Below are 66054 nucleotides of genomic sequence, written 5' to 3'. Positions count from 1 at the left end.
GGGTTCGAGCCCCGCGTCGGGCTCTGTGCTGACTGCCAGCTCAGAGCCTGGAGCCTGTTTCAGTCTGTGACTCCCTCTCTCTCTGACCCTCCCCTGCTCATGCTGTCTCTCTCTCTCTCTCCTAGAAATAAATAAAAAATATTAAAAAAAAATAAAATCTCAACTTCTAGAAACAGGAGAGGAAATACAGAGACAAAAATAAAGACATTAGCCCCCAAGAACAGAGCGATACATTGTTTGGGCTGGATGTTTTTTATATACTTTATTTCACGTCGCAAGGTCAAGTCTGTGCTTGTTACGTGCCTAAGCAGACCAACAGATCAATAACCTAAAACAGAAAGTTACTAGCTCTAGTATAAGGCAGAACCCGCTTGCGGCCGGACATAGATACAAAGTATTTGAGGTGGCTCACAGCAAAAGGCACCAGGGTAACAGAATCGGCGGCAGTTCACTCGCCAGCACAGGGCTCGTTGCCGTCCCTGGGACACAGGACTGGCCGAGAACCAGCGCTAACCAGAGCTGACACCCAGGATACGACAGCAACGAATCCAGGGACTTTACTACGTAGGTGATGTCCTCACACACGCCTAAGAGGTGGGTCCCACGATCAGCATCCCTAGCTTACGATGAAGGCACCAGGGCGTGGGAACTAGACCACGTTCCCACAGCGAGCGAGGGGCAGCTCAGGGGTTCAAGCCCTGGTGTCCTGGCCCCGGGACCCATGCCTCACCCCAAGCCACTCCCCCCCAAATCTCCTTCACAAACAAGGGACGCTAAAAGAGAAAATGGATTCTAAAGAGCCTCGTTCCCACCACGTGAACAACAGAAAGCCAGGACTTTGAGAGACACAAGTGTGTAACCGATAGTGGGGTGCTCACCCACCCTCAGGCTCGCCCGGAGCACAGCAGCGCCCTCCCTGCGTTCAGGGGGGTCCCCTCCTAGGAAGGAGCGGCTCTCATCCTCGGGGGCCCCCGTGGGCGTCCTGCTGATGCTCAGACGGCAAGAAAGGCCGGGTCCAGTGTGCGGGGTGACCGGCCCTTCCTGTCGTTCCCTGACCTGGCTCTGGATGTGCCTGAGCCTCCGGGCACACAGGGCTGGGTGGGGGGGGGGAGCGCCCCAGTCAGGCCCCGGACCCAGCACCGGAGCCAGAGCAGCGCCCCGCGTCTGCAAGTGCGTGATGCTGCCGCAGGGACAGGAGCAGACGGAACATGTAGCCGCAGACATCGGAGGGGACAAGGGCTGTGCTGCGTGGCTTCCTGCTCTAGGGTCCAAGTTCAACTCCCGCCGCTCGGAATAAAATCTAACCAGCCGAAGCAAGAGGACAACCCCCCCACAGGTGTTTTCCACACGGACAGTCTCCTTTCCCTCAGCGGCTACACCCTCGCTCCACACATTCTGCTTCGTTTCCACGTCTGTTCCACGCACACTTCATTCCAAGTGCTCTTCCTTCCAGATCACCTCTCGCTTCGTCCTTGTCTCCACTGCAGGGATGAGAACTCCTCTCCCGTGGTGGCGCCTGGTGTTTCCCATTCCAGCCTGCGACAAAACACTGCGACAGGCGTCCTCAGGGAGAACAGACGTCTGCATTTCCCTCCACGCCCTTCCAGGGGCCTTACACAGGAGGGTAAAGACCCAGGGGTCATGAGCAAACAGAACTGGGGAACTGTCCATACATTACAAAGAGGGGCGCCTTGGTGGCTCAGTCGGTTAAGCATCCGACTTTGGCTCAGGTCATGATCTCACGGTCCCTGAGTTCAAGTCCTGCACAGGGCTCTGTGCTGACAGCTCAGAGCCTGGAGCTACTTTGGATTCTGTGTCTCCCTCTGTCTGCTCCTCCTCCACTCATGCTCTCTCAAAAGTAAACATTAAAAGAAGTTAAAAAATTAAATTATAAAGAAATTAACCTGTGACCCAAATAGTGACTCAAGTGTGCATGGACAGAACACTGAATGACTGAAAACATTTCAAAATAAATACTGGTAATGATCATGTGTTTGAGTTCCAAAGTGCATCAGAGAAGAATGGATGATGACTTATTCACACACTGTACTGTAAGCAAAGCTGAAATGATTTAGGAAGAATTAAAATAACCTCTCACATTTATGTTGAACTTTATAAATGTACTTTTAGGACTATTATCTCCTTTGACTCGCAGTAAACTCTAGGAGGTAAATAAGCAATCCCCTTATTTTATTGATAAAGGAGGGTTCAGGATCGCCTGGGCAGCTTAGTCGGTTGAGGGTCCGACTTCAGCTCAGATCATTGGGCTCACGGTTTGTGGGTTCGAGCCCCGCGTTGGGTGGGCTCTGTGCTGACAGCTCAGAGCCTGGAGCCTGCTTCAGATTTCGTCTCCCTCTCTCTGCCCCTCCGCTGTTTGCACTATCTCTCTCTCTCAGAAATAAACAACCATTAAAAAAAAAAAAAAAAGGAGGGCTCAAACAGGGAAGGTAGTTTGCTTAAGGCTATATACCTGTAGTATACAGCACAGACCATTTGTAGTTTGGGATTTCCCAAAGTAAGTGATCTTCAGGGGAATAATTTCAAATATTACTGTACTCTGTGCTACTGTAAGGGAAGATCTTTGAATCTATCTGCTGTCCCACATCATCTTTTGCCGTTGTGAGGGCTGTGCTACCAACACGGGAGACAGGCCCCGCCCAACCCTGCAGCCAACATGGAGTCGGTTTGGAGACCATGTCATTTCCTCAGGAAAGACAGAGAATCTTTCCTTTATGTAATCTCTGTATTGTTTTAGACTTTAAACAAAATATCTTTAAGTGACTATGATTACAGTTATGACCATTTCCTTTTTAAATTTTATTTTTAGAGAGAGGGAGAGTGCAAGCAGGGGAGGGAGGCAGAGAGAGAGAGAGAAAATCTTAAGCAGGCAGCACGCTCAGAGCCTGATGTGGGGTTTGATCCCAGCCCCCTGGAATCATAAACTGAGTCAAAGTCAAGAGCTGGACACTCAACCAACTGAGCCACCCAGGTGCCCCGTGACCATCTGCTTTCAAAGGCACTTAGGCGGTATGAAACACATTACATCTTTGTTAAGCAGGAAAGAATGGGCAGACATTTTTCTACTAGAAATATTTGTGTGACTTTGGGTATTGTTTTCCAACCTTGAGTCTCTGTTTCCTCCTCTGTACAACTGGGAGCAAGTGAGGTTGAAGAACAAGGTTTACTAGCACCTGCCACATTTCAGGCTCTACACCCAGAGCTCTGGTAACTTCCCGAGTTGTCAGCAACACTTTGAGGTAAATAATGAATTATTATTCCTATTTTACAGAGGAGAAAGCTGGAAAACTTTCAACAGAAACAGGAAGTGGAAACACAAAGGTTACGTAACTTGTCTGAGGTTGAATGCCCAGTGGTCGAAGCAAGACCCAAAACCTGGCCTTCTGCCTGCACCTGTCACCCTCAAGGCTGAGCCAGCCTGCGGCCTGGGGGCCACGCGGCCACGTGTGTGGACAGGAGAGAGCCTCATAGGGGTTAGCGCCCTGCCCCGAGATGGCGAGCACTCAACACACCTTGGCAAGTATCAAAACAAAGTAAAATTTTAAAATAATGTATTCTGTAGCTACCATTTGGCAGTAAAACATATACATACTTAAAATATACTCATTAGCACATATACATGAAATAACTATCACCGAATAGATGTGTATTATCATGTATCACTGAGTAACTTCTGAGATTTAGACTTTTCTTTTCTGGATTAATGAGGCACCAATACACTCAAGAACATAAATCAGTTTATTTTGAACACACCATAAAAAGACAAGACTGTTGGTCAAATATTCCCTCTGGCTGAACACACAGAGACTATCAGTAGCATCTTCTTCTTTTTTTTAAGACACAACAATCTATAAAAATAAAATTGCAGAACAGGTCTTTCTTACACACATACAAAATCATGAGCCATTACTAATTTGGATGGAATAACTGACCATCAAAAAACATTCACTGAGAGTTTATACCATCTACAGGATCATATTTTCCTTTAATGACAGAAATAACTCCGCTTTCTATCTGGAGTGGCTTTTGGAAAAAAAAACTTTTGGGGTTTTTTTTCCTGCTCAGGGTAAGGTATTTGTCTCTTTGACCCCACGCACTACACAAGAATGATGCCCCAGTTGGTAAAGGTAATGGATTTATTTTATTGTCCACAAATTGGAAAAGGCATCGAGTAATATCTTGGGGATAATGTGGAGTCATAACTACTCCAAAGTGAAATAAATCAGTAACTGTAGATCTAGGACTTCAAAATATCTGAATGAAGCTTTAAATTTGATTATGTGGTTATTTAACTATCAAATACCTGAATCAAAATATTAATATCAAATACCTAATATCAAATATCTGAATGTTTCCAAATTATCAGTTTGACCAAGTGCTGTGTATGATGCCAAATACTCTAAATGGTAACACGACGCCCCAAGTTAGCCCATCTTTAATCTGAAGGTATGTGTAACTCATAATAAAAACCGGTCTAACCTCCTCCTCCCTCCCAGATCCTACTTACAAAGATGTGTTACTACGAGGTAGTATCTGGAGTATCTGCCAAGGCCATGTTTTCTTCCATCTAACACTTCAAGAACAAATACTAGTACAGTTAACACCCATTTGTACTCTACACCTGCAATTGTACACACGAAATACACTGTGACGGACACTTCTCAGTCTTCTTAAATGTGAGTCAGATATTATCTGGCACCTCCTGCGCATCCATTTCTGATGGACACATGGGGGGGGGGCAATTTTGTATATACTGTATTTTTACAATGGTCCGTCTACTTAAAAAGATCACTTTATTGACAAAGATCTATTCCGTGAACATAAAAGTAAACCACAAACATTACAAAGGTAAAATAGAGCTTATGTAATCTGGATATAAAGGACAGTTGGTACAACTGTAAATGAAAAAAAAAATCACATGGAAATGAAATACATGGAAGAAGTCATTAGTATGTATGATGTAAGGATTAGCCAAATTGGCACTGTCCCTACTGACCTGGCTAAATTTGGTCATTGGACAAGTCTCAGTGATTTACCCTAATGATTATAGAATTCTCAAGCAATTAATACTTGCTATATTCATTGTATAAAATATGTAGATGAGTTTATATGACAAAACTAATATATTGCCTCCCAATTTTGAGTACTGTATTTTTTTAAACTTGTTCAATACTTAAGAGAAAATACCGTGATTTTATGAATTCAGAATGCAGGACCAGCCATGGCGCCTATTCAATGTAACAGGAGGCCAACGGGGAATTTCTGGGTCGCAAAATGTTAAATAGCACAGACATCTGAGACAGTGAAAGATTTTATTTTTTCTTTTACTTTCATCCAAACACACCCTTTTCTGGAAAACATAAAAGCATGCACATTGATGGCATTCTTATAAAGAAAAACTAAGTAATAACTAAGCTGCCCATCAACAATAATAACAAAAAGGAAGGCTTAAGATATGTGAAAAGATTTACAGAGAGATACAGGGCTCTTCATTTCAGAAAATAAGAATTCAAGTCATATCAGCACATGTTAAAAAGAAGCTTCTAGTTTTCCAAATATTTTAATACAAAATTTTGAAACTCACATATTTTATAGAATTTTTGTGAAAATATAAGAATGGTTGTAAGAGACATGGTGTTCAACGTGACCTTATGCAATTAATTGTAACTTCCCCAAATCAGTTACATTCAATATTATTCCATGATACTTCTTCTTAGAGTTTAAATTTAGAGCATATCCATGATATTCAAAGTCAGTCACACAACTCACATTTACTTCAGTCAAATTAGAAATTAATTCTAACTTTAGGACTTTTTAAAAAAAGGATTAACCAAGACATGAGACTGATTTAAATTTCATGTTACAGGTAAGAGAAAAAGACAATTTGGCATGAGAACACTTTTCAGAAGTTTTCCCTACACCCCCATGCATAAGGTGACCAACCATATCCTGTGTGCATGTGCGTACACACACACACACGCACGCGCGCGCACACACACACCCGTGGATGTATACAAACCAGTTCGTACTACCCAGGTCTTCAAAGGTGCTGTCTGCCATGGCCTGCTCTCTGGGTCTGGGGAGTCAGTTAGACCAAATTCCCCTTCCTCATTATTTTCATTCTGCTCATCATGGTTCAGTTGGGGTGTTTCATCTGGGGACACTGGCCCAATTTTACAACAAAACCCCACCAGGCAGAAACGTTACCCTGAAGGACTAGGAGGCAACAGTCCAGTTTAAGTTAGAACTTACAAACCGAGCAGACCCACAAAGGTCCTCGTCCCCAGCCTACTGTGATTACTTCGCGACTGAAAGCGGAATGAATGGTGGCACTGGGTCCCTGAAAGCAGCTCCTGTTCGGAGGTGACACGGGTGAACTGTGTGCCCCGCTGAAACTAGCGGGGACCCCACGAATTCACTCGGGCCTGATGGACTGAGCCTGGGCTTCACTGGCCTGAGGAAGGAGCCCGCCGAGCGCCTCTGCCGCAGCCGGTGGGACGGGCTCACGACAGCTTAGCCAAGTCCCACGTGCAGCGGGACAGGCCGCTGGCTCCGTGCTCCCCCCGCGCCCGTCCTGTGCCAGGCCCCGAGCAGCACGCCACCGGGGCCCCAACGGAAAAGAATTCACACGCAGTGGAAACCGCCCATGATGACAAAACAAAAATGACTTCTGCTAAACCCAAAAGCAATAATGGGCCAAAGGCACATGCTTGTAAACCTAGTCGGGCGTCTGAAGGCTCCCATCACCTCAGGAATCTGCGGACTCAGGTCCAACCAAGGTTCACGCTGATTATTTTGATGTAAAAATAACAGGAAGCCTGAAGATCTGAAAAGCCGGTCACGGACACTGGCAGGTGCTGCGGCCTCGGCTTTGCTCCTCACAACGCCGGGCAACGCAGCTCTGCCACAGCGGGCCAGGGTCACGGCGCCGACCGAGACGTAACTCTTGTATTTCACACATTATTCCTTTGTGTACAACACAGGGTGTGCAAATTAAGCCGTTTTAATAAATATTAGAAAAGTTAATTACTTTGCAAATAGAAGGTAAAGTCAGCTAAGAACACACTACAATAAAAGCATGCGCAAACCACACCTTCTTCCCCATGGACATTTCTTGCCCTTTTCCTTGTATCCTTCTTGATACACAAATAGTTTCTTTCATCCACTTGGAGAAATTAAGCAAAAGGCAAAATGTTACACGACTGCGAGACACTACATACTTCAGCGATGACAGGTTGGACTAGTCAAGTTGTAAAAAATTAAAAATAACAAATACAGTGAAGTAGCCTGCAAATTAATGTTCATGAGTGCCGCGCTCTGAGTTACAGGACAATGCCAAAGCACACAATGCCAACAGTCTTCTGAAGAGTACACTGGCTCACTGACACGCGAGGACAGCACATACCGCTTAGTGTCCCTTTCCAGCAGCTCGATCTAAAGTTGGAAAATCACGTATGTCTGCCCAAGATCACCTGCATGTCGGCTTTAGTCAGAAATTCTATTTTATCCAATGGTCAATCAACAAGGCTTTATTTACACTTCTTATTAATTCAGGAAACAATGTGATGTCCCGTGTGACTGTCAGTGATAAATCACGTAGCACAACCCGCTGCCTGCAGACGGCTACTTGTTTATGCTTTAATACTAACCCACAAGCACCCTATTAAGGTTCCATAAATCCACGTTTTTACATAGAGTTTCCTTCCAGCCTCGGTCATTAGCATACCAGCAGTCAAACCACTTAGGATCAAAAACGATGGTAAAGTCTTCTTGAGACTTAATTTAGAATTAACACTTTCCCCCGGAAATTTGTTTCTTCTTTCTGGATCCAGTGAATCATAAAATTCTATGAGCAACCTACGGTCAGAATGGAAAAAAAAAAAGAAATGTAAAGTTTCAGGTTTAGTCATTTACGGTTTTAATGTAACAAAGAGCTACTAGACCCCTATTACACGCTGGAGAAATGACAGGTCCTTGGGAAATAAAGATGAATAAGGAAAATACCCAGAGACTTGATTTAACTGAAGTTTCCAGACCTGAAAAATGTATTTAATATGCTCATGATGAGTGCAGATGAACTGTATTATATTTTTAAAAAGATGGCTCAACTAGTTTTATGGGGATGATTTTGGTTTTTTAATTATTTTAAATTTTTAATAATTTTGCAATGCCCAGACTCACACCTGGGGAATAACCCATCGCACGTCCCGAATCCCTCCTCCTCCTTCCTACACCTCCCTCCCATTCCACCAGAAGTCAAGGAAAAGGTCAGCAGTCCTGATAACATATATGGAGTTTCCCCCAAAAAACACATTATTTGCAATGGAATTAGAAAAACAGATACAAGAAGGAAAAAACAGCATAGTTAATTCATGTGCCTATCTTACTTAAAAAAGATAAACTTCTAGTAGAACAGACTTAGCATAAAACTCTCGAACACAAATAAAAAAACCCCAGGAAGTCCTTCTACTACTAGAACACATTCCCTTAAGATAATCACCGTTTCAAAATGTCCAGACTCCGTCTAAGTATATATGAGGGCCGTTATCACAAAATACATTGGATATTCAACATCTTGTTCAGGCTTTTTAACAACCAAAGTGGGTGGCTTTGATGGCTGGTTGAATCAATTCTGTCACGTACAAGTGACAGTCAATGGAACACAGGACTTCAGCTACTTGTCTATAAACGTCATAGCTTCACTGTCCATGCAAGCACACTTCCAATCACCTGCACTTCTCAGAGTTCACTCAGGGAGGCTGAGGAGGAAACGATTTTACTGTGGTACAACAAGGGATGGGCACAGAGCAATCTGCAAAGCGTATCAGGAGAAGGAAACACAGGTAAAACTTCTCCACACAATTTCGAAGTCTTACTTCTGAGTCTAAAATCTCCACACTTGTCAACGTGGTTTTTTAGTAAATGATGCATCCTATGACTACTGGATCCACGTTTTTCAAAAGGAGGATAAAAAAAGAGAGATGTTTAAAACGTACCTTTCAAAAAACAGGGTATGTATCAGAAAGGATAAAGCTTCCATTGATAGCAAACAAACAGTAAATAATGTATCCTAAAATTTTCATCCAAGAAAATTCCATCTCTAAGTATTAAATCAAAACCGAGATGCACTTTTTATCTTCTTAAAAACAGAAGAATTTTCTAAATTTTTTTCCTTTAGAAATTTGTATTAGAGGCGCCTGGTGGCTCAGATGGTTAAGCATCTGACTTCGACTCAGGTCATGATCTCACAGTTCATGGGTTCGAGCCCCGTGTTGAGCTCTGTGCTGACAGCTCAGAGCCTGTAGCCTGCTTCAGATTCTGTCTCCCTCTCTCTCTGCATCTCCCCTGTTTGCTTTTTGTTTCTTTCTCCCAAAAATAAACAAACATTTAAAACTAGATTTATATTAAAATATCAAAGGGGCCCTAGTGTACTTTATTCCCGGGGTACCTGTGTCTTCCGGCACACCCCACTCCCTCCCTCAGCCTGACTCTAAGCTGTGCTCACCCAGGAGGCATCTAAACACACCCGCAGTTTGCTTACAGGGAACGCTCAGCAAGGGTCAGCACTGTTTGCTCCAAGTGATGTTACGAGCATGGACCAACACAAGGTCAACCCTGGAAGCTGCACAGCCCCCAAAATACTAACAGCAAAAAGACATTCTGGTCAGAAAAACGGCACCCGGCCCTCCCTCTCCGAAGCAGTACACCCGTGTCATTTCCACACGTAGAGCAGACTAAACCTTCTATCCCGCGGCCTCGCTTCCCGGGCACCGCGGGCACGCCAGCTGGCCCCCAGCCACACGACGACTGTCTGACGTGGGAATGCAGGGGTGTGTGTGTGTGTGTGTGTGTGTGTGTGTGTGTGTGTGTGAGATCTAATTTATACCCCCCCGCCCCGCCCCCAACACTGTCTAGGAAATACCAGGAATGCAAACAGAGGTCTCCTATAATATGTTCTCTTGTAGGACTTTGTACCGGTGAGGCTTCAAACATGAACAGACTGGACTTGAGTTTATAAAAAAGTATTCTTAACATAAAAAGACTGTTAGTTTCAAACCGTTTATTTACTATAGTGAAATTGAGGCAAACCCCACAAGGTTTTCAAGTGCAAGAACTGGTGTTACTCACTTGTCTTTTATTTCAAAGCGCTCGTGAAGCCACCTTCTCATACATGCTTGTTCTTCCGGAACGTCTTTTCTGTCTATACGGTCAATGTGAATGTGAATTTTTGGACATTCTTTGCAGAGAAATTCTAACAAGAAACAAAAATATTTCATTTTTTATTGTTTTAGAACTCTTGCTTCTAAGAAAACTGAAAACGAGGTAAAAAAAAAGTTTTAATGATGAAAAAGCAGAGTCTTGTTTAGCAAACAAAAGTTACAAGAAAGAATTAGAGACTGATGGTTTTAGGTTTCAGGCTGAGGGGGAAGAACCTGTTATACCGCAATTACCTGAAGTCGCTGACTTACGTCAACAGTACCAATGTTACTGTTTGTACAGTGACCTTTAGTGGTACAGGTGGCTCAGGACTAGGAAGCGGGACTCAGAAGTTCGTACCCACCCTCTGAAGGGACCCCTAAATGCCAGCGACCCCAGACTCACTCATCACCTGCCGGAAACCACCAGCTGGCTATTCCCAAGCTTCTCAGGCACCACACATGGTCACTGCCGCTCCCACTAGATCGAGTCCCAGAGGGCGGAGATAGATCTGTCTGTTCCCTCGGCCAAAGCATTGGGGGCACGGAGGCACTGAATCCCCTGAATCCCCAGGGCCCTCCCTGGGCACAGTAAGCCCGTCCTGATGGCCACACACCTGAACGGACGTGGTAGAGAGATCTCCATCCCTCTGTGACTTGCTATTGGTTTCTGTTCACTGATGCTCCCTGCTCTCCTTGCCTTTACCGTATTCTCACGTGGTACACTCGGCCTAAGGTCCAACATCCCTTTTGTGGAAGAGCTATGAGCTCCTAACTAGAATTCCTAAACCATGCTAATGTGAACAAAGCAGACAATCTTTATTCAGGCCTGGCTGCACAAGGGATGAGGCCAGAATTTATTTAAAGACAAAAAAGAACTCTGAGCTGGGAAATGCCTTTTCGTAGGTGGCTTTTGGCAAAGAGGTGAGATTATTAACATATTTAAATTCCTTGGAGAACAAGGAAATATTCCTAAGAGATCTGAGAGAAGGCCATGTTCCCTGGGTGGGTGTGCAAGAACGGGGCCGGGACCTATTACCTCAGGTTGCAATGTGTTCAAAGAGAAGGTTCTTAGAAATGGTGACTCGTATATTCTACGGTTTAAGGAAGACTTTAAGCTTAGAAGTCTCTATTCTTTTGATTCTACACACATCTCTTTTTTGCTAAGCATTCTCTACAATTGTTCTTTTTCTTAACCACTGCTATCCTTAGTAACATGCAGCATTTCCAGCATCAAAGTTATTTCACAGTTATCTACTTTCAGGAGTGAACTGGCTTTGATGAGAAATGCACACAAAGCACTGCTATCAGGAAGATTTTACTGTTCAGTATTTTTGTCTTAATTTTCCTCAAGTTCCATTTTCACGTATGTCATCAAAGAACTGCTTACGAGGAATTCTGGAGCAGAAGCGTGCAGCGGTTACGAGCACGGCCACTGAGGCAGCCAGCCCGGTTTTCCACCCCTGGCCAGCCCTGGGCAGCTGTGTGAGCTCTCCAGGCCTGTTCCCCAGTCTGCAAAACAGAGACCCTGGGACAACACCTGCTTGACAGGGTAACCGTGAGGAGTGCTCGAGCCGTGGAGCAGCGTCCAGCACACAGTATGCCCCACATGTTTGCAACGGTCACTTTTCTTTCACCCATCACTTCTCAGGTGGCCCTCTTACCTATATTTCTGGTACATGAGAATGCAGACCCTGACACCCATTTTCCTGCCTCTATCTAACAATCCACGCCACCACCATCTCCATAATCAAAGAGTAATCCCGTGGACTTGGTACAGAGCTACAGACCGTAAGGAAAAAGTGAGCGTACTCCACAAGTCAGAAATGGAATGCTTGTAACCACAGTGCCCAGGGAGTGACAGCAGTGACTTTCCTGAGACCTCAGCTGAGGAGGGAAGAGGCACTGATACGGTGAGACAGACTCCCAAATTCAGGCGGTGCTTTTAGGGTCCTGCCATAAAATGTACATGGTACTTGGATGTGTCTGGTTTCACCTGACATTCACGAGTCTACGCAGGCAGGTACTACTGCCCACTGTAGGCTCCCACACTGCTGGCTGACTGGCTTATTACCTGCCCCCCTTTCCTTCTGGGGGAAAACAATAACCTAAATTCAAGAGCAGAAATCTGGGAGATTGACTGTGGCATAGTCACATCAATGGACATCATATAGCGTTTTTAAAAAACTACAGAAGTGCATATACTGACATGTAAAGATGTTTGTGACACCCTGTTAAGCAAATAAAAGCAGGATATAAAGAAAACAATATACACAAATGATCTCATTTTAAAAAAATACCCAAAGGCACAAACATACTCCAGCATATAGACTTCAGAAGAAGGAAGGTTTTGAGGCAAACATTCGAACCGGTAAGTGGGGTCCTGTCTGCAGCGAGCCTGCGCGTGCAGTGCTTCCCTCCTCCTTTCGGGTTGCCTGTAATCTTCCCCTCCAAGTAAGTCTTATTTTCACACAGGAAAATATTAATAGAAAAAAGCTACTTAGAATCATATTAAATGGTTAAACAGAGCATTAAATGTCATCCTTAACCTCGGGATTTATTACAGAATATGACCCACTGTAGAAACAGGATTTTAAAGGAGTCCATGACAGTCAGACCGGCCCAGCTCACCCCTGCCTGGCGGCACCGTCCGGGGAGCCTGGCCGTGGTGACAAGAGGTGAATAAGCGCAAGCCCGGGTGGGCTCCGATGGGCACCCCCTGTGAGGAGACACGGCACACAGCGAGCTGTGAGCCCGGGACCCCCGCAGTCTGTCCACACCCGGTGTGCCCTCGCCTGCGGCCAGCCTCCGGGGCGAGGGTGGCGCCGAGGTCCCGCGCGGCCAGCCCCCATCCCAGGCGGCCCTGGGGGAGCTAGAAAACTCCTACGCTGCTTGAGAATGGCGGCCTACGGCTTATACACGACCCATCTAGCAACTACAGGATTTAGCGACTATGGAAACGCTTTTTAAGTGGGCCAGAAAATACGACTATTAAGTGACAGCCCACTATGTATGCGGGTTATATTTAGTATTACTTAAACTCAACCACCCAGAATGTGCAGTATTCTGGGAATAGGAATTTTATACCTAATCCAATTTACTTCATAAATTTAAGGTGCATCTTAATCTACACTAGATTATAAGCAGAGCAGGATATCAATAAATTTACATAATAACGAGAGCAGGGTTTTTCAAGCTACAGGTCCCAAGTCACGACTAAAACCCCACGTGACGTGTATACCGGTGGGGTGACTTCCCAGCAGCGCGTTTATCCACCCGATCCCCCCAGGCACCCTCGGCGGGGGGGGGGGGGGGGGAGGCTGCGCTGCGCCGCTAACGGCAGAGCAGAAGATGTATTTCACCCACAGGGCCTGTTAGTGAGCCTGACGCCGAGAGCTCTGCTCACCTGACAGCAAACCACGGGACCACACTGTACACTTTAACGTGCGCTTCTATTATGAAGGAGACTGAACGTTGCTTTCCCTGTGAACTACTGCTGAGTTACTGACCACCTGCTCACCAATTTGTAGAAGCCCTTGATGCATTCAGGAAATCAGGCCTTTTTTCTGTGATATAAGTTGCAAATATTTTTCCCAGTTTGTCTTTAGTCTTTTGATTTTGCTTTGGTGTATTCCTTGCAGAAACTGCAGAAATATTCACTCTTAATTGAATGAAACAACAGATTTATTTGCCACATGGCTTCTGGGTGTGATAGAAAAGCCAACTTTCTGGAGAAGAGACAATTTGTAAGGAAAACACAAAGTTGCTGTCGGCTAACGTGTATGCAGTAGAGGAAGCGGGGCGGGGGGGGAAGGGGGGGCTGCGGGAATGTAGACGACGCCCCTGTGAGCGGTCTCAGCGCCTCTCCTCCAGTTGGGAAGGGGTACAGAACCACCACACGTCATGTACAGGCCCCGCCTGTCCGTCTCCTCTCCAGGCCTCCTGCTCCGGGAGCTGCTGTCTCCTGGACACACTAGGACATTGACCTTCACGAGGTCCCACTGACACACTCTGCCAGGCCCGCGATTTCGACCTTCACCAGCCACCAACGTGAAATAAAATGCCCGGTGTCCTATCTCGGGTTCAGAGCTCGGACGGCAGGTCCACGCACTTCCTTGGGTGCCGACTTCTTCCCATATTTCAATTTCTCTAATAGGCAAGAGTGTCTCTGTTTATGTTTAACCAAAATTCTATTTTTCTTTTTATATCTGACGGACACATAGACAATAGCTAAAAATCTTTGAAACCTAGCACAGGTTTGAAAAAAGAAGTCCCATTTAACTGTTCTTCTTCTTGCCAATGATACTAAATTTCCCAAGTATTCTATAAAAGTGCATATAAAGATGAAGCGGACCATCGGTGCACGCCTCCGGACCGCTAGGTCACACTCTCCCCATCACTCCCTCCTGTGATTTACGTACCCTTCCATTTTTACGTGTGAACTTTGCGTAGAAAGAGGCTGAGTTAACGATAATGGGCAAGTCCAAAGGACTCCTGTGGCAACCAGGAAATACCAAATGTAGCAGGACTCGTGAAATTCAAACCGTTACGGATTAATAAAATGTACTTGAAAGATACATCATGTATATACTCAGAAAATACATCAAGTAAATGCTATGAAGCACACTTACCGGTCAAAGAGAATAATTACATATTCACAAATGTAGGCTTCCCCTGAAAAGAGAAACTCACCAGCCATGGATGGGGCTTCTTTCCGCTGCCCTTTATCGTCAACAGTCCCTTCAAAAGCCACTGTCACATCATATATTGCATCCAAATAATTCTTCAAAGAATCAAAAGCAACATGAGTTGCCTTTATTCTTGGTGTCAGCACATGTTTTAATACTGCAAGGCCTAAAAAAGAAGTTGAGTCAGTGTGGCCATCAATTAGTTACAGAACATCTTAGCAGCAGAATATCCAAATCGTTTTTAAATTTCCAAGACTAAACAGACCATACTATATTAAAGCCATAATCTCATACCTACAGGGTTGGAGGTTTTAGAAAGTACTCTCATGACTTGATCTCTTCAAATCAAACATTCATTTAATATGTATTTATGCAACACCTACATGTACGAGATACTTTGGAAAGCTGTCAGAAAACCAGAAACCCTTCAATCTGGTAAACCCTGACAAGGGTGGGTATTCTCACCCTCATTTCTGGCAACACAATTAAAGGTGAGAGAATCCTGCCCGTGGTCACTTAGGATTCAGGAACCCAGTTCATGATTTCTAACTCCTAGTCCATGATTCAATTTCATTTCTTTTCAAATCGGGATGTGGGAGTGCAGGATCACCCATACAAGCCCCGCTGTGTACGACACCCAAAGTGATCTGTATAATGTGGAAAACGAGGCTGGACACTTGGAACGCTTTTTTTTTTTAATTATTCTTAAATTGAGGTACAATTTACATACCAAAAAATCCATCATTTTAAATTGTACCATTCAGTGGTGCTAAGAATATTCGCAAAACTGTGCAGCCATCACCACTATCAAATTCCAGACCACCTTCTTCTCTCCAAAAACACTCCCCGTGCCTTTTACAGACACTGTCCGTTCTGGATTTGCCCACGACTGACATACCACGTAATGGAATCACACAATACTGTGGACTTCTGTGTCTGGCTGCTTTCACCTAGCATTCTGTTTTCGAGGCTCCTCCACACTGAGGTACACATCAGAGCTTCGTTACTTTTTATGGTTGAATAATACTCCACTGTATGGATATATCACATTTTATCTATCCATCAGCTCACAGACACTTGGGTTGTTTTCAGCCTCTGTCTATTATAAATAATGCTGCCATGAGCATTCATATAAACTGTATGTGAATGCTATGTAAGTTTCTGTATAAACACAGGATTTCAATTCTCTCGGGTATATTTGCATTATATACATACACACATATATATTGTATACATGTTTCAAAGTTTCTGTAATGGAGAAAACACTGCGATTCATACGGAGGAATTAATCGGCCCATGAGTGTGCGACCAGTATTGAGAATTCGTTCCCCCCCTCCTACTTCCCACTGCCCCTCTTTCTCTTGATTAGAGCACGTACTGACATTTAACAGGAGAGAGTAGCTCTCTGAAGCGACACGAACACAGACAGACAAGATTTGACTTGGGTTTTCTCCTGACTCTCTCCAGGGAAAATAAGCTGCATAAAGAAGACCAGCTATAGTATGTTGGGATCTTCCCGCAGAAGAATTTTTAAAATGTGAAGCGGTGTGGGAAAGAAAAAGATTCCCACAACCACATTTCTGACTTAAGTCCCTGGGGCAGTAGCAGCTTAATTTATTCACGAACTTATACCAAAAATCTGAATAGTATACCAGGCTGGGAAATATCTATTTGTCAATTAAATTAGTTAATACTTCCTTCTTCACTATTGGAGCTCATCCAATATTAAGTTCAGAGTTCCAGAAAATCGCCCTGTTGTATTTACTCAGTGAGAACTACAAGACTCCAGTCAGTAAGAAGACAGGAAGACAGAAAAATAATATTTCAAAAAAAATAAGTCATAGGAAGGCGTGAGAATATCAGCTTTGTGACAGATGAGTAAGAAATGCCCACTACTACTATGTGAAAAGAACGAAAAGCCTTCTCACCGAGGAACGCACGGGGCACGTTTGCTAGTCCAGGGCACACCCCGAGTATCCCCACTTTTCTTGTCCAGCTCTTAAGGCAGAAGAGCCAGTGAGGGAGGGGAACAAGGAGAGACGGGGCTGGCACAGAGGCCCTGAGAAGAAAACCTCCCAGAGGCCACCGAGAGATGCGGAGAGGACAGGGGCTATGTGGCCAGACTAGACTACGTGTTATTGGACGAGCACTTTCCATGGAGCGGCAGGAGAGGAAGCTCCGAGAGTGGGTGAGGCGAGGACACAGCGGCTGCCACTTCTCTCCTGCACACACTTCCTAACACACGGTCGACGCGTCCCTCCCGCACACGCTTCCTAACACACGGTCGACGCGTCCCTCCCGCACATGCTTCCTAACACATGGTCAACGCTTCTCTCCCGCACACACTTACTAACACACCGTCGATGGTTCTCTCCCGCACCACAGTTCCTAACACACAGTCAACGCTTCTCTCCCTCACACACTAACACTCGGTCAATGCTTCTCTCCCGCACACACTTCCTAACACACGATCAATAATTCTCTCCGGCACACACTTCCTAACACACCGTTGATGGTTTTCTCCCGCACACACTAACCTGCAGTGGGGGACTTTCTAAGGCTTAGAATAACACGGACGCCCTCACCATGACAACAAATACACATTGGCCCTTCTCTGAAGATCAGAAGTCACTTCACAATCCTAAGTCTGAGCCCATGAACTCCTACAGTCCATGTAAGGAATGGTTGACAACCTCTGACCAAGTGGCCTTCAACTCTAGCTCTAAACAGGGAGGAGGGCACTCACTACCCCAAAAGCCTGGGCCATTATTATAAAACCAACTTAATCATAACAATGCAGAGTCCAATCAGAATTTCAAGAGAGACGGAGAGAGCCATCCCAAAACAGGCACACACAGTTACCTGCCGAGGCCTGAGCCCCTGTCCTGAGCTCTGCCTCTGCCTCCAGAGAACTGCACAAAAACCCTGAGCCCTAAACACAGGAAAATGGTAATTAATTAAGCTAATTCTTCTTGGTCAATACCTAGTCTCTCTTTTTGTCTCTGCTTTGCCCGGTTTCCATATGCAGAACTCCTGAACTTCCACTCGGTATACCAGTAGGCCACTTCACCCCGTGAACCAGCTTCTCCCTGTGGGCCACGATGGTGGTGGCTGACATAACTCATACTGTGCTGTATTATGTTTTAGAAATGTTATAAGTGAATGATAAACACGCTGGACAGAACACCTTTATTGATCCTACATGGCATTTTACATGATAAATATATATCATCATCTCACTTGACTCCCAGAAATTAATTTAACTACAGCTCAGAGAGGTAAAATGACTTGCTCAAAGTCACATAGCTAGCTAGCAAGACCTTCTAATGTCTTGTTCAGTACTTTTCCTATTTAGTATCTATTACCAAGATACTAATCTAACACTATAAGCATGTAGGTTAAAGATTAATGAGGCAATAAAATAAACGTAAGGAGGGAGCCTATAGTACATGGTAGAATGTCCTGTTCTAGAAGAGATACAAAGTACTCCCAGAATACAAAAATATTACTCATACTTAGAGTTTTTCAATCAGTCATATCTGATGGGTGAAAGCTCCAGGTAAAAGAGGAGCCTGGAGAGAAGCCAAGAGGGAAGCACAGAGCATACGGAGCAGGGAGAGGCAGACCTACGACAAGAAGTTGGGGTCCAGAAGGCCTGTGGAACACAGGTACCAAGCACGTGAGGATCAGGACCCGGAGGGACAATGGCATCACGTGAGAAGAGCCTCACAGTGACAGACGGACGTACCTCACCAGCCTGTGGGACTCCACGGACTTCAGGCCAAAGGGGAGATGTAATCTAGGTGCTAAGGAAAACATTAGGTTTCTGAAATACTTTGGGGCATAAGTCATAGGCAACGAGGCACTCAATTAGGACTGAAGCAGTGTGAACTGGAGAAAATGCAGTCAAGTGATGTTACAAGAACCAAACGTACATTGATTCAGCAGCATATGGAATGTGGTAAAAAAGGAAAAGGAGTAACCAGACTTCTGCCCCCGAAGACACGGATGAGGCTGTAGCACAGACAGAAGGAGCACGGCCAAGCGGGAGAGCTGGGGGTGTGCGTGCACACGCACGCACACACTGCGGACACCTTTCAGCCCAGAGCACCAGTGCGGGCGGGACGTAGCTCAAGAAAGAAGAGGTAAACACAATCTCTCCAAGTGACTGAACGACTGCGATGTGCCAAGCCACACCCAGGAGCATTATCCGGGGGGCTTGGTCCCCCTCAGAACACGTGGGGCTACCCGCACGGCTCTCTGCTGCTGTCACCCCAAGGCTGTGACCTGACCCAGGTACCAGTTGGAACCACGTTCTAGAAACAGGGGAGGGTGGGCCACAGGCTGAGAATGAAATACAGTTTCACTTCAGGGCTGATGGGGAAGTAGATACGCAGAGTGAACCTGCAGACGGGGAAGTTGATATGCAGAGTGAACCTGCTGTTTCACTCTGAGGACTGCTGTAAATGTGAAAGCTTTCTCACTCCTCTTACCCATCCCTATTCTTTTTCAAAAATGCCTCGCATCTAAGAAGAAGAAATTCTAGAGTGGGGATGCACTGCCCAGAGAGGTCTTGAGCCTGGTCTTCAATGAGCTTCTCTTTGGTTTTTATATCCTGAGCCATCTGTGACCCTTCATTCAACAGTAATCAAGGCCCCTGAGATTTGTTCCGTCGCCTTACTGGGAAGAGGCAGCTGTCTACACCCACAAATCACTGCAAAGATGAATGCCGAGCTGACAACACGAGACAGCAGTACGGGATCAGACTGACGCGGAAATGAACTGGCGGGGAGGTTGGAGGAGGAAGAGGTCACTCCGTGACCAGTTTGTTGGATTTAAATTCATCTAATTGATCACGCAGCAAAACAAACATCTTAGAAACATAATTAGAGAATGCTCACTTCTACCTATGATATCATTTCACTTATATTTAGAATACAATTACATAATACTGTCAACTTTATGTATTATGTTGAAGCTTTTCTTACTAAATGTTTCACCACGGATTTTTAAATGACAAGTTCCAAGTTAGCCATTCTGAAAATAAAATTATCTTTTCCCTAATTAACTATTAGAAAATTGAGCAGCCCCCAACATATACCTTTCTTAATTGACATTTAATAGCTTCTTGGGGACTCTACCTGTATTTTAGACCTCTTCAAATCTTAATTTCTGTCTCGGAGGGATTGTAACTAAAAACAAAATCTTGACTAAATCATTTAGAAATATGAATAAGTCTGCTTTAAAGAAATAACTAACATTTGGTTTGAAGTGAGAAAGCAATTTAGAAAGCATTATCATGACAACTTTTGAAGTAAATATTATTAAGAATTCATGACACTGTAGCACAGACATCATCTTCAATAACACAACTAATATCCGAAGGACATAGTTAGTGGTGAACACATTTTCGAAGGAAAACACTTCTAGGAAACCAGAACCTTAAAATATTTAGAGTTAAGACAGACACACCACACCCACCACCCATACTTCGTAAGCCAGCCAGTGTAACTGCTGACAGAAAACAGAAGAGGAACCGAAGGAGTAACTATTTAAACACGTGAGCACATACCACATTTTTAAAAAGTCTAAACTAAAGAGGTTGGTTTTGGTTTGTTTTTCTACTTATTTTTTAAGTCAGGTTCAAAGAAAGTTACTTTTGGAACAATATTAATAATGTTTTAAATATTATAGACTGACAAGTACTATTTTCATCTTTAAGAAAAATTAGCTTCACAGATAAACAAGTTCTTTCAATTTTTTAAAGTTTTTAAATTTATTTATTAAGAGACAACATGAACAAGGAAGGGTAGAGAGAGGGAGAGACAGAATCCCAAGCAGGCTCTGTGCTATCAGCACACAGATTGGCACGGGGCTCGAACTCACAAAATGTGAGATCAAGGTCTAAGACAAAATCAAGAGTCAGATGCTCGATCTACTGAACCACCCAGGTGCCCTTCATTTTTATTTTTAAGTAATCTCAATTAGTTATGACTTAAGAGGGAAGAAAACAGGAAATGCTTTCTTTTAGATGCACAGTTCACAAATCAGTTTCTTTTGTATATGGTGGGAAATGATGATCTTTACAGTCACAAGAAAACATAGTTCTAATTGATAGCAACTTTCTCCAGTTGTAGATTTTAAAGGAAGAACAGTCAGCAATTAAAAACTGTATCTATAGGACAAATAATTCATTCCCCCCCTCCCCTTTTGGTAACTTTGAGAAAGATCTACAACTCCCAGAAAAATGACAGACCAATAATTGATCTATTATAGGTGAGTGGGGTGTTATCAGATTTTAAAAGGTATATGTCATTATTACACTATTTTAAGAATTACCTAAAAATGCTTGATCTAGCATTACAAAATTAGTGTAGATTTTTAAGAAAGAAGTAACTTCTAGGAGCTATATTAAACAGTCATCTCAGTAAGATTGTAAGATACAAGTTAACTATTCATCTTAAATTGTTTTAAAAATACGGAGGTAAGAAACATCAGTATTAAATATAATTCCATACAGAAAGGGGAGTGGAGACCCTGTATGGATTGAAATTATCTCGGCCACTCCCCGCCCCCGTCACTTGGAACTCCTAGCCCCAGTGTGACTGTATTTCAAGACAGACCTGTGGGAGGTAATTAAGGTGAAATGAGGTCGCACGTGTGGGGCCCTGATCCCATAGGACCAGTCCCCTCCTAGAAAGAAACCTCCCTGCGAGCATAGAGGCGGCCACCTGAAGACACGGCAAGAAGGTGGCTATCTGTAAGTTAGGAAGAGAAGTCTCACCGAAGCCAACCCTGCGGGCACCTTGATCTTAAACATCCAGGCTTCAGAAGTGTGAGAAAATCAGGGTCTAAGCCCCCAGCGTGCTGTCTTGTCACGGCGGCCAAGGGGATTAGCAAAGGCCCAAAAACTCAGACTGAGATTACAACTCTGAATAATTATTACACAGTAAATAAATCTATTTCCACATCAACATTAGTTTTACCCAACAGTATGGCACAATTCAAAGAGGAACACACACACACACCCAGGTAAATTTTACAAAGGAAGTCAGAAGTCCTTGAACACTACACCACACAAGAATTCTACGTTACTCTTCACCCACACACAGTCATCCGGGGTTATACTCATTCTATCATGCAAACTTACTCTACCTCAACACATGGAGATTTGCCCAGGGACAAGATATAATAAAATGTCTGGGGCTATGTCTGTCATAACATATTTAAAACGAAGGACGTCACCCATCACACATTCCAAGGGGCAAGCCTGTTGGAAAAGAGCAGGCTGCAGGGTTTGGAGGGGATCCCTGCTCCTCAGCTGGGCTCCTCTTGCGGAGTCCGGGGCAGGACCTCCCCGTGTGACCAACAGTACAGTTTCTCCCCGTACTCGCTGCTCTTTCGGGAGGAGAGCCCCCTTCTCCGCCTCGTGCACCCATTCCTTGCCACCCAAGGCCAGCCCTTCCTCCACTCTACCTACTGAAATTCTTCACAGCCCAACCCAAGTGTTTCCTCCTCCATGCAGCCTTGCTGAATCCACATCTGGAAGTAATTTAACCTACAGTGTACACTGCTCATCCTTACCTTACTCTGGTATGATGTAACTGTGTAAAAATCTTATTTCAACATCACTGAGGGAGGCAGCCTCTAAAATGGTCCCCCGCTGTCCCCACCTCCTAGCAGTCACACTCCCACGTACTTCCCTTGAAGTGTGGGCTGGACCCAGTGATGTGCTTCTAACAAAATATGGCAAAATGATGAGACGTTACTCCCAAAATTCGGCTACAGGAAGACTGTGGCTTCTGACTTGCTAACCCTACTCCACGCTCTTACCATCCTACCTCCTCCACGTTCTCCCCAACCCCTCTCTGCTCCGGTGATCGAGGTGAGTGAGCGGCCACGTCCTGAGGAGCTCAGTGGAGAGACCCAAGTGACAAGAAACAGACTCTCCAGCCAATGGCCAGTGAGGACCTGAGGCCTGTCAACAGGCACATGAGTGGGCTTTTACCAGATCCTGGGCGGGGGGGGGTGTGTGTGTGTGCTGAAATGACTGAAGCCTGTAACAGTCTCCGGGCTAGACTATGGCAGGACTCCCGCCCCCATCAACTGTGAGATAATAAGTGTTTATTGTTTGAAGAAGCGAGGGCTTGGGGTAATTTGTTACATGTCAATCGACCATGAATACAATCCTGTTTCATTTCTTCTATTAAATTATAAACTCCTAGAAAACATCAGACTTAGTTCCACCACCTTAGTGGAATGTGTTATATATTAGAAATTCAATAAAATTTGTTAATATTTAAGGGTAGAATATTGTGCTGTTTTAAAACCAAAACCAGCAGAGCCTAGCATCTAAAGCACTCTAACTCCCAAGGCCAGCTCTGTTCCACTCATCAAAAACACAAGTGTTTCAAGATGAAGTCGATTATTTAGTAACAATGAAATATGTCAAATTTTACATTATACATGAAAAGTAGCAAGAGAAAAAGTCCCCCCCGCCCCCATTTATTATTTTCCTTTCACCTTATCTAATCCAAAACTAGTTCCAGAACAGAATTAAAATGGCTATCCTAAACGGAAGAGTAGTTGAACATTTGTATAGTTTAAGGTCTATACTCAAGTTAATCAAGAATTCCCCCCTCAATACACACACAAAAAGAATCCCACCACTGACTCATCTATAAGCTATTTTAAGTTTCAGAGTAAAATATACATTTTGTTGAAGTCAGAATTCAGTCATCGAGAATCTTTAGAGAAGGAATAATTTTAGAGAGACAGAATTTTCTGCAACTCTAAGAATCTACCCCATGAAAATCCCAAATTTTGTTCAGTAATTTTAGAGCACTGTTTTCTAAAATATGAAAATTAGAAAACAGTTCAGTAGGGGCATCTGGGTGGCTCAGTCTGTTGAGCGTCCGACTTCGGCTCAGCTTATCTCATGGTTCATGAGTTCGAGCCCCGTGCAGGGGTTCTATGCTGATAGCCTGCTTCGGATTCTGTGTCTTCCTCTCTCTCTGCCTCTCCTCTGCTCATGCTCTGTCTCTATCTCAAAAATAAGTAAACATTAGGGCGCCTGGGTGGCTTAGTAGGTTAAACGTCCGACTTTCGCTTAGGTCATGATCTCGCGGTTCGTGGGTTCGAGCCCCGCGTCGGGCTCTGTGCTGACTGCCAGCTCAGAGCCTGGAGCCTGTTTCAGTCTGTAGCTCCCTCTCTCTCTGACCCTCCCCTGCTCACACTGTCTCTTTCTCCTAGAAATAAATAAAAAAAACATTAAAAAAAAAAAAGTAAACATTAAAAAAACCCCAGCACTATAAACAAAATCAGACATCTTTACAATAGCACTTTTATGAGACTAATACACAAATGTGAACTGTACCTCCCCAAGGGAAGGAAAGAAAATGCAACATTCTCTAAACACTTCTGAACATAAAACTCTCTTTTAAAAAAAAAAGCCATCTATCTGTGAGTTCTGTTACAGAATATGCTTTCATTAGCATGTTTTAATGTTTTGTTTTCCCTTGAGATAGCTTGTTATTTTTAGGTTTTTATTTTAATTTCAGTTGGTTAACACACTGTGTTATATTAGTTTCAGGTGTATATTACAGTGCCTCAACACTTTCACACATCACCTGGTGCTCATTATGACAAGTGTAGTTGTTACTCTCCATCACCTTCTTTAACCCACTCCCCCACCCACCTCCCCTCTGGTAACAATCAGTTTATTCTCTATAGCTAAGAGTCTGTTTCTTGGTTTGTCTCTCTTTTCCCCTACTTTGTTCATTTGTTTCTTAAATTCTACATATTAGTGGAATAAGACATTCCATATGAAATTAAATTCCACATATGAGTGGAATTAGACATCCCAAGACATATTTGTCTTTCTCTGACTTAGTTTGCTTAGCATTATACTCTCTGGCTGTATCTGTGTCACTCAAAAAGGCAAGATTTCATTCTTTTTGATGGCTGAATAATATTCCATTGCATTATCTATGTATATAATATGTATATATTGTGTGTGTATAGATATATATATATATATTATATACACACACCACATCTTCTGTATCCATTCATCAGTCAGTGGACATGTGGGCTCTCTCCAGAGTCTGGCTGTTGTGGAAAGCGCTGCTAGAAACACGGGTGCATGTGTCCCTCTGAGTCATTATTTTCGTATCTTCTGGGTAAACACCTAGTAATGTAATTGCTGGATCAGAGGGTAATTCTAGTTCTATCTTTAACTATTTTAACCACACTGTTCTCCCAAGCGGCTGCAGCAGTTTGCACTCCCACCAGTAGCACATGAGGGTTCCTTTTCTCCACATCCTCACCAACACCTGTTGTTTCCTGGGCTGCTGATTTTAGCTGTCCTGACAGGTGTGAGGTGACGTCTCCTTGTGGTTTTGATTGGTATGCCCCTCATGATGAGTGATGGTGAGCATGTCTGGCCTTTTGACTGGTCGAGGGAGGTTGTCTACTGGGCAACTATACCTATATGTCTAAAGTCAGACAGAGACGTGGTGGGAGAAAGCTTTCTGTGAGTCACCAGCAACCAGATAAATGGAGGCGAAAGCTACAGATGTGGAGGAAGCCCACAAGCAAACATGAAAACGAAATGAATGGAAGACCAACCAGACAACAGCCACAACATATGAAACAGGAGAGAATGAAGCTGAAGAGGCGGCTGGAAAGGAGACTGACCCGGAATCACCAGAGAGGGAGAAGGAAACGGAGACAAACCCTACAGAAGTCTAGGGAAAGAATGTCAATAGGAAAGTATCGAGAATTCTGTTCCTGATCACAAACAAAATGAAACCGCACGCGGGCGGGAGCCAGCATGCTGGTGAGAGCAGACGGAGGGAGCACCCCGCCGCCGCTGCGGCAAGTCCTCCCAGACGGCACTGCACAGACCCTGGCGTAACGTCACCTACAAGGCGTTTGCTCACTGAGTGTCCGGTGATCAATGTACAGAGATCGTACACTAAGTCAATCTTCAAGGGCGACTCTGAGAGCACAGCATGGCCACTGTTTTCTGTTTATGTCCCACCAATTTGGTTCGAGTGAGTAGCTTGTAGATGTATTAGTTATCCGACGTTATAAAATAAGGACACTGGAAAGAGTCCTGTTATCGGGGATATTAATGACTTCCAAGTACTTTGTGTGATAGGCTCCAACAGGAACCTCACATATCTGCTAACTGCATTCCTACGCTGAGTTAGGTATACCCATGAGGTATGTGTTTCTTAAGAGAGGGGAGACCAAGCCTTCTGACATGAGGCAACGTGCAACCACGCAGCGAGCAGAAGTCAGAGTTTGGATTCCAACCCAGGTCTGTGAGCCCACAGAACAGAAATCCTTTTCACTACACAGAACCCACAACAAAGGAAAAGGTACCGTCTACACAGTCAGGCACCTAGGCAGATTTGAAATAAATCCATGGCACTGAAATACCTATTTTAGCAAGCACTCGAATTTAATCTTTCAGATATATGTAATAACATGCATACGAATTAATGAAGAAACTTCATTTCCTAAGAGATCGTAAATACATGCATTCACCAAAGAAATGAATATATTTATTCTTTTCCATTGTTGTAAAACATAACTATCTTCTCCAGGAACAAAAACTACAAAGGTATCTTTAAAAATTATTTTTTCAAATACTGTCAAATTTTCACTTACCTTCTTTAGCAGCAAATGTTTGACTAGCTGAAATGACTTTTGTTAGTTCTGGATTATACCTTGTTCCTTCTGGAAAAATCACAAGATACATCTGTGAAGCATAAAGAAATAAGGTTTGTTTTGTGTGAGCTTTTTAGCTGTTAAGTTCCCAGTGCCAACCATATTAATGCTAAGGGAGTAGTTTCTATGGTGGGAAAATATATATATTCATTTTACATATGATTCATTTCAAGCAGAGCAACCAATATGCAAAAAAAAAGTGTAATTGTTTTAACACGGATTATATTTAAAATGGAGTCCTACATACACTGGCAGGTCAATCATTAAGAATCTAACCATGTTTCTAATTACACACTAACATTCCCTAGTTAAAAATTTGCCCATGAAATGCTAACTCCTAAAGAGCTTTTTTTCCCTAAGATTCTGAAGAATGACATTTTTAAAAGGTGCAAGTGTTAGACATCAGTGTCCCTAAGTATCAATAATAAAAGCACATCTCATTTGAGGCATTATCTACATTTCCACAATATAAAATATATTAAGTATTCACATTGTAAAGGATTCCCATAGTATTCTAATTTTGCAGAGCTCCCTTAATGCATCTTAGATAATTTATAAGCAGTTTCATAAACTGAAATAATGTACTTATAAATAAAACAAGAAGCTGGATGTCTACTACGTAATCAATTAGTCTGAGCTTTTACTTTTTCCTGCTTTGGGAAAATAAAGACAGAAACTATAAAACTATACAATGAGAAACTCCTAACTTTTTTTACTTTCCAATTTTTTAAAAAAATTCTAGTTAGTTAATATACAGTGCAATATTGGGAGAAACTCCTAACTTTAGAACTGAGTTACAAAATTACACCAACATGGTTAATTGATAGCCAAAAGACAAAAACAAGGCATTCATTTCAAATCTTTTCAAGTACAAACAGAATACAGGAAACAAAGGGATAGAAGGAGAGTAAGTAGGAAAGAAACTTATGCTCATTATCCATCCTCACCAGATCCTGGGTAATGCTGTCTGTCCGTCTCCATACCTGGAACAGACACATTCCCTTCTCTGACTGATTCTGATCGTACAACTCCTCCTACTTCACGAACCTTTGTGACAGTTCAAATTTTTTCATTAGACAAACTTATGATTAATCTCTTTCAAACTTTTGTGTGAAAAACTTGAATTAATGGTGGCTCTACAATTCTGCATTTTCAGCGTCCCTGAAAACATATAAACTTTTTATTAATCCATATAAACTGTCTTTGGAGCCCACTATCTTTGCCAAACTTAGAAATTAATAGGTTTCTATGTATGCTAATATTTGATAATAAAGACTAACCAGAGCTACCAAGAAAATGTAGAAAATTGGGTAAAATCAAGAAAAAAAATTAAGAACTTATTATAGTCCAGTAAGAAGAAAAAACAGAGCAAAAAAATTAGAATTAGTTCCAAGAACCACAAATTCACTATCAAGAGAATATATTTTAAATCAGTAAAGTTTGTATTCAATGCCATGAAAGCAATTATTGATGGTTTTTAGCTTTTCATTCAAGCATTTAAAAATAAAATGATTCATGATTTGAATGGTTATTAATAATTCAAGTGGTTATTATTTTCTGTCTCTTTACATGTTTAATTAAAAACAATACTGATGATCAGCAAGAAGGCAAGAATGAACAATTCATTCAGGATTCATTCAAGAAAAAACTCTTATGCACCTATTATTATGTGCCAGGTACCATAGAGGATAATGAAATAGATATGGCTTTGAAGACAAGGGAGGAAAAAGCACACTAAGCAAATAAAAATTTAAAATATATAGTTATGCAGGGGCACCTGGGTGGCTCAGTTGGTTAAGTGTCTGACTCTTGGTTTCGGCTCAGGTCACGATCTCACAGTTTGTGAGTTTGAGCCCCGCATCGGGCTCCATGCTGGCAGCAGAGCCTGCCTGGCATTCTCTTTCTCCCTCTCTCTCTGTCCCTCCCCTGCTCACACTGTCCCGGTTTCACTCGAAATAAATCAACTTAAAATACAAATAAAAATATAATTACACTTATACGACAGTGGATAAAAAGAGCAAGACGTTCTGAAAGAGAAGAACAAGGGAAACTGGAGTGGGTGGTGGGCCCGAGACCCGAGGAACGGGGGGAAAGAACGGGTGCTCTCACCACAGACGGAGAACAAAGCCGGGGGGCCCGTTCCCACCGGTTCTGGTCAAGGCTGCACTAGAGGTTCTGGCTGGTTCCGGTCAAGGCTACACTAGAGGTTCTGGCCGGTTCTGATCAAGGCTACACTAGACATTCTGGCCGGGGCGCTCCAGGCAAGACAAAGGGACAAAAGGCATCCAGACTAAAAGACTGAAACCAAACTGTATTTAAACACAAATGCCATGATTGTCTACGTAGGAAATCCTAAGAAATATTACTATTTTTTAATGTTACTAGATAATAATAAATAAGTGTAGCAAGGTTATAGAACAAAAAGTCAATATACAAAAATCAACCATATGTTTACATGCTATCAGCATGTAATAAAATTTTAAAAATGCCATTTACAATAGCATCAAAAAATAGGAAGTTAAGACTTTATGTTGGTAAATGTGAGTAACTTTTGCAGAACATGTGTAAACTTGTATGTTCCTAAACTATGAAACACTGCTGAGAGACGTTAAGGAAGACCTAAATAAAGACCGCATGTGCTTTTGGATCCAAAGATTCCATACTGTTGTGAGATCATTTCTTTCCAGATGGATCTGTAGATTCCATGTAATCCAAGTAAAAAACCCAGCAAGCTTTTACGCAGAAATTGACAAGCTGATTTGAGAATTTATACGGAAATGGAAAGGGCCTATAACAGCCAAGCACCTTTGAAAAAGAAACTTAGGAGACTTAACTACACCAAATTTCGAAACTTATAATGCAAGGGTAATCAAGATGGTGTGGTACAGGCATGGGGATACATACTTACATCAGTGCAACAGGATAAAGCATTCACAGACAGACCCATATGCATGAAATCAATTTATTTCAAACAATGCGGGAAAGAATAACTTTCTCAATACGTGGTGATGGATAACCATATTTAGACACGAGAACCTTGACCTTAGACCAGATACAAAAGTTAACTTGAAATGAGCCACAGACCTAAATGCACACTGAAACTATAAACCTTGTAAAAGAAAACAAAGCATAAAAACTTAGTATCATTGAGTTTGGCAAAGCCTTCTAAAATAGGACAGAAAAAGCAAAAATTTTAGGAGAGAAAAATCAATAAACTGCACTTAGGCAAAAATCTTAAAACTTTTTTTAAGACTGTTATGATAAGAAAAGGCAAGCCACAGATGGAAATTCTTAGCAGTTACATTTTAATGGCCCTAAACCGGCCATTACTCCAGGAAGAGGGTGATCTTCTGTAGGAAAGCCTATCTGTAGAGACCGTAACCGACAAAGCGTATAGAGCACCACAGTCTAGATGCTCGGATTCACATCCCCGACTCCACTCCAGGCCTGAGCCCCGGGATGAGCTCCTCATCCCCTCTGGGCCTTAAGCTTCCTTGTCTACAAGATGAAATGACAGTGGTAGTTACACTCATACAGGTACTGTCATGACAAAAGGTGAGATTTGTGTAATCCACGTAACACTGTGCTTGGTGCAAAATAACAGTGCAACTTGCTGTGGTTAAAATTAAAGCAGATCTGCTTTAGAAATGTGAGATGACAGTGAGAGGACACAAGTGGTTTGAAGAAGGGCTCGTGACAGGAGCAGCTGGGAGGGTGTCCCAGGATCCAGATCCACGCGCCTTGTTCTCGAGAACACCCGCCCCCGGAGGCTGCGGGACCAAGGCCGAGCCGGCTCTCTCCAACAGAGCAGGGCGTGGTGCACAGCAGAGACGGGGGATCAAGAAGTAAAGCCGGGGCGCCTGGGGGGCTCAGTCAGCTAAGTGTCCGACTTCGGCTCAGGTCATGATCTCGCGGTTCATGGGTTCGAGCCCCGCGTCAGGCTCTGTGCTGACGGCTCAGAGCCTGGAGCCTGTTTCAGATTCTGTGTCTCCCTCTCTCTCTGCCCCTCCACTGCTCACTCTGTCTCTCTCTCTCTCAGAAAATAAATTAAACATTAAAAAAAAAAAGAAGTAAAGTCAAACTTCCTTCCTCCTTCCACGGTCCGCACGTCATGCCCTCCACCACTGCGTTCACAGCGCTAACAAAAAAGGCACCACTGTCTTCTTTAGTTCCCGTGAAAATGCAGAAGGTGACCAGAAGGACAGGAAGGAAGGACTGAACGTGGAGTGTCAGGGTGAGAAGAATGACTACAGGGCAGTGTGACATTTCCGGACCCACTTCTCAGTTAAGGAAAATCCCTGCTCAAGGACAGGGAAGCCCCAGGGGTGACAGAACTGACAGTTCCAAACAAAGCAAGTTACGTAGATTATTGCTACTGTGCATAGAAATCTTCTATTCTGCTAAATTTTCACTTGGAAGGAAATAGACTCTGTTTTCTTTAATGGGAACTGACTTTGCATAAAGTATCTATACTCAAGATGTGATGTACCATTCTAAGCATAGATGCGTCAGCGTCTAACGGAAATCAGCAAGCAGTTTCATATTAAAATTCCATGCAAAAAGAAAAGAGCTATTTAAGAGTTAAAATACACTCATATTCAACCAGTTACGGAACTGATGACTTTCTATTAAAAATACCCTTTCCCCCATGCATTAGATAAGTTAATTTACTTTCAATTGAGTTTCAGTTTCATTCCCAAATGAAGACTCAGGATAACCGTGAGCATAAAAGGAAACAGGTGAAAATATCAAGTACTGTGTGGCAGGCTCTTTATATTGTTTCCTTCCCCTCTGGTTTTTTAAAATTCTATCTAGTTCACTAAAGAGTTGCAAAGCAGGCACATTTACATGGAAATCATATCTCACAACTTAATAAACTTTGATTAGCTAGACATCTTTTAATTACTTCTTTCTCTTTAAATAAAAAGCTGTTTCATATTGAGATGCACAGAATATAAACAAGATCGTTCATCTCTGCTTTGCTCCCCCAAAATTAACGCAGTCTAGCAAACCACAACTTTTAAAAAAGGTTTTTCTACAAGAAAAACCAGACACATTCAACTCATTACATTTACATAGGGGAAAAAATGGATACAAAATAACAATCTCTCCAAGAGCTTATTATTAAGCCTGTAAGTGATACTACATGTATGATTAAAAAAAAAGCCCACAGTCACGTCAAGCATGCATGAACGTGGCAGGCAGAATTATGTCCCCTCCCCCAAAATGTCCACACCCTTGCCTCAGAAAATGTGGACCTTATGGGACATGGCTGACCCTGGACTCCACGATAATGAGGTTAGCCCAAAACGTCTGGTGTGCCCTGTGTAATTGGGAGCGCTCTTCAAAAGGAAAGAGGGAGGCAGAAGAGTCAGAACCAGAATGAAGGCAAAACAAAAACCGGCCCAGCCTTCTGGCTCTGAAGACAAAAAGAAGCCATGAGGTAAGGAATGAGGGCAAACTCTAGAATCCAAAAAAGGCAAGAATATGGATTCTCCTGGGGTGCCTGGGTGGCTTAGTTGGTTAAGCGTCCGACTTTCGCTTAGGTCATGATCTCGCAGTTCGTGGGTTCGAGCCCCGCGTCGTGCTCTGTGCTGACTGCCAGCTCAGAGCCTGGAGCCTATTTCAGAGTCTGTGTCTCCCTCTCTCTCTGACCCTCCCCTGCTCACACTGTCTCTCTCTCTCTCTCTCTCTCTCCTAGAAATAAATAAAACATTAAAAAAAAAAAAAAAAAGAATATGGATTCTCCCTTAGAGTCTCCAGAAAGGATTTTGGCACCAAAGACCCTGTGATTTTAGTCCAGTGAGACCCAGTTTACACTGCTCATCTTCAGAATGGTTATAATGTCACTTCTAGCTTTTTGGGAGTATGACTGACAATAAAAATTGTATATATTTAGGGTACACAATGTGATGTTTTAATACACATAGACACTGTGGAATGATTACCACAAAGTAATTAAGATATCTATCACCTGGCTAGTTACCATATTTTCTCTGTGTGGTAAGAACAGTTAAAATCTGCTCTTTTAACAAATTTCAAGTACACAATACAGCATTACTATGGTCACTATGCTGTACATTATGTGTCCACAACTTACTCCTCTTGGAACTAAAGTCTGTATCCTCTGACCAACATATGCCCCTTCCCAACCCCCAAAGCCCCTGGGAACCACTGTTTAAAATCCCACACATGAGACCATGAGCATTCGTCGTTCTGTGTCCATTTTATTTCACGTAGCATCATGCCCTCAAGGTTCATCTGTAATGTCAAAGTGACAGGACTTCCTTCTTTTTGTAACACTGAAGAATGTTCCATTGTGTATACATACTATGTATTTTTTATTCACTCATTTGTTGATGGGCATTTAGGTTGTTTCCATACCTGGGCGACTGTGAATAAGGCTGTGAACATGAGAGCAGGAAATAATGTTTCCTCTGGATACATACTCAGAAGTGGAATTGCTACATACGTTTCTATGTTTAAACTTTTGAGGCAGCTCCATCCCAGTTTTCATAATGGCTGTTCCAATTTGTAGCCCCACCAGCAATGTCTAAGGGTTCTCTTTTCTCTAAATCCTCTCCAATCCTGAGCTGACTTTAGGGAGCAGTCATGCTAACAGCTGTTAGGTGTTAACGTCCGTGTGCTGTGACTGGCATTTCCCTGACGACCAGTGAGGTTAAACACCTTTTCATACGCCTGACGGCCATTTGTAGGCCTTCTTTGGATGAATGTCTATTCAAGTCCTTCGCCCATTTTTTTCACTGGGTTACTGGCTTTATTGCTGGTGAATTACAGGTTAACTTTGGAAATTAACATCAGATATGCGGTTTCCAAGTATTTTCCCCCATTCTGTAGGTTTGTTCATTGTGTGAATGACTCCCTTACTGCACAGACACTTCTTAGTCTGGTGTGGTCCTACTTGTGTACTTTTGCTACCACTGCCACAGCCAAAATTTGTGTGATTTAAGCCAGCGAATTTGTGGTCATTGTTACAGCAGTAATAGGAAACTAACACAACAGGCATTGTTTTCAAACGTGTTACTTAATCCCAGGTACCCAACTGAGTGATTGTGAACAGACTGAACATAAAAGGAAAACAAGTTTAGAAAAGTTAGGTGACTCGTACAAAGTAACAAAGTTTAAATGGCAGATCTGAGATTCAACAAATGGGATTTCAAAGCCAACACTCTTTTTGTTTGTTTGTTTGTTTGATTCATTTCTAGGAGACAGAGAGAGACAGCGTGAGCAGGGGAGGCTCAGAGAGAGAGGGAGTCACAGACTGAAATAGGCTCCAGGCTCTGAGCTGGCAGTCAGCACAGAGCCCGACTCGGGGCTCGAACCCACTAACCGCGAGATCATGACCTAAGCGAAAGTCGGACGCTTAACCGACTAAGCCACCCAGGTGCCCCAACATCATTTTAAAACTATCAAAGAGCTGACAAGATAATAAGACTAAAATGAACACAAACACAGTAAAGCAGAAGTGTATCATGTACTTTTGCTTTAACAGACTGAAAAGTGAGGGGAATAAAAATCAAAGCTCATGGATCTTTTATTAAGAGTGAAAAAGAGTTGGGGGGGGCCTGGGTGGCTCAGTCAGTTAAGCGTCCGACTTCAGCGCAGGTCGTGATCTCACGGTTCGTGGGTTCGGGCCCCGCGTCAGGTTCTGTGCTGACAGCCCGCTCAGAGCCTGGAGCTGCTTCAGATTCTGTGTCTCCCTCTCTCTGTGCCCCTTCCCTGCTCATGCTGTCTCTCTCTGTGTCTCAGAAATAAATAAAACATTAAAAAAAAAAAAAAAAGAGTGAAAAAGACTGAAGGGAACATCAGAGGCTACACTCTTGGGGCAAAAATAAACCAGAGGGCAAAATCAGCCTCACACGGATTTGCAACCTTGGTCCAGTTAACCTCAAGGTCAGAATTTGGTTTCAGTGGGCTCAGACTAGAGAAGCCGTAAGGGGCCCAGCTAAAACAAATGCAAATATTCCTTGGAGGAAGACACTTTCTAAGCTTTTGAGGTGATTTCTACAAATAATTTTCCAAATACAATCAGCAGCAAAAAGATAACTAAGCACACAGGGAAAGAAAGTACCATGAGCAGGAACTGGCAGTAAAAAAGGCTTCACATACTGAGATCACTAAAAACATACTGACTCAATATATCTTTTAAATGATGCCCTCAATATTTAAAGAAACAAAGTTTGAAGATTAACACAGAAATAGCAGATTTGATAATAACTATATAGTACCGCATGCCGCGAAAAGTATAATCAACTTAAAACATACGTGTTAACTGGATCTGGGGTACAGTGGACTGCATCTTGAAACAAAAGAAAGGGTTAATTAGGGGAAAGCATGGAAAAATCTGTACAGTCTGTGGGAAAGTGGGGACTGTACTCATGGGTTAGGCACATGAAGATCCAGGCAGCCGGAGGGAGAAGTGGGGGGCTCTCTCAAGGGTACCTTAATTCTGACATTTTAAATCATTTTTTGAAAAGTGAATATACATATTGCCCATCTCTTCTGTTTATGGAGATCTATAAACACTCTCGCAAACGTACCAGTGTTCAGAGGAGCAGACGGTCTGCAGCGGGAGAGAGAGGAGCACTGTCACCTCCTTACGCTCCGCCCCGGGGCCTCCCCACACAGGCGGCACTCTCATACGGTGGGTTGAAACAACGAGACAAAGCAAAACCCACGAATGTCAGGGCCTTTGTCAGCTGACTGTGGAAACTCAGCTTTAAATATGAGCTCTGGGGGTCGCCTACGAGCCCTGGCGAGGAAGGAAGGCGGAGAGAAAACGGGAGCCGGCGGGGCGCACTAGCTGGGCTCCCCAGAGCTGGTGACACCGCTCAAGGTGTCGCCGTGGTCAGGGTGCTGTCCTCCGTCCTCGGATGAAGCTGGGGAAAAGCCACTGGGCGGCAATTAACATTCTTCGAAGAAAATATGGAGAATCCTTTTTTAGGGAGCAAAGTTTTATCAAATTATATTTACACCGAATGATGCTTCATTTGCAGATCTTCATACTCTTTCTGACTTTTCAAGTAACTCACTCTATACAAGCAACCACTATTCACATGGACACATAGAAACCTTGTTTCCTCTGCAACTACACGCGACCCTGACAACCAATGAGGAGCCCAAGGGCAAGGTCCCGCGTGTGGCCCAGACGTCCGTTCCCGGCCAGACACGAGCCTTCTTGCTGCTCCTCCGAGCACCTTGCCGACGACCCCACAGCAAGACCGGCTCGGCTGCCGCCTCTTCCTCATGGCCCGCAAGAACTGCTCACCTGTACTCAGAGGCTTTTTATTGACTAAACAAAGCTCAATTGTTTGTTATCCACGGAATAATATATTTTCAAAACAGTTCTTAAACTCTAATTTAGTTTTTAAATTAAAAACTGGAGTCGATAAGGAAAAGAAAAACGAGCATAATCTTACTGGAGTCTGTGCGTTCATGTACCTCTGCAGCTTCTTTCTCATTTCCTTTTCATCGAATTTGGCACTGCGCTTCACATAGATCCCTCCATGCTTCCATATGGGAAAAATGGGGGGGGGAGGGTATTTAGTATTAAAATATCCAATGGCCCAAAAGGTAACTTTACTTCCCAAAAGTATAAAATTACATCTAGGAATTAAACTATTCTTAATACACTGAAATATTACCATCTAATAAACATTCAGCAGAAAATTCCCCTATGTTCCAACATAACTGAAATAAAAACTACATGCTACAGAGTACTAGAAAATAGAGGAACATATATTTTTGTTGACAAAAATGCTTTCTCAAAAATACATTTTTTAAATAAAAAACTCGATCAGTAAGACAGTTCTTAGCTTTCGATTTTTCCAATGATGCACAATCACTAAAAGTGTCCACGAAACGTCAATAGTCATGATCTTTTGGGAATTTTTATAAATGTTCATTTACCTTTGAGAGACAGACAGAGCGCGAGCAGGGGAGGGGTGGAGAGAGGGAGACACAGAATCTGAAGCAGGCTCCAGGCTCAAAGTTAGCTGTCAGCACAGAGCCCGATGCAGGGCTCGAACCCACAGATTGCGAGATCATGACCTGAGCCCAAGTGGGACGCCTAACTGACTCAGCCACCCAGGTGCCCAGATCTTTAGGGATTTTTAAAACCAACCCAGCTACAGATGTTTATGTAGCACTGCTATGAGCACAAACTGTGTTCCTCCAAAATTTGCATGTTGAAGCCCTAACCCCCAAAGTGATGTTATGTGGAGTGGGGCATTTAAGAAAGTAACCAGGTTGATGAGGTCCTATGGGTAAGTCCCCGGGACTGTGCCTTATCTGAGGAGATCAGGACACGACAGGTACGTGTACAGGAAGACACAGTGCAGCCAACTCCAAGCCAAGAGAGGCGGCAGGAAAACGCAATCCTGACGACACGTGAATCGGGAACCCCCAGCCTCGAGGGCCATGCGGTGGAAATGTCTGTCATTTGAGACAGTCTGTGGTACTGTGTCGGGGCAGCCCTGGCCGACGGACACAGGCACTTTCACGCACATGAAGGTAACTTACTTAAGCTCGGTAAGTGTACCATGTATTTCATCAAAACTTTTTATCGAGCCACCATATTATTTGTACTCGCTTGTGCTAATTTGAACTGATCTGTAAAATAAGCCTGCTGGCTGAACTGGGCTGTCGTAACCCAGAAGAACAGGAAACACACGGGAAGAAGCAAGGAAGGGAAGACCTAAAGCGGGGAGGCGGTGGGGTGGCCTTCCAGGCAGCAACTGGTTCGCCCACGTGCAGCGGAAAACCCTCAGGTGCTCCGCAGAATGCCCATCGCTGTCTGTCCAGACAGGACTGATGGGAACACACTCCCTCTTTACCAATTCATTCGAATTAAAAGCCACAGGATGCATATACCAGGAGTAAAATTTCCCCGAGGTGGGAGAGACCTTATGTCTATTCTTCACATACGTGTTTAACTTGCTTATTAAAGTCTGTTTTATTTCAAAAATAACTGGGCTCTTTCCCAGGTATTTGGAAACTACAAAAGGTATCTTCCCTTAAGGAACTTAAAAATTATTGGTGCAGTAAAACATGTATACAAGAATGATAACAGGAGAATCTGAGGAGTGTAATAATAAAGACAGCCTAAGACAAAAGCAGGGCGGAGGAAACGTCCAGGCGCAGGAAGGGTTTCATGATAGCATCCAAACTGGGCCTCGGAGGCAGAGAGCATCTTCCTCAAACTAAAGGGACAGCCTGAAGGAGGACAGGGAGGGGGAAACCAATTCAGGCTAGAAAAGCAAGGTGGGTTCCAGAGAGATAGGTCAGGGTGGACTGTGAATGCCCTGCGGGGGAGCTAGGACCTAACACAGCTGAGAAGCACACATTTTTGAGCAGGTAAGTCTCTTGACCAAAGTTAAGGCTTGAGAAGTAAACATCATTTATTAAATATTTGGAAAGTATCATTTATTAAATATTTATTATGTATCTGACACTCATGCTAAGCACTTTGCATATACAGCTCCTGTTTTTTAATATCTTACAGATCGTGATTAATTTTTACTATTAGTTTAAGGTAATCATCTTCCAAATTCTGTGCCTTTAAATTTTCCTAGTTGTTGGATTTTTGTACATTTGTATTTATGCTGTGTAACCACCTGGGTGATCAGGCATGTATATAAATACGCACCATTAAAAATGCCAAATAAAATGACTTCCATTTGGAATAAGTTATTAAACCTAAAAAATAAACAAAACAACCTATACATTTAAGTGCATGTTAGCTTTCCAAATCTACAGTTTTTATAAGCTACGTATATAATGAAAAGAGTATGGAAAAGTTACCTGAGAAAAGTAACACCCGTACAGGGGAAGCCACTTTAACCCATCTTTCAGCACATAGCGTACATGTCCCAGCGCATTCTGCCTGATGGCCAAAATATCAGCAATAATCCAGTCAACTGCAAAGACACAACCCAATTAGTGCATAAATGACCCATTTGTAAATTGCGGCATTCCCTTCACAGAAACGGAAAGAGCGTCTTCACAAGATTATACTAGGAATATACTTTCAAAATATGATTAGAACTCTAAAATTACTTTGTAACAAATGCAGACATTTAAAAATTACAAATTCGAGTTTTTTGTTTTCTTTGTTGGTGTTTTTTTCCCTGCATTTCTTGAAAGGCTTTTTATTTCAGAGATAAAATGCAAAGAAGTCACAAATCACAAGTGACACAAACGTGGTGTGAACGAGGAATAAAGCTCCTCTAATTCTTAGTCTAAAAAACAGGACAAAGTTCAAAGGAAATGGTTAAGCGCAATTAAGTACTGTATATGTGTTTGTACGTGAACAACAAAAGCCAAGGACACTGTATCTGACTGATGGATTTCAGGACACAATCCTAGGCTGTAATGTCAGAACGAACACCGGCTGAAGCTCACGGCTGTGCTGGGCAGACGAGTGCTCCTCACAGAACCACAGGACACAGACCCAGGCTGCTAGTAACTCTAATTACACAGGTAAGTCACTACTAAAAGGTCACAAAAATAAAAATAAGAAGATACGAGTGTGATGGACAAAACTTCTGGGAAGAGAGAAGAAATTCCCAACAGGACTAGCCCTTGCCGAAGCAATGAGCCAGAACCCGGGCAAGCGTGTGCAGAAGATGGTAAACAGGACACGGTGTGAAGGGTCAGGGGAAGCGAAGTGAAGGGGGCAAAGAGTAGAAAGTCTTGAAGCCCAGAGATTCGGCTTGGGAAGCAAAGGGCTACAAAGTACCCCGTCTCTTTGAGAAGAATGAAAACTGAACCAGAGGATGGGATGTTTGAAAAAAACAAATTGGTAAGAATCTCTCAAAAATAGAGAGTCCTACTATCACAAGTGTAACCAGGGCCTCAGGAGCCAGAACGACAGGACTGAATTAGAGGGGAAAATGTTAAAATAAAATCTAGAGCAAATAAAAGCCTGGGAAGTAAAGGAGTTAGCGTTAGTTTATACCAAAAACGATAGATACCCAGAACCCAGATAGGTAACCAGAGAGGATACCCCGAACACTTAGCAACTGGAACTCCAAAAATTATTCTTGTGGAAAAACATTTTACCATTATAAATCTCTTTTTAATCTTTTTTTCTCATTCACAAGTTCTTTCTCGAGGATTTAAGTTACAATTACATGCATGAATTCTATTACAGCTCTCCTTGGTCCCTCTGAGCAAGGACCCCTAAAAGCCACGTCCAGCATGTAACTTCCTATGGAGGCCAACTCTCAATCCCCTTCCTTCCCACTAAAATCACCTAAAGAATACCGATAAACACCTCTCTTTCTAATTATGTCCTGGAAACCAGGATCCAGCTTGTTATAACGGTACTTAGTGTAAATAAACTCTGGGAACTAAATGTATGGTTCCAAGGCTGTAATACCTCCTGGGATGTATTTGGGATTCTAAATCAAAGGCTAAAAACAAGATAGGGTATCTTTTCCTGGAACAATTACTTTTTTAAGTGTGGATTTTCCTAACACATTTTTTATATTGAAATAACCATGCTATACACGGCCGAGATCGCATCTCCCGAGAACTCCGAAGATGGAGTGTGAAATGGTCACGTCGGTATTAGCTCTCCTAGGCTAGGACTTTAAACTTCTGCAAATTTTAGTGGAAAAGCTTAAGACCTAACTGACGTAGTCAAAACATACACACTTTGCGCATCAATTTTTGCTACTCGATGACCTTTACTTTTCCTGTTTATTCTCAACTCGGTTTCTGAGAGGGTTTCTAGATAGCAATGGAGTTACTGAAAGTGGAGACGGTAACAGGGACCTTTACAGTTAACGATTCACATGTTGTGTTCTGGCATGAATACACTCATGAAGACATCAAGAAATGTGGCTATGTAGGAATTCCTCAACAGTGATCCAGCCAAGGCAGTGTCATCGTTCCCATGAACTTGTTACAGAGGAGAGGGCAGTGAGGAGGGACACCTAGAAGAGTCAGGCTTTCCTCACCTACGTTATTATGTAACAACACGTCCAAGGTCACAGAGATACCGGGCAGAAGCACCTGTGTGTTCAGCACATCGCTCACTCGTTAGCCGCTGCTGTCATCGTCTTCATCATCATCATCATCATCATCATCACCCCAGCCCCCACACTCCCACCCCCTGCTGTGAAATGTCCTCCCCCGCCCCCCCCAATGACCCAGGCAGGCTGGGAAACCAGGGGCTGGCCTATGTAAATCGCCCAAGTACCTGAGCAGGAGACATCGCCCACCCACTACGGGCAAGGCTAAGAAGCTGGGTCATGTGCGTACCGTCACATGAGCTGGTGCAGAACAGCCTATGAGCAAGGGTCTGACCACAAACCCAAGCCTTCTTATGATCATCTACTCACCACATGTGTGGTCAGTCAAGACAAATGTCACCTAAACCAAGAGAAGGGTGTTTTTCCATGGGATTAAAGCAAACAGTGTCAAAAGCAGATATTTAAACAGGAGGAGGGGAAGGAGGAATAGCCACTATATCCTCCCTGTGGAGAAGTTAAGACACTAAGAACATGGAGATGGCAAGCACACATCAAGTGAAAACAATGGAGAATAGAAGCTAATTCAAACGTCAGTTGTCTGGAGGTCAGTCCAAGAAGAGACTGGGATTCTGGCCAGTCTCGTAGATGGTGCTCTGGAAAGTCTAAGGTGAACGCGGAAATAGTCTTTCTGCTCATCACGTTTTTAGATACTCATTTGTGGTTAATAACTCAGAAGGGTTTTAAAAGAGTATCCAGGCCCATGAGCTGTGAGTCTGGATGGATAAGTCTCAGGGGCCTCGGGAACACAGAACTATATGCAAACTTGAATGTGCTCGTTTTTCTGGGCATATTCCATCATCTTCTGACTAAAACTGGCAATCTTAATGTAATTTAAAGTCACTATCTAGTTATGTTCCCAGGTTGTGGGTTTTAAAAAGGCACCGAGAAAAGCAGCCTTCTCAGTCTTGAAGGCTAACCGGCACAGGGCCCGCTACCACAACGTGTTGGGGCCTCGGGAGGCCGGGCGAGGGGATGAGGGAATGGCTCTCCAGCCTGACAAGTGAGGCCTTTGTTCAGGGCCGTTGTGGTGGACGCTGGAGCTCACACTTCCCACATTACTTTCTAGCTCCAAATACAAGTAGGAAACAAAACAAAGCGGTTTTCTTTCAAAGGTCTTCTCCCGCTGACGTGATGGCCTAAAGGCCAGCACGCAGGGAGCACCCGCACGGCAGGGGCGGTTCTCATTTTGTCGCTACGCCTCCTCCCACCGCCCCAGAAATGTGTTCAGCCAGCCGCGCAGGCCGCCAATGCAACCATGCCCACGCTGAAGCCGGGGAAGGGGGAGATGGCAGGGAGCCTGAACAAGGAATCTGAAGAGGGAATCTTCTTAAACCACAGAAAGCTTTAATAAAATACACCAACATATTGGTCAATATAAAGGAAATCTGGGCTACCAAGAGCCGCTCCCTACGCCGGGCCCCTGAGTCCTTCCTAGCCGGAGCCTGGAGGCCCAGGAGAAACGTGCCACTGGCAGCAGGAGCAGGCTGGCGGCGGTATGGAAGCCCGCCCGTCCCGGGACACGGCCGCCGTCCCCGGCCTGCTCGGCGGCCCAGCGCTAGGGCAGCCGCCGCCCGCCGCCCGGCTGCGCAGCTACCTCAAAACTCCTGCCAACCCTTGTCCCGTAAAAACAGAGCACATCATCAATGAGTGAAATTGAGAAAAATACATTTCAACCCGTTCGCCCTCCTCTTCCTCGCCTAGGGCAGGGGTAGTGATAAAAGCAACAAAATCACAAAGAGACACAGTGGACAGGAAGACGATAAAGAGCCGCGGCCGACGTGATCCCCGTTACGGCACAGCCCCCGTCGCGTGCTGGGGCTCTGAGCTCCCAGGTCCTGTCCTTTTTAAAGCAATAAAAATGGCCTTTAGCGAGCGCGCATCAGAAGTGGTTACAGGTTTGATAAAAACAAGTGGGATTTTCGTTGGACTGAAATATCTGTAGAACTAAAAAGTGCCTTAACCAGTGTCGATTTCTTGGGTTGTGACAGTGTACAGCAGCTACATAACACGTCATCCCTGAGGGAAACTGATTAAGAGGTCATGGGAGTCCGTAGACTATTCTCGCAACTTGTTGAGAATCTGTAATTATTTCAAAATACGTTTTTTTAAAAAAGTGTCTTAAAGTATATACTGCACTACAATCAAAGACCAGAGTCTTCTGTGTTTCTTTGGACAGAACAGCAAGCTATAATTAAACCAAAACATTTGACGAGGCAAAAGGAACTACAGATGTTAGAAATTAATACAGTGGTGTCTTTAGGGGAGGGGCAGTCACTTATTAGCACAACCTTTCTGCACCTTAACAGTCAAATATGTACAATGTGTATACACTTTGGCCCAGTTTTACTTCCAGAAACATAACTTACAAAACAAATGCATACATTATTTAAAGAACTATTCAAAGAAACAGAATAAATGAATGAAAAGGGCTTATTTACACCCATCCGAGGGAGAAAGGTAAGTTTAGGAAAATTCAGTTTCATACTCCTGACTTTCAAAAGAAGTAAAATTGTGAAAATATAAGATCATGATGTAACGTCTGCATTGAACATTCATGTTTTAACAAAACACTCCGTTTAAAGACATAAAAACATTCCTTTGCAAGCCCATCTACTTTCTGTAGAAAACCTAAATTTCATGCAAATGAAATACAAACCTGTGCTTTGATGATTTGCTAAATATATTATGTTTTCTTTGTTTTTTGGCAAATCTCCATATAGCAGTATCTAAAAGATAAAACAAAAGGAAACATTACTTTAATATTTCAAAACATGTACTACTGTAATAAACCAAACAGAACACTGTCAAAGAATCGACAATGTCACGAATATCTCTATCCATGATTAAAAAATTAGATTTCTCTTAGGAGCATCAGAGACCATAAATGGCACATGTTTAGAGTAGTTAAGTACACAGCAGGTTAACGGTCATGAAGTGAAACAGAATGATCGATATCCTCATGAGAAAAGTACAAGCATTGACTGACCGCTTACAACACCTGAAACAATTTTTGTAAGATACGTCTTCAATTTTTTTTTTAATGTTTTAGTTATTATTGAGACAGAGAAACAGAGCATGAGCGGGGGAGGGTCAGAGAGAGAGGGAGACACAGAATCCGAAGAAGGCTCCAGGCTCTGAGCTGTCAGCACAGAGCCTGATGTGGGGCTCGAACTCACGAACCATGAGATCGCAACCTGAGCTGAAGTTGGCCACTTAACTGATTGAGCCACCCAGGTGCCCCAGATACATTTTCCTTCAAAAAGCCTACTGTGTAGTGGGAGAAACAGCCATGTACACAACTGTAATGAGACGCAATGCAAACTTTATGAAAATATGGTACATTTTATATTAAAGAACTGTCAACTGTGGAGCAGAAGCAAATGTGTGTGATTTCAGCAAATGAGATGAAGGGAGGATGTTCATGAAAAGGTGACGAAGAAATGGAAACGGTAGCTTCTGAGGCCTTGTTGAGGCACCGCTGGCTGCATGGCGGTCAGACCATGGCTACATGCAGGGCCGGTGAGCTCGAGGAGGGAGACCCACCGAGATCCGAGCCAGAATGGGAAAGACTTCTGAATACCAAACTGAAGATTAAACCTTGATTCTGTAACAGGGAAACATGGTTCATGATTAGGAGTCTCTGGATCTCTGTGAAGAACAGAGAAAGTTCGTTGGGGCTCCTGGCTGGCTCTGTTGGTGGAATGTGTGACTCAATCTCAGAGTCATGAGTTCAAGCCCCATGCTGGACATGGAGTTTACTTAAGAAAATTAAAAAATAAAAAATAAAGGACTAGAAAGTTCAGGATACAGATGACCTCCAGGAAGGGAGGGGTCCACAGTGGCTTCAACTCTTAGAAGTCATGTGTTATTTCTTAAACTGGATGGTGGGCACATAGGTGTTCATTATAGGAGTTTTTCTATAGTTGCATGTCTTAAGTGTTTCATAATAAATTAAAAATATATTTAACTTCTTTAAGAATTTATTACAAAACATTTAAGACATGCAGAACTACAGAAACACTCATATAATGGACACCTGTGTACCCACCATCCGGTTTAAGAAATAACACATGACTTCTAAGAGTTGAAGCCACTGTGGTATTTTTTTATTCACAGCATTTTTGTTTCTGTACCTTGTGATCATGGATTATGCTAGATTACAAATCAACTAAAGGTTTTTAGGTATCTACACCAATATACTGGAGGCAACATTCTTCATTAATATCTTAACAACAGAAATAGAAAATGACATTAACCCAGAGTCTCTGTAACAAAATGGAAACAGAGGGCACAGAGTTCTGGACATCAGGGACTCAGACTGAGGTTTCTATGATCCTCTTCAGAAAACTATTCAATGCTATACATGTAATTTATAGTACATATAACCATTTAGATATTTGCTCAATTTTTTATTAATAAAGTCTATCAGTGTCAACAAACAAAACAAAAGCCTAAACCAATAGTTTGATCTCTGTAAGGTTAAAAGGGCATTCTTGCCGGTGAACAGTCCCCATTCTCTCACCAATAAGCCAGAACTGCTTTGAGTCCATTGGGTACAATGCACGGGGTTTCCACTACTGCAGCTTCACAACCGCGGTCTGTTTTTTGGCTCACGCCCCCTGCTGGGACTCTGGCATTTAAAGGTTGCTACTCTCGGAGACCTGCCTGCCCCCAAGCTGAAGTGGGCACTGGAGCCATCCAAGAGGCTCTCCTTTTCCTGTCGTGCCCTGGGCTTGCTTAATACACTGCCAGGCTGAAGCCTCAGAAAGCAGGTAACAGACACGTTATTAAAGGTGTTATTTTAGTTTGACTGCAGCAATTCTGGTGTGTGCTGATTAGATGGGGGCCAGCGGCGCAGGCAGTGGAAGAATTCACCCGAGGCAGAGCAAAGGAGATGGAAGTTTCATGCAGACAGTGCAGAAAGCGGGGGCAGGCAGGACAGCAGACGAGAGACTGTCTTCCAGGAGGTGGTGGTGACGGGTTATAGTTACAGGGTGGGGGGAGAAGGACGGGAGCTTATGGAATTTTCCCTATTCTGGTAACTGTGCTGGGCCATCACCAGCCCATTGGTTAGTGTCTATGGCCACGTAATGAGCCTCTTCGTGTTCAGCGTGGTGGTCACTCTGGGGCCTTCTGCCTTGCTGGAGTGTCCACTGCTCAAGCCTCTTGCCTAAAACTGGCCTCTACAGTATCTAGAGAAAGTAGAATACGCAATGAATTTAATTGAGCAACACAGAGAAAACGTAGTTCTACTGCTACATAACTCAGGAAAAAAAAACCCTAATTCATAGCCACTTAAGGGAATATACATAATACATCATTCATACTTTTAAAGATTACTCTTCAATATGAATAGTATGTCACTGAAATAAAAGCTATTTCCAAATGAAATGCAAGATGGTACAAAAGAGCTTAAGCCTTTCACAAAACATAATACCTTAAAGTAGATATTTGGATGATTGCCTATTTAAATTTTTTCATTTGTCACTATAAATTGGAATTCAACAGAAATAAGTTAGAAAATAGTCCTTCCTAATTAAAACTTGAAATTATCTCAAAGCAGAGTAAATGAAGTTATGAAGCACAAATTTTATTGTAATAGTTACAAATCATTATTAGGTAGCTTGAATAAATGTTACTTAACTGAAGGAAGGAATGCATTAATTACAATGTTAAATATCAAATATATGCAGTTTTCAGGTCCTTCACTTGGTTTATTTACAAGATGTTAAAGAAAAGGCACTGCATTCTAATTTGAAACTGTCAAATTTCTTTCATTCAGTTAAGTGGAAAGTTCGTTTTTCAACTTACTAACATGGAGAGGAAGAAAAAATTTTCATGTTTTAAGAATGCAGAATCTCAAAATACTTAACAGCTATTACTACCTTATTAAGTATGCAATGAGTTAGATAGGTGTAGGGTTTGCTAAACTTAAAAAAAAGTTGACAAGAATTAACAACATACCCATACGTGTAAACACAAAATAGACCACTTTGGCATAAAGACTATTTCAAGTTCGAAGTAATCAAAACCCAGCAGATGCAGGAAAAGATATCTGTCTCTCTCTCAACAGCCTCAATTTGCATTGAAAAGAGCCAGTACCAGGAACTTGCGCTATAAACAGAGACTCCTCTTTACCTAAGAAACTCATTTGCATCAGAGGACAGCCTTTGTTTTTCAATGATTTTCAAATCATCTCCTTTCAGCTTCCTGCTAAAGGCCTCCCCTCTGGATCTGCAGACCCCTCTCCTCTCAGCTCCTGTAAGCTTCCTGTGGCCTCAGGGTCTTTGGAATCTCGCCTGTGTGGAGTCCAGTCCACATGCCTATTAAATTTGATTTTCTGCCGGTCATCTATCTCAGGGCAACCTGAGTCTAAGTCCGGCTGGAAGGATCACAGGCCTTCCTCCCCGACAATTCTCGGACGGGCACTCTCTCATTGTCATCATCTCGGATCAGCACATCCCCACCTGCATTTCCCTCCTCTGAAGCTTCCTGCCTGCCTTCTAACCCAGAGCCCGGGATTAGTCACACCTCGTTTTGCACCTGGACAAGCCCCGTTCACTCCTGTAGGGGCATCAGCCCTTGCTGCGTGTGCTGGTCCCTACCCCTTAGTGTTCGTAAGCTCCTCTCGGCAGGCTCTTCATTTTTCACCCCCAGAGCTCGGCACTCAGATGCTTTTCAGCACAAGTTTACGAATCATTAAGTTGCACTTTTACTTTTCACAAGTAGATAAAACTGTATCTCATTTTCAGCAGTAAAAGTTTGTGGAATAAACACAGTAAGATGCTTTTAATGCACCAGGGACTTTTTAGGCAGCACTCTGGGAATCTTCGAGTACACGTATTTCAAATCACATGAATCACTGTTTTTGCAAGTAATTTGTTCCTTCAAAATCAGGCATATGAAAAGCATGGCCTTTTCGTTATTCCTAACTCTTTTAGATTTACAATTGTTGGATTTTAGTCTCACCCATTTCTTAAAAGCTCATCTAAGGTCCCTATAGAAAAAAGAACTATTTTTTCTTTTCATTTTATTAATTCATTAGAAGGGGCCAATAAAAATGCTCCTTGAATAATTATCTTCACTGCAACAGACACTCTGGTGACTGTTCTGCTTTCTTCAAACACGCCTGAACAAACCGGCTGTCAGAAGGAGTGGACTTGGGGCGCCTGGGTGGCTCAGTTGGGCATCCGACTTCCGTTCAGGTCATGATCTCACAGCTCGTGAGTTGGAGCCCACGTCAGGCTCTGTGCTGACAGCTCAGAGCCTGGAGCCTGCTTCAGACTCTGTGTCTCCCTCTCTCTCTGCCCCTCTTCCTTTTGCATTCTGTCTCTCTCTCAAAAATAAACATTTAAAAAAATTTTTTTAAAAAGAAGAAGGCTTGGACTGACATGGAGGATTCTTTCACCTCACCAGGACCGTATCTTTACATTGTTTAATTTTCTCCCATGATGTGTAAACAATCTGAAGACTCTCCTGCATCCTGAAAAAAGATAGTGAAATGGAATCTCAAGTACACATATGTTTAACACAGTAGAGTACCCAACTGACAATATCACCAGCGCATGGACAGACGTATAGCATTTTCTTTGTGAAAAAAATAGACTCTTCATTTATGTCAATAATATCCATTTTCTTTCACCGTGCAAAGTGAATTTTCTTTTAACTTCCTCACTGTCCTTAAGTATAGTCTGTTGAGGGGGATCAGAGTATGCTACTCCAAAATATGCCACTTTGGCATAAGGATTATTCTGAGCCAGAGGCAAGCACACACCCCTTCTGCGCACCCCCCTTTTTTCTGCCTGAGGCATTAACAACTTGTATTTGTGAAGGTGACATTAATACCCACATTCCTAAAGGTGTCTCCTTCTAAAGCGCTAGGAAGACCGGAGACAGCCGGTGAGTCTGCAGAGCAAATCTTACTAAACCACCCGTATCTCTATCATACATTCCCCAGTGACCTACCCACAATTTACCAGCCCTAACGGTCCAAAGCCTTTTTTCTATCTAGCCATGTTTCCACAAGTTACTGCCCTTTGTTAAAATGACGTATAAACTCACAAGCTGAGTCTATTCACTTCTGTTGGTTTTTAGGTCTTTCTTGTGAGGCACCAACGCATCTAAAAACATTAACATCAGTAAAGTGTGTAGGTCTTTTCTCCTGTTAATGTGGCTTTTGTCAGTTCAACCTGCAGACCTAAGCAAGTGGAGGACAAGTTTTTCTTCGTCTGCACTGCAACACAGTAGTCACTAAGGGCCCAGACTGAAGTATTTGATGTGAAGTAACACTTGGATATGAAGGGCACCTGGGTGGCTCAGTCGGTCGGGCATCGGACTCCACTCCAGCTCAGGTCATCATCTCATGGTTCCTCAGTACGCATCCCACAGCAAACAGACCACTTTGGATCCTCTGTGTCGCTCCTCTCTCTGCACCCCACCTACCCCCCAGTAGTGCTCTCTCTCAAAAATAAACATTAAAAAAAATGACTTGAATTTGAATCCTAGTCTATCACCTTACTATGTGAACTTAAGCAAAAGTACCTTAGCTCTCTCATCTATTTCTTTACAAGTAAAATGATTATAAATAACAACAACCACTCCTCATGTGGTTGTGGTGAAATTATTGAGACTAGTCATGCAATGCCTTGAACATAGTAACTATCCCCCCAAAAGTTAACTGTTATTATTATTACTGTCCAATAATGAACTTCTTTATTCAAAACTGTGTTAAGTGATTAATAAGAGAAAAAAACTGTCTGATTACACAGAAATGTGTATAAAGAATGTTTTAGCAAGATTACATATATAATTACACTCTGTTTATAATCATTTAAAGTGAATTTTTAAATGTATTTTTAGGTCAATGGACGACTATATCAACAGTTAACCAGCACCAGATTTCTACCGTAATGCATACAAAAACTATGGTCTTTTTCTGCCCAATCTGAAACAACACTTCACTGAATAGGAAAATTCCAATGCCCCTCAGAACCAAGATCAAAATATAAACCATTTGTCTAATGACCAGTTTGCTAAAATAACGATCATGCAACATGTAAATGGAACCTTACAGATCACAAAGCTTTTTTGTGCGTTCCTCATCTATGTCTCTTGGTATTGTCCTTACTTTCTAGGGTGTGCTTGTCTGAGCATCTACAGTGCACCAGTCATTGCGGGCAGTTTCACATATCATCTCATTTACTCTTCAAAATAAAATGAAAAGAAGTAGTCCATTTAAGGACGAGAGCATGGACTTGAGACAATGACTTACTCAGGTCGACACACCATGGCAGGCAACTAGGAATTACACTCAGTTTCTCACACCAAGATCCAAAACTCTTTCGACTGGTACAAAACTATTCTCTGCAAAGATTCCATATACTAGAAGCTTACGTGATTTTTTCAATCTGAATACTACGGAGATAAGAAGCTCTTGAGGAAAAAATAAGACATAAAACCCTTTCCTCAGCGAGCACCTGGGCGGCTCAGTCAGTTAAGCATGGGACTCTTGGTTTCCACTTAGGTCATGATGTCACGGTGGTGGGGCAGAGCCCCGCATCGACTCTGGGCTGACCTGCAGAGCCTGCTTGGGACTCTCCCTCCCCTCTCTGCCCCTTCTGTGTGCTCCCGCTCTCTCTCTCAAATAATACACTAAAAAAGTTTCTTCCTCCAGAGATCCAAATCGAGAACGGGAGCACAGCAACCCGCGAGCCGTTAAGCGCTGGCACCCCTCTGCTGGCCCTAACTTCCGGAGTCACCTGCTCATGCACACGTGCTCCCTACATGAAGCAAGTGACCTGACTCACAGGCATGACTCCTCCGTTTCCTCGGCTCTTTATTCACTTCTTTCTTTTATAAATAATTTATCTCATATACACTTTTTTAAAGTGGCTTGCGTGTTACCGGAGAGTAGAGACGATGTTCTCAATCTGAAACCCGAGTGCCCAACATGTGGTTCGCACTTAAGGCCATGTCCCTTTCCAGGTATCACCCACCCCCTCATTTCTTTGTGCTCCTGAAATTCCCACCTGGAGACCAGCCAGAATAAAGCTGTCTTCCAGACACCACTTCCACTTCCACATGCTGCAACACCCTCTCAAACACCCAGAAAACACTTGCTTATTTCAGGTTTTCATTGCTGGCTCCCACAGAGAAAGAGGAAACAAAATCAACCTTAGAGAAGTGCATAGGTTCAAAAGCAGCAAAAAGTACAGGATTTTATTGACAAGTGAACAAAGGTTTCTCTATGATGCTGGCTGTTCCAGAATGCCCTCTTTTATTATCATTTTTTTTAAGTTTATTTCTTTCTTTTGCAAGGGGGGGGGCGGGGGAGAGAATCCCAGGCAGGCTCTATGCTGTAAGCAGACTTCCTTGATCCCAGGAACCATGAGATCATGATCAGAACCCAAACCAAGAGTCCAACATTCAGCCGACTGAGCCACCTGGGCGCCCCTGGAACTCCCTCTTTTACAAGGTGTCTGACATTATTCTTTCCCAGTCGTGCTTTCGAGGGTACAGTTCATGCTCTTTCCCCTTTCTCTACTTAAGTTAAAGAATGCAATTAGGCTCATTAGACCTGCAGTCCCTGTTAGATCAAAACCTGCCAACCAGTAAGGTCCTTCAAGAGCCCACCCCCACCAGCAGTGAAGTACCTCCACATTTCCCCAGAAACCCACCCAGACCCGTTTCTGGAGTATGCACCCTTTTGTTAAAAGGGAAAATTCAACTCAAGCTATTCTCCTCTTTACTGCCATCTCCAGAAGGTTATAATCTTGTAGGGGGGACAATATAGACATTAAATTTGCTAATGTTATGTTAATATCACGTATGTGATCCTGACACCAGGAGGGGGTGAGGAAAAGCTGGGGCCTGAGTTGGAACAAAGTATACTGAGAAGACTAGTCTAAACGCATATGGCCGAAAACACATCGGGGGGTGGGAGGCGCCCGGGGGGGCCTGGGGAGGAGGCAATAGGTGGGCTGTAGGAAAGCCAATGAATGGACAAAATGGATGGCCAGGGCAGATTTTAGATGGCTTTGAACTCCACACTTAGGAATCTTCATTTTCATTCAGTTATCAACTGAGAGCCTCTTTTTCCTAAGCATGCCAGGATCCTTAACTCCTGTTTGGAGTAAAATTCAGAGCAGGTCAGAATAACTGACACAGCCTTCTTGAATAATCCAGGCAGCCATTTCATCGCTGTGTCACAAAGCTGACAAACACCAACATTCCCATTGCAGTATCATCCTCTACTGGAATTGCCGGTCCACACTGTTCCTGCCATGAGTAAATCGCGAGTGGGATCTCGTCTCAACCAACAAAACCACAGCACCTAGAAGAGCATTGTCGGAAAATGGGTCCTGAAGCCAGAGCTACCACACATGAGCTCTCTGCACCTCAGCTCTAATGGGTAAAGGGGAAGAATGGCGCCTACCTTGTAAGGGTGACTGGTCTAGTATAACACAGCACCTGGCACACAGTCGGCACTCACTAAATGCCAAGTTTCTTAGGAACCCCTTCCTCTCCTTTTTCCTTCACATCCAATCACAAAGCCCTATCAGGTACCTCGAAAATGGATCTGGGGTTCTTTCCACTCTGCTCATTACTCTGGCCACCATCTCTCGCCTGGATTGCTACAAATCCTCCCAGACCGGCCCTTTTTCAGAGCTCCGTGCAAATGTCACTTGCTTGGGCAAGCAAGCTTACCCAGCCCCCTGCCCTCCAACCACTCGCCTAACACTCTCACAGAGCACAGTACGTTTTAATTTTCTTGCGATTACTTGTGTCCCCCACCAGCGGGTGGGCTCCGTGAGGGGAGGGGTCTGGTGTGTGGTTTCCCCACTGTATCCCTAGCACCCAGCAAAGGCCCTGGAGCAGGGCACACTCCGATTCTGTGTGTAGGAACGAAGGAGGGAGGGAGGGAAGGAAGGGAGGGAGGGAGGGAAGGAAGGGAGGGAGGGAGGGAAGGAAGGGAGGGAGGGAGGGAGGGAGGGTAGGTTCTGGGAATTCCTTAGAAGTTACTACTTAGTTTGGGGTTATAATATTTCTTAAACAACCTGTGTTTAAGAAACCAAGTATCAGGGCTCCTGGGTGGCTCAGTTGGTTAAGTGTCCAACTCCGGTTCAGGTCACCATCTCGCGGTCTGTGGGTTTGAGCCCCGCATCGGGCTCTGTGCTGACAGCTCAGAGCCTGGAGCCTGTTTTGGATTCTGTGTCTCCCTCTCTTTCTGCCCCCCACCCCCACCCCCTGCTCACACTCTGTCTCAAAAATAAATAAGCATTAAAAATTTTTTTAATTAAAAAAAGTATAAAAGGAAAAATAACCTTCTAACTCCGTTTAGGAATAGTCAGCCCTCAGTTCATTCAGCTCCACAAATTTAAACAAATTTACAAAAGAGGGAAAGTAAGTTTTATCTTTAGATTCATACCTTCCTTTTCCTCATCCTGAGGACCCAGCACAGAGGTGGCCCCAGGTTACAGGCATACAGAGTGCTACTGTAAACCCCTCCAAGGGCACCTGGGGGGCTCAGTCATTAAGCGTCCAACTTCAGGTCAGGTCATGATCTCATGGTCCGTGAGTTCGAGCACAGTGCAGGTAGGGTTCTGTGCTGACAGTGTGGAGCCTGTTTCAGATCATTTGTCCCCCTCTCTGTCTACCCCTCCCCTGCCAGCTCTCTCTCTAAAATAAACAAACACTAAAAAACAAAACAAACAAAAACATCCAAGAAGTGAATTTATTGGGGAAGTCTTCCCACAATTTACATTTAATGAGAAGAAATCTAAAGTTACACAGCAAATTCTTGCATATTTGGGAAAAGTGTGTGTAGGCAGAGGAAACTAACTTTCTCAAAATACTGCATCAGTGTTTGACTCTTTTATTGTATCTGTGATTTAAAATAGAAAAATGAGACATTGAAAGAAATCTTACACCAGTGTAACCTATGATAACTTGCTTGCTTCAGGGTGGGGGGGCTTTATTTATAGGAAGTATAAAAGCTAGGTTCTAATTACATTTCTCTAAGATTTTCTTAGAAGTCTATTCCCTAGCCAGACTTAAAACGTGTTAGGCTAAAATGCTATTTGATTTAGGCAATGTTTAATCTCCTCTCTGAAAGGCCTGTGTCATTCTTAAACAAGCAAATGCAGAAACACGACCCAATCTGGCTGGCTCCCTTGCACCTCCGCTCAACTGAAGGAAGTAACCGAAGGTCTTTTAAGGTCTTCATGTGGAGGATGAATAAGCAGAGAAAAAGGAAATCAAGGATACAAAACATTTATATCCTCTTTAGAACGACTGATAATTCAAGACTACTCTGAGCAATGTTTTAGCAGAAATGCTGACAGAATCCAGATGTGATAAAAAAGAGAAGGACTCGTAAGGTCCCTTCTCCCATTCTAAACAAACGTGCATTATTCTAACAGACTAGCCACAGGAAAAAAACCAGTTATAAACGGTCCTAGAGACCAGATCTAGAATATGAGAGCCCTGGTTGTTCCTGAGGAACTCGAAATAATGTTGTCATTAAAAGTATGCATTATTAGAGATTTTAAGAGTGTTCTAACTGAACACATTAAAAAAATCAAAATCTTAGACATAAATTCTCCATCTTGCTTCCAGTGTCTTTTGAACTATTTTATATTTGAAGTAGGTCAGTTGAAAAACTAAATTTATCTCAAAGTCCACATTTTGTTGTTATAATAGATCATGTTAGCATTTGAAGAAGAGATAGGGCCATTAATGTAAAACACTTTAAAGGAAATTCTGAATGTTACAAAATGATTTAAGCAGGAAAAAAATGTGATTGAAATACTGATTAGATGTTGATGAGGAGACATGTATCGTATCGCCAGATATTTTTGTCCCGCCAATATCAACTATCAGTGTTGGGTGCATTCCATGGGAAGGTGGGGAAAGTGTAGAATTTTTTTTTGAAAATGAGATAAGAATTCTGACATTTAGGAAAAAAATACATTAACTTTTAACAGCTTTCAAAGCAACACGTTACGATTTCCCATTACCTGTCATAACTAGTACACTCACTGTTTATGTGGGCATCTCAACATTTAGGAGGCATCTCAGGATAGAAACCACAGGTTACAGTGATCACATCGCCTTCCGACGCCCAAGTCCTCACCTCACCACTGTCTCTGCCAGTAAGCCCCACTTTCTTTTCAGCTTCCCAAATTTTCCTTGAACTCCAGCTCCAAGAATAGGCAGAACTGAGGTACTGTCGTAGTGGGCTGAATGCCGACCCCATAAAAAGACTGTCCTGTCCATGTCTTATGCCTGTAACCTGGTGAGTGCGATCTTACTTGGGAAAAGGGTCTTTGCATTTGTGGATCTGAGTTGGGGAGCTCACCCTGGATTATCGGGGTGGGCCCTAAACCCACGACAAGTGTCTTTAGAAGAGAAGGCAGAGGGACATCTGTGACAGAAGAAGAGGCAATGAGGTCATGGAGGCAGACTGTGGACCCACCAGGCCACAAGTCAAGGAATGCCAACAGCCCCCAGAATCTGAAGAGCCGACGGAAGGACACTGCCGCAGAGCTTCAGGTCGGAGGGTAAGCCAGCAAACACCCTGATTTCAGACATCTGGCCTCTGGAACTGGGAGAAAAAATTTCTCTTGTTTTAAGTCACGAAATTGGAAGGGATTTGTTATGGCAGCAACAGAAAAGAATATAATTTTTTGAATCGGTGCCCCTCAAAAGGATAAAGAGGTGTGTGCTGATTTTCAGTGAGTCTCAAGTTGAGAGATACATGAAACTTTTAAAATCCTTTTTAATTTTTTTAATGCCTATTTTTTAGAGAGAGAGACAGAGCTTGAGCGGGGCAGGGGCAGACAGAAAGGGAGACACAGAATCCAAAGCAGGCTCCAGGCTCTGCGCTGCCAGCACAGAGCCTGATGCAGGGCTCGAACCTCTGAACCGCAAGATCATGACCTGAGCTGAAGTCAGATGCTTAACTGACTGAGCCACCCAGGTGCCCCAAAACTTTTAAAACCCTGATTGCTTATTCCAAAGTAAATGGTGAGGGTACCCAGTTGAATCTCAGTACTAGTAAGATTCTAGGAGAACCTAAAAGAATAAGGAAGTTATAAATGGTAATTTTAGTAACAGTGATTGAAATGTTCTCCTGTGTCGAAAACGCATGTGAAGGGAGCCTGCGTGGCTCAGTCAGTTGAGCGTCCAACTCCGGATTTTGGCTCGGGTACGATGCCAGGGTCATGGGATCGAGCCCCTGTGTCAGGCTCTGCACTGAGCCATACAGCCTGCTTAAGATTCTCCTTCTCCCCCTACACCCTGCTCATGCGCTCTCTCAAAAAAGTTTTGTTTTTAATGCGTATGAAAATAAAGTAGAAGTATGAAAGAACAGATATTTACCTAAAATCCAAAAGAACATTCAAGTATACCTGCTGGAATAGGCTTACCTGCCAAGCACAAATAATGAATTTTATGGACCTATGTTTCTTCAGCTTAAAAACTTTATGCATAAAAAAATATTGTTACACTACCATGAACCATTTCTTTTTTAACCTAGATTTAAAAAGCATTAAAAGGCCATTTACAAACATTCTAATTTAGGGTCAACATTACTAATTAACAGGTAAATGCAAATGAAAACCACAATGAGATACCACATTACACCTGTAGAATGGCTAGTATCAAAAAGACAATAATAAAGTTTTGGCGAGGATGTGGAGAAAAGGGAACCCTCCGTGTACTGTTGCTGGGAATGTAAACGGAGGCAGTGACTGTGGAAAACAGTATGGAGATTCCTCCCAAAGTTAAAAAGAGAAATAGGATCGGATCCAGTAATTCCACTACTGGGTATTTACTCAAAGAAAACGAAAACACTAATCAAAGATACATGATGCACCCTACGTTTATTCCGGCATTGTTTATAATAGCCAAGATATGGAAGCATTCTGAGACAAATGGATAGAGAAAGATGTGCTACACACATATACACACACTGGAATATTACTCAGCCATAAAAAGGAATAATCCTGCATGGATAGATGCAAAAGGTACTACGCAAAGTGAAATAAATCATATAGAGAAAAACAAACACCATACGGTTTCACTTTATATGCATCATCTAAAAAACAAACACAAAAGAAACAGACCCATAAATACAGAGATCAAACTGCTGATGGCCAGGCGGGAGTCGGTAAGAAAAAATTCTAATTTAAATATATTTTTACAATGTATATACTTTTTTTATAAATTTTTTTTTAATGATTTATTTCTAGGAGAGAGAGAGACAGCGTGAGCAGGGGAGGGTCAGAGAGAGAGGGAGTCACAGACTGAAACAGGCTCCAGGCTCTGAGCTGGCAGTCAGCACAGAGCCCGACACGGGGCTCGAACCCACGAACCGTGAGATCATGACCTAAGCGAAAGTCGGACGCTTAACCAACTAAGCCACCCAGGCGCCCCTACAATGTATATACTTTAATGGTGAACTTCTTTGCATTCAAAAACCTATATCCTCTTAAATTAAATTTTATACAGTGCAGCAATAAGGATTTTTGGTCCTTGCAAATTAGAGGTGATAAACAACCAAGGGGGAATAAAGCCCCTTAGCAAAATAAGGAAAACGGCTAAAATTTTAACCAAAACTTTACAATGACAAAGTCACTGATGAAAATTAGTTAAGTAAAAGTAAGAGTCAAGTGACAACCTGGCCTCATAAATATATCCCTTTCCTTGATTATCCTGGATGCTGTCGTTCATGCATTTATAAAAGGATATTTGATGGCCCTCAGGGAGAAGCCAAAGTTTTATTTAGTGTGGGTTCCTTCCTAGAACTTACTGCCCAACAGATTAAATTTTTAAAAACCCATATGCTGAGAACTCAGCTTAAACCTGGGGCGCCTGGGTGGCTGTGTCAGTTAAATGTCTGACCCTGGGTTTCAGCTCAGGTCACGATCTCGCGGTGGTTCATGAGTTTGAGCCCCATGTCGGGCTCTGCGCTGACTGCGTGGAGCCTTCCCTGACAGTTGGAGCCTCCTCTACTCTTTCTGTCTCTCAAAATAAACAAACGTAAAAGAAAAACAAACTTAAACTGGAGGTCCACGCTGAACAAGGTATAAGGTAAGCCACACAATTTAGGAACTCTGAAAGTTTGCAATCATTTTTAAAATGGGAAACTCACTGGTATATTATACATTACACTGCATGGAACATGCTCTATTCTCTGAACAAAAATAAACTAATCCGCCACAGAAAGCACTATTTTTCTAAAGAGGTAAGTGACTTGGTCCTATGTTCCCTCTGTGTCCCAGCCCAGGCCAGCTCTCAAATGAACTGAAATTAAAGATTTAATCATGATAAAGCCAGGCGTTTAAACCAATGTGGCGAAGCGAGAGCACAGGGTGTAAACGACTGACCCAAATTCGTGAAAATTTTAAATGAAGCCCATTTTAAAAGTCAACAGGAAACCATGATCTGAGAGAGAGAGCAAGCTTTCTTTCCTGAGAAGCACTTAGAGACTCGCTGGTTTAAATGTAGGCCCTGGCTTCTCCTACTTCCCTTCCCCCAAACAACCTCCAACTGGGGCAAACTCCCAGTCATCAGGGATCCACAGCAGTGCAACTGCAAACTGAAAATAGTCGCTGGTGGACAGCAGGGTGAAAACAGCTGCTCTGGGGAGAAAAAAAGGCAAAAACACAAAACCAATGCCATGGCATTCCCTCCATCCCAACCCTGACCAAGGGGGAGGGGGTGGAAAGGATGAACTGAATATAAGGAAGAACCAAGAATCAAGCTCTTTTGTTCAGATTGGGAAATAAAAGAAAAATCCCCAACTGTTATTTTTGTAAAAGAGAGTTCAAATAACTACAGTTAAGAGGGTCCTATACATTCCCCCGCCACCCCACAAATTTAAAGATCCAATCTTCACAAAGTAACAGAAGAAAAGTCATCAGACAAAAAAAAAATCAGCCACACACTGAAGCCTAGTGTAAGTTGGTAAGAATTTTAAATACGCCAGGGCTTCTACAGTAACAAATGTATTAACTTCCTCGTCCAGCCTTCACTCACACTGGGAAAGAACGCAAAAACAAAGTTGTACTTGTTGTCCAAATAGTAACACCGATCTGTTTCAAGACCAGGGCTCCGACGTTTAAAAGCGCCCTGTTGACTTCTAACGTTACCAATGTTCTTAGACCAAACGCCAAAAACTGTCACCCGCCTGCCCTACTTAAATGTTCATCTGCACCGACCCAGGGCAGGCAGACAGTCACAAAACCCGGGGACAGGGGACGGCTGATGCCACTTGTAGCCGACGAGCAACAGAGCTCCAAGCCCTCCACGATCCTAGCGCTCTTGGGGTGCCTGCAAGGCAGTATGGGGCCAACCCCCACAAGGAACGTGGGACTGCCCTCGCGGCGGGAGGGCCGGGGGCGGCACGCGTTCCGGGCGCCCGATCCGCCAGGCGGAGAGGAGCGACCCTGAAGTCCCCTGCGGGGGATGGGGGGGGCCGCGAGGGTCCCAGCCGCGCAGCCAGGTGGGGGCGTGGGCGGAGGCAGGCGCGCGGGCGGGCGCGGGGGACCCGCAGAGCCTCACCTGCACGCCGGTGTAGTTCTCGAAGAAGAAGAGCACCATGCTCTGATAGACGCAGTAGAGCCGGTCGTCCACCGCCTGGTAGAAGCGGGAGGGCAGGAAGGCGGAGAGCAGGCGCCAGGCCCCCCAGGCCAGCACGTAGGTGGGGGCCGTGCCCAGCAGCACCGCGGCCGGCAGCACGCAGCGCATCGAGTACATGTGGAGCACCAGGGACAGCAGCATCTTCCCGGCTCCGCACGCGGACTGCGCCGCCGGCCGCTCCCCGCCCGGGGCGCCTCCAGGCCGCCCCGCCGCCGTCGGCCCGCGGCCAATCACCGCGCGGGGCCGGGCCCCGCGGCCGCGCCCTCACCTCGCCCGGCCGCCCGCCGCACCTGAGACGCCCAGCCCGCGCCCGCCTCCGCCCCCAGCCGCATGGGCCGCGCCGCCGCGGGGCAACGGGATGCGGCGGCGCTGCGAGGCGCGGCGGCTCAGGAGCGCTTACACCCCATGACCCTGGCCCGTCACCCAGTACCCCTGGCGGGGGCGGGGCTCCGCGGCAACAACACGCCGCCTGATTGGCCTCCGGTTGCCATAGTCCCCCCCAGGGGGCGGGATTCCGTGAAATCAACACGTCCTCTGAGTGGTCAAGGGCGCTGACGGTTGACGCGCAACTGCCCCGCGGACGCGCGGACCGCCCGGCTGTGTGCGCCGCGCATGCTCCGAAGCCCGGCCTCCCTGCAGAAGCGGGAAGGAAGGCGGCGGCGGCCGGGCGCGCGGGGTGAAGGTGGGTGCGGGCCGGAGGAGGGGCCGCGGGCGGTCGTCGGTCCCCTCAGTTGGACTCTGGGCCCCGGGTTGCTTTGAGGGCTCGCCCCGCCTCCAGCTCGCACGCTCTGAGGGCCCCCTGGTCCCCGGGATGCGCCCCTTGATCGAGACGTCCCCTGACTCGGGTGCAGAGGGGACGCGCTGGGCCTGTATCTCGGGCGCTGCAGACAGCGGCCTCCGGTCAGGAGGACTCGTGCATTCATCAAATATCTGTCAGGCTTTGTTTGGGAAGCCAGAGACACGTAACCGGAGCAGTTGGGCCCATCTAAGCTCCGCCCCGGGTCATCTGTCCCCGGCTAGGCTTGGCGAGGTGGCTTCCTTCTCGGGGCGGCGCCCACCGTCCGCCTTCTCCCCAAGGACTCCCTTCCTTCCTTCCGCTGGGGTGGTGCGGACCCAGGCCCCTTCTTCCATCGCACAGCTGGACGGCCTTTCCCGAGGCTCTTCCCGCACTTGGATCAGACAGACCTTCCCAATTCACTGTTGCTCACTCCCCCCTCCCCCCGGCCCCAGTGCCTGGGTGCATACAGGAGCCTCGTTTTCGTGTGCAGTCCTTGACAACTACCAGGACTGTGCACAAAGAATATGTAAAGTACTGACCTACTTTGGTGACCTTCACAAAAACCTGCGGAGGCAAGGCAGTTGTTTTATTGATGTAAAAACCGATCCAGCCAACTTCTGGATCCTTCTAACTGCCCTTTGGCTTCACTAAAAGCGGTTTAATATGTAACCCTTTCCGGGAAGACTTGCGCTGGGAAAGAATGCCAGGTGCTTTAAATGAAAAAGGTTTGTGTTGTTTTCTCTTACTGGAAGCCCATGGGGTAGCTTTATGCAGGGAGGCAGTTTCACGGAAAAGTGTCACCAGGGCCCCGGGCAGTGGCCACTTTCTCTGTACATGATTGACACGTAGTACGATGGGTGGGTAGAGAGTTTGCAAGGCGCGGAGTGTTCGGACGAGTCCATTGCCCACGGGAAGCGGTGCACAGAAGATCGCACAGGGCTTCCCCTCTGGTTCTACGGAAAGTAACGGCAGGTACCGTGCGAAGACCTAGATTTCTTTTTGGAGGGAAAAAGTCATGGGCGTGGATTATGTGCGTAACCACTGCCGCCCCTGCTTCCTTTGATTGAGACCAGTCATCCCTACAATTAGAATAATGTGTGAAGAGATAAAGCAGGCCCAGTGTTCACATTACGATCTGCACGTACCGAGTCGATATTTTCGCGTGAGGTGTGCAAATGCGCTACTTTCCGTGAGTTTCGCCCCAGTTACTGTCGGTCACCGCGTGTAAAGGTCTCTGCCACGTTTTGGCATGGAGACTCTTGAGAGCTCGAGTCGCTCATCAAAACCCGGCGCCTGCCTACCTGGTTACACCCTGCGCTCTTCTCTTCCTACTAACACTGGCAGGTTGTCTTTCCCTTTTGGCCACTCCCCACCCACCCGCCTTCTTCAGCTATAATCAGCCCACACCCTCTGCTTCTGCTGCTTGCACATTTTTTTTTTTTAAATTCCTTGCGATCTAACTTCCTCTTTCACCACTCTAGAAAAAGGGATTTGGGGGGCGCCTGGGGGGCTCAGTGGTTAAGCGTCCAACTTCGGCTCAGGTCATGATCTCCCAGTTCCTGGGTTCAAGCCCCGCGTCAGGCTCTGTCCTGACAGCTCAGCCTGGAGCCTGTTTCAGAGTCTGTCTCCCTCTCTCTCTGACCCTCCCCTGCTCACGCTGTCTCTCTCTCTCACTCTCTTTCTCATAAATAAAACATGAAAAAAGAAAAACAGATTTTTTAGAGAGGCACGGCTAGCCTGGGATGCAGACCACAGTGACCCAAGGCTGGCTCTGTCCCGACCTTCCCGTGCGGAGGTGGAGTGAGGGCTTACACGCGGGACAAGGCGGATGCAAAGAGCATATTCGTACAGGGCAACATGTAGGAAGGGGATTTCATTTAGTCTGGGGGCAAAGAAGGCTTCTCAAACCGTGTTGCCTACGATGAAGCTTGACAGTGGAGTTGGCTAGGCTACAGCTGGAGAGATGAGGAGCCTCCCGCGTAAGAACCGCGTGCGGGGCCTGGGGCGCCTGGCGGCTCCGTCGCTTAAGCCTCGGGCTTCAGCTCAGGTCACGATCCCACTGTTCCTGGGTTCAAGGCTGACAGCAGGCCCTCTGCTGTCAGCACTGAGCTGGCTTGGGTGCCTCTGTCCCTGATTCTTACCTTCTGTCCTCCCCTCCCTCCAAAAACAAAACAACAAAAAAACGTGCAGGGTCCTCAAGCTCCAAAAAACCCGTGTGGAGCATTGGAAGGGGCCACACTTTTAAAAAATTGTTTGGATGCCCCCTAAAAGAATTGTATTTCTCTCACACATTTTTAAGTTAATAGCTAAAATTGTTTTTTTACCATAAGTTTAATTAGTTAAAAAGTAAGTTCTAATGACTTAGGACATTTTATTTCTTTTAATGTTTGTTTATTTAAAGAGTGCACATGCATGTGGGGGAGGGGCACGGGGAGTGGGGGCGTGAGAATCCCAAGCAGGCTCTGAGCCGCCAGCACAGAGCCTGACTCGGGACTCGACCTCATGAACCACAGGATCATGACCTGAACCAAAACCCAGAGTCCAACACTTAACCAACAGGGCCACCCAGGCTCCCTCAACATTTTACAGTGATTACAGAAATCTTCTAAATGGTCTGAGTGGATTATGAATAACATGGTGATTTATTACTCATCATCATTTATTTAAACACTTAAGATTTTTACTAATTAGAATTTTATATTGATCCTTTCTTTTTCTCCTTGAAACATATCTCATTCCATTTCTATCACAGAATTTGACTTTATAGAATATCTTTTTATGATTCAGAGTCTTTTACTGATCTGACTATATCAAGTACCTAAGAGTAAAATTTCCTTCTCGAATGAGCTGTCACCATTGTTAGCATCATACTGTGTGATCGGTGTGTGTCACAAAAACTGATAATTACTGCAAATAAAAGTAAAGTTTCATTGACAATGCGTGCCTTAATGATGCCTTCATTAAAAGAAAGTTTAAATTATCTTTTGGTGTCCTCAAGTTTGTTATGCCTTTCCACCTCCCTGCAGTACAATGTAGTAAGATTTGAGGTGGACCAAGTGGGAGGGGCCCATCATGAAATGCAAGGTGGGTCTGGCCTTCACAGGCAGATCAACTTTAGAAAACTTAAGCATCTGAAAGCCTGGTCCTTTAAAACTTGTCATGAGCACTTCTTTACAGATTCTCAGGGCTACCCATGGAATAGTTTGGAAACCGTTGGAGAAAGTGGGGTGAGGGAAGGAGACAAAGATGGTAGAGGTTGAGTCAGGACAGATAGGCAAGAACCACATGACAGCCGAACTTAGGAGATGTAGAGGATTCTAGACGTAATCCTAAAGAATCTGGAAAGCTACTAAAAGGTTTTAAAGAGGGAAGCGACATTAGATTTTTTAAAAAAGTTCTAGGCCATTTGGAAAGTAGATTAGAAGCAGTTTGGAGATGTGCTAGACTCCTAGCCAGAAATAATGTGGGCTTAGACCTCGTGAGTGACCGTGTATGGAGAACAAGAAGTTATTTCCTCATGTACAGCCTTGTTGGAGGGAAATTTGACCATATCTAGTAAACCCAGACACACCTTTGAATCAATACATCTAATTACATGAACGTCCGTGGAAGAGTGATTACGTGAATCCCAGAGATGACCAAGTAAAAGGCTGTGCCGTAGGTGCAAGGGAGCAAACATCCAAATGAACTGCCCTAGACTCCAAGACACGGGGTGGGAACAGTCCGTTGCTGACCAACATGCAGTTAGTCTCCCATTTAGATAAAAACTAAGACCGTTTATTCCTACGTGCAAATGTCTAGAAACTACTGATGACTGATGAGCTCTGGGGCAGGGAAGTACGCGCAGATGAAGTTCAGCTGGACTTTATTGTTTCAAGTTTTTACAAAGAAATGATTCCGCAAATACGTATCCGCCGCTAGTTGTATATTCTCCACCCCCCCCCCCCCCCCCCCCCCCCCCCCCCTCCAAAGGTAAAGATGGAAAACAGGTCAAGGCCCTGAGGTTGTGACCCTTGTGAGGTGGGGGGTGGGGGGGTGGGCTGGGCTTTACTTATTACATNAATGATTCCGCAAATACGTATCCGCCGCTAGTTGTCCCCCCCCCCCCCCCCCCCCGCCACTCTCCTGGGTTCCAAAGGTAAAGATGGAAAACAGGTCAAGGCCCTGAGGTTGTGACCCTTGTGAGGTGGGGGGTGGGGGGGTGGGCTGGGCTTTACTTATTACATGGGCAAATACAAAGCTAAGAGGTGTGATCCACAAGAGTTAATTGACTGGTGGTGATAAGTGAGAAAGGGAGGAGTGAGCGCTGGCTTCCAAGTTTCAGGCTTGAGTAACCAGGTGGAATTTCAGTTCTGCCTACAGAGGAGTGGAAACAGTTCCGCGAGGCGTGGAACTTAGCTGGTGGTGTGGGAGCCTTAAAAAAAGAAAAGCAGGTCACCAAAACAAAATTAGGTTTGAACATGGATATTTACTTAGAATGAAAAAAGAGGGGCACCTGGGTGGCTCAGTCGGTTGGGTATCCGACTTCGGCTCAGGTCATGATCTCGTGGTTTGTGAGTTTGAGCCCCACATAGGGCTCTGTTGACAGCTCAGAGCCTGGAGCCTACTTTGGATTCTGTGTCTCCCTCTCTCTCTGTCTCTACCCTGCTTGCTCTCTGTCTCTCAAAAGTAAATAGACATTAAAAAAATTTTTTAGAATGAAAAAAGAAATCACAAAAAATAGCCGACAGATCACAAAAATAAAATATCCAGAAAAGTAACATGTAACTGTATCATGTATTTGCAAATAGAGTATACGTTTCTTTCCATTATGAAAACCTTTTCATAGTTTTTACATACAGCAAGAAAAGTAATCGTCTCTCTTTTGACATGATAAATGGATGTGTGGTTTTTATCATTTTTATGATGAATAAAATACTCAACCTCACACTGTGACTTTAATACATCTTCACTAAAAATTAACTAGATTTTTTTTTTTTGTGGGGAGGTGTGAAGGAGCAGGTAGTATATTGGGACCTTGCAAATCCATTCTAAAACTCACGAAGGAAAACAACTTGAGAAATTTTTTTAAACGAAGAGTACTGAATGGCAGACAGAATGATGGTCATCCAAGGATTCCAACATAATTCCTGGATTTGTAAATTAATTTACATGGCAAAGGAGAATTTGGGGCTCTGTTGGAGTTAGGATTACCAATCTCTCAAGCTGACCTTGAGAGAGTCCAGGGCTATCCAGGTAGGTCCCATGTAATCACCAGGGATCTTACAAATGGAAAGAGGGAGGCAGAGAAGGAGCTCAGACTGATTCAGCCTGTTTGCTGGCTTTGAAGATGGAAGAAGGCAGCTGGGAGCTAAGGAAGGGCCCTTCCCAGAAACCAGAAGGAGTCGGGCCTGCTGCTGACACTTTGACTTTAATCCAGTGAGGCCAAAGTTTGGACTTCTGATCTCCAATATAAGAGTGTTCTATTACTTCAAGTACTAACTGTGGTAATTTGCTATAGTAACAATAGGCTGGGATGGGATCTCTGCAGTTAGTACCAAAACATACTCTAAAGTTATGGTCATAGTATTTTACTAGTGAAGAAATAGAAAGTTCAGCTGAGCAAAATGAAGAGCTGAGAAACCCATGTACTGTGTATTTTAAATTTTTGAAAGTGGCTTTTGAAACAGAAAAAAAATGAATTAGTCAAAAAATAATGTTGACACTACTGTCCATGTTTTGGAAAAATGTTGTAAACAAACGTGACCACTAACACCACGATAAAAACCAGATGGGATTTAAACATAAAAATATTAACAAATTAGAAATAGGAGCATACGAGACAAAACAGAAGACAATACTTTTATAATATTCAGATAGAGGAGATTTTATTTGGGATGATCCTAAGACAATCCTCCTTATGTGTAGATTCTCAAGAGACCTTGGAATCT

The 66054-nt window shown here is 44.0% G+C and overlaps 1 protein-coding gene across 1 annotated transcript; it reads right to left on the bottom strand.

Annotated features, from left to right (window-relative positions):
* Nucleotides 1-5313: 5313 nt before the first annotated feature.
* Nucleotides 5314-59569, bottom strand: AGPAT5 (1-acylglycerol-3-phosphate O-acyltransferase 5). The gene is made up of 8 exons (XM_039219174.1): nt 59269-59569; nt 43358-43427; nt 38465-38580; nt 36082-36171; nt 26582-26672; nt 14907-15068; nt 10147-10270; nt 5314-7875 (listed from the first exon to the last, which is right to left on the bottom strand). The coding sequence occupies exons 1-8, from the start codon at nt 59485-59487 to the stop codon at nt 7650-7652; spliced, it is 1098 nt and encodes a 365-aa protein (XP_039075105.1). The 5' UTR covers nt 59488-59569; the 3' UTR covers nt 5314-7649.
* Nucleotides 59570-66054: the final 6485 nt, after the last annotated feature.

The sequence above is a fragment of the Hyaena hyaena genome, unplaced genomic scaffold (assembly GCF_003009895.1).
Source record: "Hyaena hyaena isolate Hyena2069 unplaced genomic scaffold, ASM300989v1 scaffold_796, whole genome shotgun sequence".
Taxonomy (NCBI): Eukaryota; Metazoa; Chordata; class Mammalia; order Carnivora; family Hyaenidae; genus Hyaena; species Hyaena hyaena.
The sequence above is the reverse complement of the archived record's forward strand: the minus strand, read 5'-3'. Positions and strand labels throughout refer to the sequence as shown.

What these genes read in the sequence shown, in the direction of transcription:
- AGPAT5 (XM_039219174.1), bottom strand. Translation starts at nt 59,487, where the DNA reads ATGCTGCTGTCCCTGGTGCTCCACATGTACTCGATGCGCTGCGTGCTG. An exon ending in AGCAAATCATCAAAGCACAG is followed by an intron (nt 38,581 to 43,357) that starts GTTTGTATTTCA and finishes GTGTCTTTGCAG; the next exon opens with TTGACTGGATTATTGCTGAT. An exon ending in ACATGAACGCACAGACTCCA is followed by an intron (nt 26,673 to 36,081) that starts GTAAGATTATGC and finishes TATGCTTCACAG; the next exon opens with ATGTATCTTGTGATTTTTCC.